The 72,089-nt window shown below is 43.3% G+C and overlaps 1 protein-coding gene across 2 annotated transcripts; it reads right to left on the reverse strand.

Moving 5' to 3' along the window:
- Nucleotides 1-22,853: 22,853 nt before the first annotated feature.
- HOPX (HOP homeobox) lies at nt 22,854-55,671 on the reverse strand. 2 transcript variants are annotated; one of them, XM_088478506.1, is made up of 3 exons: nt 55,529-55,671; nt 40,416-40,608; nt 22,854-23,199 (listed from the first exon to the last, which is right to left on the reverse strand). In XM_088478506.1, exons 2-3 carry the CDS (start codon nt 40,575-40,577, stop codon nt 23,122-23,124), a joined length of 240 nt encoding a protein of 79 aa, XP_088334632.1. In that variant the 5' UTR covers nt 40,578-40,608; nt 55,529-55,671; the 3' UTR covers nt 22,854-23,121. The 2 variants fall into 2 exon arrangements, with proteins under 2 accessions (XP_088334632.1, XP_088334631.1); XM_088478505.1 differs by having other exon boundaries at nt 55,364-55,671.
- Nucleotides 55,672-72,089: the final 16,418 nt, after the last annotated feature.

The raw sequence follows: 72,089 nt of genomic DNA on the forward strand, positions 1-72,089 counted from the left end.
TATCTTGCTTCCTGCTTACATTTCCTCTTAATGCTATACTGTTCATTTCAGTTGAACAAAGACTAAGGAGTATATTTACTAAAGTGAGAGTTTTTAGAAGTGGAGATGTTGTCGATAGCAACCAATCAGATTCTACTTAACATTTAACTAGCACCTTCCAGAAGATAACTAGAATATGATTGGTTGCTATAGGCAACATCTCCACTTCTAAAAACTCTCACTTTAGTAAATATACCCTTAAATATAAAACAAGCTTACAAAAACGTAATGCTATTTTACACTTACCTTTAGGATTCTCATACAGACTGCTTGAGTACATTCATGAGCATCTATCAAATTCAAATGAAAAAACTTAACGAGGAGAAGACAGACAACCATGTAAAACAAATCATCGATGAAATAGATACATATGTGAAAAATTTAAAGTCACAATGTGGAAATCTAAGGGTAAGCAGTGCTGATTTGGTGAGCACACATACGTGATTACATTTTAACAACAATTGTAGCTTTAAGTACACTTGTAGCCTGCCTAGAGTGGAGCTACAGTAATCATTTTGTTGGATGAACCAATATTCATGAGACTGCACTCTCTTAGAGGTATAACTAGGGTTGATGGTGCCCAGGGCAAATAAAAAGAAGTGGCATCCTCATATAAACAAATGCTGGAAAAAAAACTTATGATGGAAGCATAGAAGCAAGGCAAAATCTATTTTTGAGTGCAATAAATACCATGTGCATAGACACTACAGTATGTTGCAGAATTGCAATTTTAAATGAATGCCCAAAAGCATGGGGGCTGGCAATGCCCCCAGGAGCTTTAGGGATTTTGATAGTGTATATTACACACCATACGAGGGTTAGGTATGAAATCCTGTCTGTTGGGATGCCGCTGGTCAGAATCTCGATACCCAAAGGAAGTAACGGTAAGTATTTTTCTAACCCTAACCCACCCTCCCCAGTCCCTAACCCTAACCTCCCCCCCTAGTGCCTAAACCTAACCTCCCTCTCCCCACACCCTAAACCTAACAACCCCTCCTCGGTGCCTAAACCCAACCTCCCCTCCCAGTGCCTAAACCTAACCTCCCCCTCCCCGCACCCTAAACCTAACAACCCCTCCTCGGTGCCTAAACCCAACCTCCCCCCAGTGCCTAAACCTAACCTTCCCCTTCCTGCACCCTAATCCTAACACTCCCTACCTTGTGCCTAACCCTAACCCTCCCCCTAATGCCTAACCCTAACCCCGCTACCTAACCCTAACCTCCCCCTAACACCCCGATACTTATCTTCGGGATGCCAGCTGTCGGGATACTGGTGCCGGGAGCCCGACTTGTTAGGATTTCAGCGCCGGTATTCATCCACATTGGAAGCATGCGCTGTGCGACATTTTAGCTACTTAGATGCTTACACAGTTGAAAAACATTGACCATTTGATTGAATATTGGCATTCTGTGCCACTCAAGATCAGGCCCAGAGTGTACTAATCTTACCCTGGTTAGCCATTTCCCGATATTTGTGTCTTTTTTAATCCAGAATGTGTTGGGGATCCTGTTTGTGGCCAAGAGAACAGGAAAAGTAATTCTCCCTCCCGCATTGCATATTGGAAATTCCGACCTACACATTCACACAAAAGTACACTAAACTCATGGCTGCTGGTTGTTTGTGTTCCAGCGATGTCATCTGATCCATTTCTTTCTTCTTATACTGGAATTGGTCTGCAGGTCCACTTCTGCTATAGTCTCTCCAAAAGCACATGTGGTAGGTCACTGATGGCCGCAAATGATACTCTCCCCTAGTCTCCCTCCCAAAACCAACCTGCATTTCCCCACACACTTCTCCTCTAATGCCCAGCTCTATTCATTTTCTATATTATACTACCTTATCCAGTTCTAATTAAACATATGCATTGAACCAGAATAGATAGGATTTTACTGTCTTTACATGTCTTTTATAGTTTAAAAACATTTAGCATTGCTGGCCTCTGTGAGTGGGTTCATTATGCCGGTACAAAAATGCATATGACCTATTTCTTTTAACTTTCTCCTATATACACAGCTAGCTTCCACGGTTTTATATTGCTCACATATAACAAAGCTGATATATACAGATGTGTCCTCATAGCCTCTATATGCCTTGCGGCGCGGGTTACCTGGCGCGAGTGAGCTTCAGGTCCCATGTGACTCTGCTTGTGCCAAGCGTCTTTTTTCGCTGGAAAATATGTGGAGACTGCTATATGTGACACTTTCCTATTTATGTGCGACTGAGACTGTGGGCCTGATTCAGCACGGATCGCACGCACCCTTTAGCTGCGAAAATATGCTAATGAATGCAATCGCACGGCAACACAGCACTATACCAAGACGCCCATCACTGTATAAAGCTGCTCACTACCCATGACATGTATCCGCAAGTCAGCAAAAACATCGGTAACATCGTGGTTGTGGTTGACCTGACGCTACCACATCAACTGCTAAACTTCCTGTCGCCATCTAGGCCTCTGGCATCGTATACAATCACAGGGGCTTAATTATGCACGCCCCTGTAACGGCGTTTAAATGCACAGGCACACCTGCATTTCTCTGACCACCCCCCATCACCACCCTCAAACGGTCACTTCCTGTCAATCACTGTGTGAAGACTCTGCGTGCTCAGTGTGATCGCTTCCCAATCGATGCGGATGGTTCGCACACGCACACTGCGATGCATACGCATGTGCAGATTGCAAACATCGACCAGCTGCGTTCGAACGCAGCCTGTGATCCTTGCTGAATCAGGCCCTGTAAACGAAACACATTGGACCTAATACTTTACGGTATTCAGTTCAGTTCAGTCAACAATTCAGTTGTTGCTCTGTCAGGGCGAGATAGTTGCCGGTGCCGGCATTTCTGCATGCACTCAGGAGGGTGCGAGCAGAAATGTGTGAGAAACCCCCTAGTTAGGATGCGCTAACTGCAGTTAGCGCCCTAACCAGAATTTTAGACGGGTTTAGCCGTTTTACACAGCTAAACCTTGTCTCATAGGCGGCCAAGAGGGCGATAATTAAAGAGCGCCCAGAACAATTGAACAGCAAACTGGGCGCTCATTAATTATCATGACCTAAAAAACATTTGAATCGCCCCCTATAAGTCTAGATCATACAACTTTAGCTATAAAGACAGTAAACACAGATCCACTCTGTGCTGTGATGCTGGGATTGGTCTGTAGGCCACTAGTCAGGGGTGGATCTAGACTTTTCTTTGCTGGGGACAGTTTAATGATTAATCTTATCTCCACCGCTTTCCTGTGTCTGTTGTTGCAACACAGTGATTGCCTAGCACCTCTGAAATGCTAGGCCATCCGCAAACCCCATTTCTTCCCCAAAACATCCTTGCACTGACGCATGTACCAGTGGCAGGTGGGTGGCATCATCTAGTGCTAAGCCTCATGTACAGGATCATATCTGTTGAAAAATACTTGTTACCTGTTTTGAAGACCTCTCCTACTGATTCCATTTGCTGCCAGGTCCCGCTCATTGGTTGATGGTGTTGTTTCTGTCCCGCATAGATCTCTTATAGGCAGTCAGCATTTACTGTAAAACAGGAACAACACTGACAGCTATTTGGCACAAAAGGTGGTAGAGCAATGAGCTAGGGATTTATTCAATCATGCACAGATGTATAGTTGGTGAGGAAGGATGTAGGTCTTTGTGCACGTGCAAACCGTTTTAGAGTTCCATTTTAAAATGTGTGGGAGTGAAGGCGGCCCTTCCATACACAGCTGTCTTGATTGCCAGGTGGAGAGGGTGATTGCAGTAGCACTGTTTCAAGGGTGAGGTTGTGATAGGTGATTTTGTCCGCTCATTAGCAGAAGGGGAAAGGATAAACGAGGATCCATCACTGACATTAGTGTTATTTAATCCCTTGGCTGCTGGAGCCTCTCCTCTATATACCAAGGGTTGCAACGGATTTCAAAAGTTCCCAACTTTAGATCATACTAATGTTCAGTCCCTACTCTGGTTGGGTGTGACCTGCAGCCCAGGAGGTATTGTCTCATCACGGAATTCCCATGTTTTGCACGCCCTTAAGCTGTCTTTTAAAGGGGGTGGTGATAAACAATCAATGTACTGTATACAACCTACTCTTCTCACCATCTATATTTGCGCAGTGCCTCAACCCAAGTCATGGATTCAGCTTCTGGGCCTTTTAAGGGGTTCCTACCACAAGGGGTCAACTCAGGAGAATCCTTGAACCAGATACCAAGTTGCACTAATTTACATTCTAACTCAAGTTTTGTGGTTTGCAAAAAACATTATAATATTTTTATCAAAGGGGAATAAAGATATTGGTGAATTGGTGATAATGTTAAATTAAGTATATTGTAAATAGGGTGTAAATAATGCAGATTATAAATAATAATAAATAGCAATCCCCACAAAACTATTTGTATATATTACTAAACAATACTGTAGTTGATAATAGTTGGAAACGATGGTGAACTTAATAGTCGGTAACCAAAGTTACTTTTGCTGTGCTGGTATTATAAATATAATTTCCAAATGTCCACTTTGTTACTTTTAACTTGGGTAAACATTAGACTCTGATCAAACAGTATCCAAAAAATGTAGGTATATGATTTGTATTGGGAGAAATGTCTCTGTAAAGCAGCAGGCAACAGTGACTACTCCTGTGGGTAGTTTGCTTGGCTGCCGCAAATGTAATGATGAGCAGTGTTATGCTGCAAAGTGTATGACATTTCTGTAAATACACTTATTTGACCCACAAGATTATTCCACAAGCAGGAATGCTAACAGCTGTTTTACTTGTCAACTTGCTTGAAGTCCTTCTCAACTCACTGTATTTGGCAGCTTTTAATCCCTTCTAAAAGTTTCTCCATTGGTTTGAGTGGAGACGGGCTGGCAAGTCGTAGTGCCCAAAGAACTTCTCCCATACAACCTTGACAACTGTGATAACACATGGGTGTCTGGTGGGATATGACTGGGCGTGCCGGGTGTAGTGGTCCATTACTAATAGAACATTGCTGACATTTGTTTCTTCTGAACAGGAATTATATGCATACAATCTCTAGGGGGCCACTACTGGTACTTATAGAAGGGTATTTCATAGTATGCAATGGCAACATAACTTACAGTACTGCTCTATACATGGCCAATAGAATCTCTCTCTGAGTAGTCTTGTCTATTCCCAAATGCCAATATTTATCATATTTAGTGCACCATCTTGGAAGTCTAGGCCTCTCTTCACTAACCACCTCACTGCACCTATGGAGGGGTCCTCCTTTTGTTCTCTCTCTCTAACTGCTCATGACTCCACTGATGAAAATACTTCATGTCCACATGCATCAGCCAGCAGTACTGCAGTGGTAATGGCTCCTCTGTTGCTACAATAGCATTGAAATTTCCCAGCTTGAGATAGGGGGGGGGGGGGTACATGAAATGTGTATATCTAGTTCATTCCTCTCTCCCCAGGGTTTGGAACTTTCATCTAATCCTTCTTCTTCCTTACACAGCTGTCCAGAAGGTCATCAGCACTGGTGTTCACCCTTCCTGGCCGCTACTTTAGACTAATGTCATAAATGGCTAGTGCTGGCATCCAACTTTGCTGTGGTCTGTATATAAATCAGGGGATTGTAGCCTGTGTGAACCTCAAAATGTACTCCATAGAAGTAGCCATGGAGTTTGTCAACTACTCCTCACGCCAGACACTCAGCTCGTGTACCATGCAGGGCCAGACTGACCATCGGGGACTTCTGGCAAACTTCCCACCTGCCACTGCAGTACAACCTCCCCGGGCGGCGCCATGCTCAGCCCGAAGTTTTCACTAATGTGCGGCCGCGTCATTGCGTAATGACGTCATGACGCAGTCGAATCATAATGCGGCCAGTGGCCAAACCCCTAAAGGCATGGAGTGCATTGGGAATCTGGGCGGAGGGTGAGCGCTATGCAGACAGTCTGCTGCCTGGGAGGTGGAGCCGCACAAGGAGCTGAGATGAAGCTTCTCTCTCTCTCCCAGCTTCTCATCTTTCTGCTATCTCTCTCCCAGGTTCCCCTATTCCTTCTCTCTCCCAGCTTTCCCTCTTTCTCCTATATCTATCCCGTCTCCCCCTATTCCTCCCCTCTCTCTCAGCTTCCCTTCTTTCTCCTATGTCTCTCCTGGCTTCCCCCAATTCCTTCTCTCTCTCTCCTGGCTTCCCTTATTCCTCCTCTCTCTCTCTCTCTCTCTCTCTCTCTCTCTCTCGTCTAACCCGATTCTTTCCTACTCTCTCCCAGCTCCCCTCTCCTATGTCTTTCCCGGCCTCCCCAATTTTCATTCTCTCTCTTCTCTCTCTCTCTCGCCTACAAAGTGGAGAAACCTTTTCTCCAGCCTAGGGCAGGCTAAAAAAATTTGAAAAATCCCTATTTTTGAGTAAAAATATGGGGATTTCTTTCAGAACCCTTTGGACAGCCCCCCTAATGATAGTTTAGAAACAAAAAATTGTAAATTGCATACTGTGTTGAAAAACGACCGCGGAAATTTCAGCGGTCGAAATTATTATTTTTTCGGGAAAACTGCGTTTAAAGTATTGGGTCTGGTATTTTGGAGGGCCACAAGGATGCATCAAGTGTTTTAAACATCGCACGTGTCTGGCGCAGGTGGTTTTTTAAAACCGCTAAAAATAGACACCTGCGCGAGCCACGCACGATATTCAAAACACTTAACGCATCCTTACAGCCCTCCAAAATACCAGACCCAATACGTTAAAGGCATTTTTCAAGAAAGACAATAAAATTTCGACCTAAATTTCAGCAAAAAACCGGCGATAATATCGCGGGTGCAATAATATCGCCAGTAATTGAATCCGGCCCTATGTACTAAATGTAATTTGTATAAGTTGTACCAATAAATAGGCCTTATTTATCTTTATCTGTGTATAATGTTTATTACACTAAGGGGCGCCAAAATCAATATTCGCTTACCAAATAAATAAGGCTCGGGCCGCTATGTAGTGACGTTATTATGCGGTCGCATAATGACATGATGACACGGTCGGGTATGAAATGCACGCTGGGGGCAGGGCCCAGGAGTAATCTGGGAGGAATAGCTGGACGGCATTTTGACAGCTCCTGTGAGCTGTCTGCAGGATTACAAGGCGACACCGTGCCTAGGACAGGGTGGAGTCACTGGAGTGTCACGTGTGACCGCGGTGATGTCATGATGAGGCCGGCCCAGGGATGAAAAGCATGGCAGGGGCGGGCAGGAAGCTGACTAGACGGACTGGATGCCATCTTCAGACACCTCATGATCTGCTAACAGACACCATCTGCAGACGCCAGGGTATTACTGTGTGTGGCATAATGTGTTATAAGGGGCACTATTGTGTGTGTCATAATGTATAAGGGGCATTACTGTGTAGCATAATGTATATGGGGCACTACTACTGTGTGGCATAATGTGAATGGAATCTACTGTGTGGTGTAATGTGAATAAGGGACACTGCTATGTGACATAACATGAAAAAGGGACACTGTGACGTAATGTGAAAAAGGGACACTGACATAATGTGAAAAAGGGACGCTATTGTGTGATATAAAGTGAAAAAGGGACACTACTGTGTGACATAACGTGAATAAGGGACACTACTGTGTGACATAACATGAGTAAGGGACATTACTGTGCAGTGTAGTGTGAAGGGACACTACCGTGTGGTGTAATGTGACTAAGGGACACTACTGTGTAATGTATCGTGACTATGGGGCACTACTGTGTGACGTAATGTGAAAGAGGGAACCTACTATATGAGGTAATGTGAAAAAGGGACAATACTGTGTGACGTAACGTGAAAAAGGGACATTACTGTGTACCGTAATAAGAAAAAGGGACACTACTGTGTAACGTAATGTGAAAAAGGGATACTGCTGTGTGACGTAACGTGAAAAAGTGGCACTACTGTGCGGTGTAAATGTGATGAAGGGGCACTACCCTCTTTCCTCATGTGCTTCTCCTTACTCCTCATAAGGGCATCTAACACTTGATTGCTGACTCCCTTCTGCTTATTTTGAGCGTTATGATCACTATTGCAGCATATACTTGTACTGTATTGTATTGTACTGTAAGTCACTGGTTTCTTGTTCACTTGTTTATGTACTTTGTAAGGCAATGCGGAACACTTGTGGCGCCATATAAAGAGAGGATAATAATAATGTCGCTAAGAGGCACTACTATGTGGCATAATTTGTATTGGGGATACTATTTTTTGGTTACGCCCCTTCCCAGCGAGACACCTGAATTTTTTTGCACGCACTCTCCCTGCTTCACCTGTGGATGGCGGCACAAATGCTCTTTTGGCAAAATGTGTAGTTACGGCTCTGCTTTGATGTGCACAGATGTGTCCTCTGCGTTCAGCACCCCTGCCCTAAAAAAATCCTCCAGTGAACACTATCTAAATTTCTACAACTGCTAAACTAGGGCTTGGTCAATTGGGAAAATTACTTCCCTTTTCTTTGTGTATGACCTACACCAGTGAAGTGCCAGCTTTACCTAAGGCTGTGTACACACCTATAGATATCTGTCCAATCTGTCTGGTGGGAAGGAAAATCGGGTCCATTTTCCAGCATCTGGGAGCAAATTTCTATTGTTATTTGCTCCCATATATTCCCACGTTTTCCCTCCCACCACACGAATTGGACAGATATATCTATAGGTGTGTACACAGCTTTACAGAACCAACACAATACCAAATGTTTGACTATGGCACATGTTTGAATCCCCTGCAGGATGCGCTCTGTTGTATGTATTTTAATATAGAGAATGATGTGCACTTGTATGTTGTTCTAATATTAATTATATTTGTAAGAGCATAGACTAAGAAGTGGGAGTGGTCATGATAGTAAGGGGAAGAGTTTATGCCAGGAGCCAGATGCTGACGCGAGGTGGGCCTGTGTGCTTTTTAAATGCCAGGGCCTATTTTTAGTCCCAGTCCGGCCCTGGTACCATGCAATACCATGTAATTCTTCTCGCAAGGAGCAAACCCTTGATGTAATAGACAAGCTTGAGTCTGCAGTCATTCTCCTAGAGATGGACTGATCTCTGTACCAAATAAGAATTTCCTCACACAACAATCCCACCATGGCAATTGTAGCTGCAATGCACCTTAACAGTGCATCCAATGTAGCACCCCCTTTTGCTCTTTTTGTTTGAGGGTTGTGATAAACAATAAACATACTGTATACAATCTATTCTCACCTTCTCTACTTGCGCATCCGAGTCATCGATTTAGCTTTCGGACCGTGGACATGGTTCTTACCATAGGGATCCACTTGGGAGACTCCTTGAACTTGATACCAAGCTGGTTTAATTTACTCTCTAAGACAAGTTTGGAGGTTTGCAAAACACACTATGGTATATTTATTTAAGGAGAATAAATATATTGAAGGTGTAAATAATACAGATTATTAATAATAATAAAACAGTAATCCTAACTAAACAATAATTAATAATAGTTGGAAAACATTTGTGTACTTAATAGTAGTAACCCAGGTTACATTTACATATATGTGTATGACTTGTATATGATGCAATGTCTCTGTAAAGTGGCAGGCAACTTCTCCTTTGTAGCCTGCATGAATGGTACATATGTAATGAGCGGTGTTGTGCTGGAAAGTGTATCTGTATACACAGGGTTGCTCCACATGTAGGATTGCTGAAATGTCGACATAGTGTCTGATGGAAAGATGCACATCTCTGTTGGTTTTTGATCTATGCATGTGCAGACCTTGTACTGCGAGTTCACTAGCAGTGCCCCCTATGGCATGATTACTATGCTGCTGCATTTTTTTGACAGGGAGGGGGCGGCATTGGGGACCATTTCCCCAAACGAAGGCATGTCACCTCCATTTTGTGGGAGTGCTGAGGCCAGTGTCTTCGTCTTCTGATGCAGATTTCCTGGCCTCAGCAACAGAGAGGAGACGGCCATTCTGAGTAGTCTTAGGTTTACCTAGATGGCCGATGCCATGACTGATGGTTGCGATGGTGATCTGCTGCTGCATCTTTGGACGCAGCACTTGAATCTGTGATGCCGACAGTGGACGTCTTTTTTCCTCACACGCCTCCTGCAGCATTAGCATTTGTTTGCATGGCTGCAGTGTCCAAAGATTCAGCAGCAGTGTGAATAGCATACAACTCTGAATCAGGCCCATAGTATGTCCCTTATCCTAACCCTAGCCCTAAAGGTAACCCTAATGCTAACCCTAACCCTAAAAGTCAGCCTAACATTAATAGTCACCATAACAGTAACCTTAACACTAATGGTAAGCTTAACCCTAATCCTGATTGGAAATATCAACAATTTCTATATTTCCGATGTGGACATTCTGTCAATGTCGACATTTTGTACACTGGTCGCCATTTTAACCATGGCAACATCATCAATGTAAACCTCCTCCTGTTGACATTGTTAATGTCAACACAGTGATTACAAACATTGTGACTGAATACCGGGCTCTGGTGTTAGTAGGTCGCAATGAGTGGTGCTTGCTCAGTCTCTTTGTTTTATGCTTGCAGTCCTACCATTTGCTGCTGTTACTACAGTCACTGTGGCCTGTTATCAACTCTACAGCCCCAGATTAGCTACACTATGCATAATAAGCTATACCTTGTCAGTAGAGAAGGTCAGGAGGATGTATTTGGCAAGGGGAAGATGGGGGCCACAAGTGTAAATTAAGAGCATCTATAATTAATTAAGCAATATATAAAAGCATTCAGGACGCCCACAATCCAGACCTCATGATATGGTATGTTCTCACATCAACAGATCATATCAATGAAATGCATGCTCAGTCAAAAGAAAATCATAGCAAAGACCTGCAAACTTACTACCTTGCTATGGAGAATATAAATAGTATAAGTTTTATGCATACAATAGGTGAACTGAGGAGGTAGCTATTCATCATCGCTGCGAGGGATACTGAAGTATCCAACTTGCAGCGGGGGATAGTTTACACCGGAGCAATTAATCATTGCTTTCGTGTGGGGACAGCTGCTCCGAAAAGCAGCTGTCCCCTCAGTTAGGATCGCAGCTACAGATGTAGCTGTGTTACTTACCTCCTTCCCGTCATCCCGGCTACGCTTGCGTTACCTGAAGTCACGCATGCGCACAGCCACCGGGGATTCCGTGAGAAGGAGAGATCCGCTCAGATCCTTCTTCGCTCCCCGGAACTCTTTGCTCTCGGGCTACGAGAGCAAGCACCGTCTGAAGATGGCGCTTGTTCTCGTGAGCAAACTCAGAAAACTTTCAGTTTTCGGAGTTTGCTGAGTATCAGGGGTCCTACCGGACCCCTGATGATGAATGTCCCGGTAACTAAAACATGCGGAAACTAGTGATTCCGCATGGTTACCGGGCCATTTTTCGATGATGAATAGGCCCCAATGACTGATCAATATAAAGAGAGCATTGCACTGTGATGGCTAAATTCACCTTTCTGATAACTGTGGGCCTGATTCAGAGCCCCTCGCTATTTGCGAGCACACGCTCTGAATCAGGGCGGGGAGTATTTTTTTTTTTTCCTGTCTGCTCGCTAAGCTGTGGGTGCCCACCCACAGCTTAGCGAGCGGGCAGGAGATGGTCACGATTATCGCGACCATCGGCATTGCGAGGAGACCCTAAGGTAGGGTCTCAGCACTCGCAATGCCGAGTGGACTTCCAGCTCTAATAGAGCCGGAAGTCAACTACTGACATCACTGGTGATGTCAGTAGGGACGCCCACAAATGGCAGTGTGCTGCGCATGCTGTGCAGTCCTCATCTGCCTTTCACATTCAGACTGCATCTGGTTTCCCTGCTCCGGATCTGCCTAGTATCCTGATGTTGATGCTGATGTTTTAAAAATAAATGTTAATTTCCTCTCTTACCTATATAGATGCTTGTAACACATCCAACCTAATATTACAACACTCAAATGTGTTCCGAGATCACTGCCGTCCTTATTGACGTACTTATATATTTAGATGTATAAAAGTAACAAAGACAAAATGAAAAAAGTAATGTATTGGTTATGTTTGCCTTTTAGAAAGATGAAAAAACCGAGAAGTGTAACCATTTAACAGGACACAAGACATTTCATGCTTTTATGAAGAACTTCCTAAATTTCTCAAGAATGCTTTCAGATAAACACGCTTGTCATATTGCCATTTATGACAAAGACAACTACAATGAATTCAACAATAGTTATGTTAAGGAATACCATGCCAAACAATGCGTTTTGTGAATAACTAGAGCTTTAAAACAAAAAACTGCTGCCTACAAAAGAATATTGGGAGATGCAATCTACTGGTTAAAGGATCTGCAGACTGAAAAAAAAAATTGTCTTGGGAGCTTGCAATCTCACTTTGTTTAGTGCACAATCAAATCATCACTTAAATGAAAAGGTGTCATTAGTATTGGCGGGTGTTAATCTTATTTTATCAAAATATACCTATAATTAATTTTACTAATCAATAACAATAATTCAGTTATCATTACAGTTTCACAGATCTTTTCAGAGTAAATGTTATAGTAGACTAAAATCCTGCATGTATACATACTGTACCTACCAGAATTCCTGATATGGGACATTCATAATTATTTGGGGGAAAAAAAGCAGACATTTTGTTTTTAGAGGCTCATAATAGGATGACAGCTATCAAACTAAGGGCCTGATTCAGAGCCGTTCGCTATTTGTGGTCGTTCGTTTAAAAACAAGGGGTGGCTATTCAAATGATCCGTACGCACATTGCAGTCTGTTCACACCTCTAAGTCTGAACGAGCGAGCAAAACATACGCTCGTTTATTTGTTAAAAACGCCCCCTGGCCGCTCGCACCATACGTCATGTCCGCTATTTATTAGATTAATCGAGTACATCGACCAGCGTATGAACTGCTCGCTATTCTTGTGGTTGGTGTTTGCTACCACAAATTTGCGAGCAGTTCTGGCTATAAAATAACCCAGTGACGTGAACAATGACGCTGCTGTTTTAAATATACACACCCATAAAACGCCCGTTTTGACCTTTAAGCACGCCTGCGTTCGGATCTCCACTCCCCATTTTCAAGCACCTTCCCCTGTTACCACCCACATACGCCTCATTCTGTCACTCAAAATAGCAGGCACTCGCTATATTGCGTACCAACGATTTTCGGCCGCACTGACTGGTTCGCGCATGCGTACTAAAAACCGTACGCATGCGCAGATGTGCAAACATCGCTCGGAACGAGCGTACTGCCGCTAACGAGCGGCTCTGAATGAGGGCCTAAGTGCGGATAGGGATGGTCCGCCTACAAAGATATGTATGTACTGTACAACTCTTAACATGAGCAAATATGTGCATTTATCTCTGTTCATGTAATGCTGGAACAATTATGACAGACTTGCATTCAATTCCGCATCAGTCCCTCAATGTTAATCTTCAAAATAAAGGAACCATAACAGAGATAACTGTATCTTATGAACATTATAACAGCCACTATTACAAAAGAGAATGATATTAGTAAACAGGAGTAGGTACTGTAATAATATGCAATCCTTAAAGTAGATAAGCATAGCAACAGCACCATGTTAGATGGCTGGCAGTAGTCACAAATGCACCTAGTAAAGTTTGTGAGATAATGAAATAAGCAAAATAAAAAAGTGATTTGTCTGTTTTTAATACTGCTTACTTCATTCAATTAAAGATGTTCAACCATTCTATCTACTAAGTGTTTCGTTTTTTTTCTCATCATCCTGATATTGAAATGTATGAAGTTCAAATATATTAAGGTGCTGATTGTCCATATGGCACATCCTGAATTTTCCCAGTGGGTCGATGGCCTGATGGGGCTTCCAGCCGGCCGATGTTTTAGTTCCTGAAGGAACGCCTGCCGTTTGTGGGCGGCCCAACTGACATCACCAGTGATGTCAGCAGTGACCTTCCGGCTCTATTAGAGCTGGAAGTCCACTCGGCATTGCGAGTGCTGAGACGGAAGCTCACTGGGGCTTGCGGAAGACGAGACTCTAACACAAGGGTCTAGTCGCAAGCCCGCTTGCAAAAGCTGTGGGTGGTCACCCACAGCTCAGAGAGTGGCCAGGGACCGGCTAAAAAAAAAAAAAGCAGCCGTCCTCATTCAGAGCGAGCGCTCGCTTTTTGCGAGCGGCTCTGAATGAGGTCCTTTTTTGCTATTACATTACTTTATTTGAGGTGCAGATGGGGAGCAAAGGCTGGTAGCATGGTGAGGGGTTGATGGTGAGGGGGAAAGGTTGCAGTAGATGTCTGAACTCACAGGGGACTGGCCCTGGCTTAAAGGGTGCCATCCCAGCAGCAGGTGACAGGGACAAATGACAGGCAGCCTACATTTCCAGTCATTCCAGAGGGGACAGAGGAGCTTGTAACCTCACGAGATAAAGCACTCTTTGTTTCACAAGCCTTTAACCCAGATGGAATAGGGGGCCTATTAATCATCGGAAGCCGTATGGCCTCCGATGATGAAGTATTGAACTCGCTGCGAGAGATACTTAAGTATCCAACTCGCAGCGGGGGAAATGTGAGACCGGAGCAATTCATCATTGCTCCGGTACAGGGTACAGGGACAGCTGCTCCGAAAAGCAGCTGTCCTCTCAGTTAGTATAGCAGCTACTTCTGTAGCTGCGTTACTTACCTCCTCCCTGTCATCACAGCTACGTAGGCGTGACCCAAGGTCATACATGCACACAGACATCGGGGAGGTAGTGAGGAGGCGGCAGAGCGGGGATCCGAGAACAAGCGCCGTCTGAAGATGGTGCTTGTTCTCGGCAGCAAACTCCGAAAACTTTCAGTTTTCAAAGTTCGCTGAATATCAGGGGGTCCATTTGGGCCCGGTAACCTAAATATGCGGAAACTAGCGGTTCCGCATGGTCGCATGGTTACCGGGCCATTTATCGGTTGATGAATAGGCCCCTAGGTGAGATAAGTAATGTGAACTGAGGGAAGTTTATCACAGATTCCGAGATGAGAGCATAGATGTATGGGATTAAGTGAAATTACAGTATAGGAGTAAGAAATAGCAAGGAGAGACATCAGTTTATAAAAAGAAGCCATAATTATGACATATTACAAAATCTTAACCAATAATAATGATGGACTTAAACAGAATGTGGTTTATATACTAAAAGAATAACAGTACGCTTGCATTATAATTGTGGGCACAGCTGCTCACAAAGTAGAGACTGCACTCTACTTAAATCTATAGAACAGAAAATAAAGTAGGAGCAACAGTTTCTACTAATTAAATGAGTCACTCCCTTGGGTTAATTAAAATTGAATAAAGTAAACATATCACATAAAAATGCATACAAAACAGTAAACACTGATAACAATAGAAGTTTTTATTGGTGGAGATTGCACACTTTATAAGGACAAATCAAATACTGTACATAATTTCATTAACTGCTTTTGCATTGAACTATTTAATGTAAATGCTGTGTTAAGGTGGGTACACACCAGGCAGATCTCTCTGCTGGCTCATCACCAGGCAGCGCCGGGGATAGGTGGCGTGGCCTGACCGTGGGAGGTGTGGCCACGCCCCCTTAAAAAATATATATTAGGGGTGAGCGGGTTCGGTTCTACTCTGTTCCGTTCGGATTTTAAAACCAAATCTTATTGGCTATCCAAAACTCGTGACAGCTGAGTTTTGGATAGCCAATAAGATTCGGTTTTTAAATCCGAACGGAACCGAGTAGAACCGAATCCGCTCACCCCTAAAACATATATATATTATTTAGCAGCCATGAGCAGTCTCCCAGTGCAGCCCAGCACACAGCAGTGTGTGCTGTGCTGCTGTGACTTAAAAGGGAGGGGGAGCGGTGCTAGACCTGGGCCCCCGCCGGGCCCTTGAAGCAAGTCTGGGCCCGGGTAATTTGTACCCACTCCCCCCCTCTTGGCGCCCCTGCCGCCAGGTAAGCTATGCACACCGATCGGCCGCTCGACATGTCTTATATAAACTTCTGTGATAATTCTCGAAGTAGCTTGATGATTATTGTTTTACTAACATGTAGCTCAGCCCTGTTGGAAATAAACAGTACTAAAATAAGACTGGGATTTCACAGACAGACCTATAGGGGTATTCAATATGGAGTGAAAACGCCGTTTCTGCGATGTTTTTGCTCGGATGACGTCATTTTCGCCGCTTTTACTTTTACACCGTATTCAATTTGAAAGCTTTTCGCCGGTGCGAAAAGTATATTGCATTCAACCCTGCGAAAAAGTATCACCAAGGAATGGGTGGCGAAAAAAACTGCAGAATTGGGGTTTTGGGGTGCAACATTTCGGAAACCACCCTGCAACCTTCAGACAGTCCCCCAAAGGTAAACTGTGTCAAATATTTTTTTTAAAATACCTCAGAAGACCCCATAAAAAGCACTTTCATTTTGGAGGCGAAAAAAAAAATTGGGGGGTACAAAGTTAAAAACTAGCGAACTACAATCTAGGGGGGTCCCCAAGTATGCCCCAGGTGTTTTTTTCATTGCAGGTGTTTGCGGCAGGTAGATTTTTCACGTTTTTTAAAACTTCACTTTAGCAACTTTTAAATATGCTCACCCCCATTTTCAAGTACCCAAAATTTGCTGGGACTACTTATTTTCTGCAAAAAAAACTTCTAAATACTATTCTTCACCACCTTCCCAAATCCCCAAAATAGCAGCTATTGAGCCCATTTAAAGACCCCAAAAACCTTCAGCAGGGCTAATCGGGGGTATCCAGAGTAATCCCCCATTTCAGAGCATCTTTTTGGGGGTGTTAGAGTCATTTCCCCAAAAATCAGCAAAGTTTTTGCTGATTTCACATTCGCCGGGTGCCGTTTTCGACGATTTCATATTGAATAGGGGTATAATCGGGGGTGCGCCCGATACTTTTTCGCCGGCAAAAGCTCCGATGTGTGGCGAAAACTTCGACACGCATAGACGGCAAAGTTTACGTTTCATATTGAATATTCCTCCTAGTGGTAAGAAAGTCCTGTTACTACAGTGTATGGAAAAGTAGGAGAGGTCAAGTGAAAGGGATTAACAGCAGAAGAATATAATTATCCTATTTGCTGTACTCAACATAGATAGAAGAGGTAAAAGTCTGGTTTAGGAAAACCCCGTAAGAAGGGATTGCCATAGTCAATGCAAAAGATAATGAATGCATGACTTACAGTTTTTGCAGCGTATAGTGTGAGATACATGCATAGTCTGGAAATGTTTCTTATGGTGCATCCACACGATCTTATTTTTCCTTCAGATATGAACGATAACAATTTAAAAATCGTTCAGTCGTTCATATCTGAAGGAAAATCGTTCATATCTGACATGCCTGAACGATGGACGATCAACGATGCGCGTTCCCGTTTGTCAGATAACGATATCTGACATCTGATGGGTTTGCAGTCAGACTTGGACGATTCCATTCATTTTAATGCAGTCAAAAATCGTTCAATCGTTCAAATCGTTCAAAACTTTGGTAAAATCGTTCAAATCGTTTAATCGTTCATCTGACAAGTCTGACAAATCTGACCGTGTGTACGCTCCATTAGATGTAAGTGATAGCATTTGGTTATAGATTGGTTATGGGGAGCAAAAGACAGTTCTGAGTCAAGGATAACACCTAGGGCAGCTTGCTTGAGTACAGCTTATAGTTGTGTTGTTAGCAAAATTTGAGATAACAGATGGGTAGTTTATTTTAGCTGGTGGGAATATTATAGCTCAATTTTTGAAAGATTGAGTTTGAGGCGATGAGATGACATCCAAGGTGAAATAGAAGAACGACATTCAATGACGCAGGCTTACACAGATTAGTGAGAGATCCAGCCAGGATAATTGGTTGCCATATACATAGAGATTATAACGAAATCCAAAGGAATTTATTACATCTCCACAGTGTTTTTTTTCTATGAAAAAGGGTTCCATTACTTAGAAAAAAACTAATGGTACTAAGGGCAGGATTAAGCTTTCGGGGGGCCTGGGGCACTTAAAAAAGGGAGACATCATTAACAAGGCCCTGGAAGTGTCTGGCCTAAATATCTATTGAATTACATTTTGAAGACCAAACTAAGTGTCACCAATGCTGAGATGGTTAAAGCTTTTCTTGCAGCAACCTGCAAATACACATTCACCATCCAATTAGTATAGTAAATGTAAAGTGTCTTTGTTAACCCTTGTGTACATATTAAGTGACTGGTTCCCCTGACAGCTCTGTGTGACTCATCTTCACTGTTGCCAACTCTGAAATGAGAAACAAGCATCTTTTGAGTGAAAAACAAGCCCAAAACAAGACCAACCCAATCAGATAAAGCCCAAAACACAAGCCCAACGTAATCTGGTGGTACGGGGGTGGGGGTAATTTAATGAAACCACAAACGTTATTGTTTATTGTTCATTTTATTAAAACAGCTTTTCCCTGCTCTACGAATAGACTCCACTGTGCGAAGTAAAGCGCAGGGTACTCTGGGCCTTGTTTGGCAAAGGACAGAATTGCAAAGCTGTACACAAGCAGCTTTGTAATTCTGTCCTTCCTAAAATGCAAATGCAGCAGAAGGTGCCTGAAATCTCCTTGCTGCATCTGCGATCGCAGGCTGCGGCCAAGGTTGCAGTCTGGGATCACCATTGCAACCGTCGATCGCGATGGTTGCACCTTTGGTCAGACTGCGGTAGCTGAAGCTGGCCGTGTTCTGTCATCCTGCAAGGCCAGGAAGTCTGCGTTCATGGATGCAGATCCTTGCCATTCCCCAAAAACGGGGGCTACATGCCCCCGTTTCCGGGAATGCAGAAAACAGAGGCAACATGCCCCCATTTCCAGGAATGCAGGCCGTCTCCGCCCTGCAAACTCCTCTGCCTGTCAATCAGGCAAATGCATACAGGTGCCTGTGTGATATAGCAGGACCCGTTCTGCACATGTGCAGAATGGGTCCTGCACACTGTTGAATCAGGCCCACTGTGCGTGGTAAAGTACAGAACAAAAGAGTAATTTAAACAAACACGTCAAAACAAAATAACTGACATATGGGAAAATGTAACTTCTGTTATTCGTTTAAACGAGTCATTCTAGTTAACCAAATCTATATAACTACATATACAGAGAGATATACATACAGACAGCTAAACCTAAATGTATTGGTGAAGGAGTTATATAACATTTGCTCACCTTAGTAGTGGGACCTGGCTATCAAGCCCAAAAACAAGCTACCTAAAAAAAAATAAGCCCAAAAACAAGCAACAAGCAACCATCCAAAAAAACAAGCAACTGGGGAAAAAAACAAGCCCAATTCCGCTTGTTATAAGCGGACTTGGCAACTATGCTCATCTTCCTGGCTGGAAGCTGCAGCAGTTTTTTTTGTAAAAACTTTATCAACACACTTTACTATGACAACAAGCACTTCCTGCTTCTCCAGTGAGGATAAGCAGGTACCGGCAGCTACAGGAGGCAATATCAGCACTGGAGAAGACACCTAAGGTAGTGTCTAGATGCTCTTCACGGAGAGAACCCTGACGTCTTCAGCTACTGTCCAACGTCATTCCCTACCATCCACGTGGACATCGAGAGGGAATATAATCTTGTGGTGTGCGAAGCGCTCCACCAGGCCCGAAGCATGGCGAACGAAGCGAGCCCGCGAGGGGCAAGTTTCTTCTTTAGGTGAACTTCATGTGCATGGACCTGCGCTTTCGCTCTCACTGCACATCATGTCCAGGTCCTTAGGATGAAGGGGAAATAAGCTCTACCCTGAAGGTAAGTGCCCTCTCATTTTAGTAATACCTGGGAGTCTTAGCGCTGCCATAGGTGTCTATGGCAGCGCTAAGTGACTCAGGTGCAGTGCGATGTTGTAGCCTGCACTTAGCACTGGCAGACCGCAGGCAAAGAAAATCCCTTTAGTACATACTGAGAAGGGGTATGTATAAGAGTGAGTGCCTTCATGTAATGTGTAGTGCTGTATGTGTGATCCCTGTTTGATAGCCTCCTCAAAAGTTCTCACATAGTGAGGGGGGCAGTCATTGCAAGATGGTAGTGAGTAATCATATGTGACATATGCAAAAGTAGAAGAACCCAGCAGTGAAAGGGATAAAGGTCTGCATAAAGTTGTTAGCATGCCAGATGAAAGGTCCCTGGATAGTGGGATGTGTAATAGCGGCTGAGGGCCTGATTCAGAGATGGAGGTTAATGCGATTGCAGCTGCGATTTCATACACAACGCAGTAACGAAAATATGGTTTTGTTAGCAAAGATTACCCGAGCATAAAGATGCCCACTGCTGGCTTCTTACTTGTGTGCGACGACGCATACCTGTGTAAATATCGGTAACATCAACGTACATCGGCCATCTTACCCTTGCGGCAGGTCTGACCTGCCGCAGCCTTGAGAGCTCTTCTGACACACTGCACTGCATATGCAATCACAGTGGCTAATTTATGCACACCCATGTAACGGCATTTAAACGGACAGGCACGCCTGCGTTTTTGTGACCACTCCCCATTACCACCCCCAAATGGTGACTACCTATCAGTCACTTTGTGATGGGATCCTCTGTGCGCCATAATCGCAATATGATTGCTGCGTACATGCAGTGCAGCTGAAAATCGCATAGGCGTCCATCTCTGAATCAGGCCCAGAGTACCAAGATATATAGAACATCTGTATGTCTGCCTGAAAAAGGTGTATGTGGGTGATGGAAGAAGAGAGGGACCCTGTGTGATAGGATGTGCCACACGTTAGGAGTCTCCCATGAAGGTTGAGACAAGGTGTGATGAACTTAGGGCGCTTCAGATGGTGACACCGCTGCCCTTAGAGCTCCCTAGGGCATCCTTAGGATGTTTCGGGCATTGCTGTAATCAGCGGCGTTTGTGACTTCGCCTCCGTGTGGCGTCAATCGGAGGGGGCGAGACCTGCCAGTCGCGGCCACCGAGCTATTAGGTAGTAGGAACTGAGACAAACAGTGTAACTGCAGTGTCACAGTGCTGCGCACACACTGTCTGTCTCCTCACTCCCCGGCCAGCCCCGCATCCAGACTCTAGCCACAGCGCTACCTGTGAAATGAAAAAAAAAAACAACTTACCCTCAGTTCAGGCCGGTGATCGGTACTCCGGTGATGTCCTCCGTGGCTCTGGTCAGCTGGTGTCCCATCCTGCGCTTAGACCTGGTCAGCTGACCAGGTCACAGTGCAGGATGGGAGATCAGCTAACCAGAGCCACGGAGGACATCACCGGAGTACCGATCACTGGAGGTAAGTAAAATTAAGGGGGGGATGGTCGGGGGGGGGGGGGTGCAGGGCACAGGCAGGTTTTGCCTAGGGTGCCTGAAAACCTTGCACCGGCCCTGGGGCCAAGGGAGTACTTTAACATAACAAGGAGGCATGGTGGGGGGCCATTGACAATGGGTAATTATTATTTTTTTTTCAAAAACCCCATGGAATAAGTTGATCAGAGTACCAGCACTCAGAAGGAGGGGGCAGAGTCTTCCATTTCGAGGGGGTCGGGGGCGGACTGCTGTGTGCACAGCCTCTATTCCTGTTGTCAGCTCACAGGGAGGTCGGGCGGGCTCTGTGAGTGACAGCGCTGAGCGCGGGAGGTTTGAGAGCAGCATCAGCATTGCATGGATACAATAGCAGCAGCATCACGGCACAGTACACACCATCAGCCGGGGGAGAGGAGATCTGTGTGTCAGCCCCCCTGCCAGGTGAGTGCAAGTAATACAGTATGTTACACCATTACCCTGACAGCATGCAGAGGCTAACTAGTAGTTATCTGGATGCTGATTTACTGCTCCCAGACTAGTCACTTCACTTAAGCAGCAGGCAGGGTACCCTGCTGCAGCCTTTTCTCCTCACACAGTCACATGAGAGGAACACCTGTACAATTGTATCAATACAATAGTAGGAGTATTCACACTATAGACTGTCTCCTTTCTAATACATATAAATACATACTAATGATATCTGACTATGTAGAACAACTAATGACATTGATGGGAAGGAATAGATGTAGTCAACAAATTGACTAATATATATGTGACATCTAACATAATATATAATTCTAGCCCTATTCCCCCACTAAAAATATATATACAGACTTGTACTGGCCATACAATCTATTTTAATACACTATTTCTAACTTGAATCACACTTTTTTCTGTTCTTTTTAATATCTTACGGACTGTTAATGAATACAATACAATTTTTAAGATAACAATTAAATGGTATATTTTAATAAATACTGTGCATGTTACAAAGACAACCCTTTCTGTCCTCTTTCTGTATAATCTGTGAATATGCTGTCGATGATAGCACCCCCTAATACTCATAATTAAGAATACAATCATCACATCACATCAAACCTGCTGCAATGGACGCTGAGCTAAAGGGGACGGAGCCATTGCCGGGTGCCGGGCAGGCAACGTCCTCTGTACGGTTTGCAGTACAGATTACGCCATCCTGAGGTGGTGAATCTGTACACAGCAGAGGAATGGAAAGCCGAGTATGGTGATGCGATTCAGACACAAAGCGGGGTCGCCAGAGAAGGAATAACCTTCTCCATGGTAACCCCCTTTATGAATTACCAAAGGCAGTGTAAAGCCCTGTTTTCAGCTAAACAGGGCTTTTCACTGGTCTATGAGTAGACCCCATGGAGGTTTATACTATACAACCTTTTCTAGTCTATGTATACCAAATCATTTTTGGCTAGTTAAAATATAGATAAATAGAAAGAGAGAGCGGAGAAGCTGTCTAATTCTCTCTGGTAGAGAAATGACTAATCACACTCCTTCGTGGGCCCCAATTATTGTTTTCCCCCTGTGGGCCCCTCATGCCCCAGTCCACCACTGAGTGTAGCCATCCAATTCCTAATGTACAAATATAAATAATGATATATGAACTCAATATTAACCAATCTACATTTTATTAGAATATTTAATGTACACAGGTTTATTTAATTTGTCCAATACAGTGTAATAACCAAGAGTATATATTTTAAATATATTACATTTGTATGTATATACAAAAAATGTTTAGATAATTTTTTTTACACCCTATACATTATATTCTATTACATTTTAACATAATGCTCATATCTGTAAAAAACAAAACAAAATGTGTTTAAGTTTAAAGCGTTGCGGAGAATCTGCTTGATGGTATATGAAGAGAATTCCTCTAGTCCATGACAGAACCACACTCTGATGGTAGACCCTCTGACCTTCTCCATTTGGATAATCGAAATTTGAACCATTTCTAGGAAATAAAATCAACACAAAATAACATGTCAAACATTATTTAAAAGAAGCAATTAAACATATTGTGGCTAATGCAGCAAGAGTAGTATTGGCAAATCATAAAGTTGAAAATGGTGACAGCAGTGTGTGATTGAGATTAATCCACAAGGTAGATAACATAACCAGGTTTTAGATTTATTAAACAGGCAGAACAGATTTACAGGATGATACAGGGTTAATGCAGAAGGTATCAGTGGCAAATGCTGGATTTCTAGAGGGGGGTTTCCAAATGCTGGATTTTAGAGTGAGTGTGGCCAGTCCATGAAGAGGGCATAATTAGCGCGTAACCAGCTTTAATATGTGTCATACTAAGTGTATTGTGTGTCATAATTCCAGCATATACAGGACCAGCGATCACAGTAGGCCATCCTGCCTGAGCTGAATGATTTTATTTCAGGTGTGGGCACCAATCCAGAGCATTGGAGAAAGTCCGGGAGTCTGGTGGAGCAGCAGAAGAACCTAGCACTGCCCTGGACATATTAGTTCATATTGGTCCTGTCATGCACTGGATAGTGTATTATCAGACAGTATTAATAATTAATTATTGATTGTCTATAGCAGTGCACCCCTAACAGTGCATGTTTTCCAGATCTCCTAGTTGGCGCACAGGTGTATTTATTACACACACACAGGATATACATATATAGCAGAAGACGCATGGACACGCCACTCATGCGCAGTAGTGCACAAGGTCAGAGGTCAGATCTCTGGCAGCACCGGACGGAGAAACTGCAGAGGATGCTTCCTCTCTCCTAACACGCCCCCCCCCCCTCACTCACGTCGGTCTCTGGTTACAAAATTAAATTCAACAAATGTGTATCAAAAGTGGAATAGTAAAGGCAGTACATAAAGGTTAGTGTGGATATAAGGTGACTGTAAACAAATAAAAGGGGCGAGAAAACAGAACTAGCCATGAAATGGCAAAATGCAAGTGGTCCGTAAGAGGTCCCTATTTGAATTATAGTTTATCCATGTAGCTGCTGCATGAATATTTATCATACAGTCAGGTTCATAAATATTGGGACATTGACAGAATTTTCATATTTTGGCCTCTATTCACCACCACAATGGCTTTGAAATGAAACAAACAAGATATGCTTTAACTGCAGACTTTCAGATTTAATTTGAGGGTAATTACATCCAAATCAGGTGAACGGTGTAGGAATTACAACGGTTTCTATATGTGCCTCCCACTTTTTAAGGGGCCAAAAGTAATGGGACTATCAACTCAAAAGCTATTTCATGGACAGGTGTGGGCTATTCCCTCGTTATTTCATTATCAATTAAGCAGGTAAAAGGTCTGGAGTTGATTCTAGGTGTGACATTTGCATTTGGGATCAGTTGCTGTCGACTCTCAATATAAGATCCAAAGAGCTGTCACTATCAGTGAAGCTATGCTGACCTAATGAGCCCAAATTATAGACAGAGAATATGTAATTCCATATTGCACTTCCAGGCTAAAGAAAAATACATAACAGTAAGAGATATAATACACACTCATAGTTTAAAATATGAATTGTACTCACCTAAGCATTATTGCCATGCAATTTAAATAAATCTGTGCACAATTTAAACACTTGTGTTCTTTAAATAGGGAGAAAGTATTTAGAAAAAAGGCTAACTTTCTATAATGATAAATGGAAACCTGATGAGAGCAGGTGGTTGCCTCTTGGAATTTTATAATAATGAATATCAATCCTTCAGCGATCTCAGGTGAAAATTATATTTATTTACAGTCTGCAGAACCAGAGAAATCCCACAATTCTTCAGTGTTGTGTGCAATCTCCAAAGGTGGTGGTTATCTGAAGATTGCACACTGGAGAATATGGCGTTATCTCAGGATCTGAAGTCTGGAATTAAATATAACCTTGGCTGAATTAACCTTTTTTTTCAGCAATTAATTAATTCTATACAACATTACTGCAATAGGAAGAAAAGTCAGATGTTCAAAAGTAGACTATTTTTTACTGGGTGGAATGGATCATGTTGGAGGGTTAAGGATTTATGCTATGATTACTGGTTTCTGCGACTAGGGGATAAAATATTATATGAGAAACAAAATAATTTTGCATTTATTTAACATTAATGATAGATTCAGTTACCTGCAAGGTTTCGATGGGACCTTGTGCACTAATATATGTGGGTTATTTATTTGGGCAGGAAAACATTCCTTGTTGCTGTATACGAGTGTCCCATAGAAATTAGATCAATAGACAAGGAAAAATTTCCTACCATTGTGCCTGAACCTTGCACCTAATTTAATTTACCCCTAACATAATACAAATACCGAGGTTCCAGGAATGAACACTTCCATTCACAAGAAGTTATTTCTAATAATATGACTTGATGAGATCATAGGTCAACCAAAAGTGCAAAGAGGCATGTTTATTAATGTTACATTTCCATTAGTAGTAGCAGGTCCGATGTAAATGAAACAGGTAATTTCCTAAAAAAGTTAAAAGATGGAAGATTTTTTGCCTATATTTTTTCTCTTGTTTTTGGCTAATTCTTGGTTGCGTTCATAGATAAACAGTATGATAATCAGTGTAGATGCGATAATATCTAGAGAAAATTTTTGGAGAAAATATTCACACTTTCAATATTTTCTACAACGTTTTACACCAGACATACAGACAATAAAGCACCAGCAATAGCATATCAGATTTTTCCACTAGGGGTCAGCAGAGTATTAAATAACATCCAAGAACCAACAAAATAATATATTTTATTTGTTTTTCTGAACTCCAGACTCCTAAATCCCTGATTATTGCTAGCCTTTATGGGCAGCCAAAGCAATGCAGCATGCTTCACATTGATAACTAACAAAGCAAGTCAGTAAGCTACTCCACTGTGGATCAAACAGTAATGCTGGGTACACACCTGAACGATATAGTTTGTGTGTACACCGACTGTGAATGACGTCCTTCATAGACATATCTGGTCGACCCTTCAGCACAGTCAATGACGATAGCAGATATATAGTTTCATTTGTCTGTATGACCTACCTGCCAACATATCGGCCAAACGATTGGTAAGTGTGTGTGCTCTTACCAGTTTTTAGATCGGTTGGCTGGTCAGCCAAGTGTGTTCCCAGCTTAAAACATAATTTTATACATCTAAAAGTAACAAAGGTAGACCATATTCCATAACCAATTAACCCAAACCTCTTTTGGTAACAGAGCAAGACTGTACCTATAGCACAGACAATACTTCATATTGACTTCAATCACAATTCCAGCTCCCACCAACTTCAGAAATCTAACTCCAAGTGTAAAGGCGATTGCTGCTTCTCTCATCAACCATGCAGTAGGACCCCTGAACCGTAACAAGACATTTTAGTGCCCTGGGCAAGGGAGAACAATGCTGCCCCTCCACTATATTTTGGTTGAAGTAAATGCTACCCCACACTGTGGGAATCATTAGCAAGTGCTAGACTATAATCCAACCTGTGCTTCTCTCTCCAACCTGTTGTTACAGCTACAGTATGACTACCTGTTGCTGGTTTCTTAAGCTCAGTTACTGGTTGGATGGATCCTGGAATGTTTGGGCCCTGTTTGGAATAGTGAAAGATACTAGTCATCTTCTGTAAAGATGATCAACGAGTGAACACTGTAGATCAGCAGTGGTCGATCTGTGGCTCTTTAAACTTGTAAATGTGGTTTCCAAATACCAACAGCAGATGCTCCAGGCACTGGCAAGGTTGTGTTGGTCTACAGCCGGCTGATCCAAATCTAACATATTCTCTGCTTTGGTATAATGCAGAGATTAAGACTGATCAGGAGCAGCTTACTTCTGTGTGATGTTAGCTCCTCTGTACAATAAGGGGCGGGGGGGTCACAGACTCACGCATCCCAAACAAGCAGAGGTGGAGGAGGGCAGGCAGTGTGCTCTTCTTCCTACCCCTGCATCACAGGGTCTGCAGGCTCCAGCTCTACAGGTAAGTGGGGGAGGAGTGAAAGGGTATATTTGGGGGACGGGCATGGTCCAGATATCTGATGTGCATGTTGATAGGTCAGATGGCATGTAGAGAGGTATGATGGCATGTGGGAAGGTCTGTTGGACATGTGAAAAGGTATTTGCAATATCTAAAGATGTTTAGCTCTTGGTCTTTGACTTACTGACCACCCCTGCTCTAGATGACCCTACCACTGGCCAGACTGTCATTCAATTAATATTATTTTATTGCTTACTAAACAGGCTGCCTTCCTCTAACCAGCTCTAAAATTAATGACATTCACTTTTAATAAAGATATCTATTTTCCCCAATCTAGCCCATCATTAAATTAATAACATTACAAATTAATATATAGACCTAATTATTTGCTTACATAAACATTTATTTATATAGGGCCAACTGTTAGGAGAGAGCACCTTGCGCTGTCTCTGATCGGTGCTAGGACCTCAGTCTCCTGGAGGCCTGGTTAAGTACATCTACTTACCTCCATCACACACCCCTGCCACCTATATCATCTATAGGGTCTGCCAATACTAACATTATGCAGTCAATAAGTTGACAATCGCTGTCGACATTCATAATGTCAACACCATAATGTCAACATCTAATATGCTCATGTGATTTATGCTGCACGGACCACCCGCACCGTTATTCATATTTACTCACAAGGGGTGGTGAGTGGATTGTAGTTACACAGTTTCATCTTCACCTTGGATGTGCACTTTGTAACACCTAATCTGTGCTGGATATACCCTTTTAAGAACACCTTGAGGGTTCCTTATTGTACACACTGCAGTAGGACCCATCTTCAAAGCACACGCAGTCCAGACTCTGGGCCTGATTCAGCAGTGTACACAATTGCGGTCGCAACTGCAATTGCCTATGGATCGCAGCTGTGAAAATATGCTAATGCTTGCCTTAGTACAGCCGGCATAGGGGAACCCACTGCAGCTTTCTCATATCCGTCCAACCTGGCTTTTCTGCGTATACATTGGTACCATTGACGCACATCGGCCCATCACGCAGCATTTACAGCAGGTCTGACCAGCTGCAGAGACTGCAAGCCTCCTCGCATGCAGTGAGTACTCAAACTGTGTATGCAATCGCAGTGGCTAATTTATGCACGCCCATGTAACGGCATTCAAATGGACAGACACGCCCGCGGTTTTCTGACCACTCCCCCGTCACCACCCCTAAACGCTGACAGCCTATCACTCACTTTGTGATGGATTCCTCTGTGCGTCCGTAATCACAATGTGCATGCTCAATGGCAAACAATCACTCGATGTGCATCCGCATTTGCACTTGCGATCGGTACTGAATCAGGCCCTCTGTGAGGAGGGTGACAGCTACACTAGCGGCAGACGTGATACATTTTATACTATCTAATACAATAATACCCCTTTTACACCAGAGCTAAAACCCGGGTTATTGCAGGATTAACCCGAGTAGCTCCTTGGTGTAAAAGGGGAAAGGGTTGGATTCCCAGGTCTAGTGACCCGGCAATCCAACCCAGATAACTTGCAGGGTTTAACATGGGAATGACCCGTAAAACCCTGCAGTGTAAACGGCGTGATCGGAGTCACGATGACCTGGAGCGCGCTGCATGTCAGCTTCAGTGGCGCTTGGAGATGACTTCCACACCGGAAGAGCCGGGTCACTGCAGACCCGGCTCCAGTGTGAACGGCGCCCACTAGGGAATATCCTGGGTCGGCGCCGGTTAAATTCCGGGTCTGATACGGTTTGGAACCCAGGAGCTGATTCAGACACAGACGCTAAGAAGTGTTCGCTTGTAGCTGCCGATGGTTCGCATTGTGCGCATGCGTATGCATCGCAGTGCACGTGTACGAACCACTGCGAAAGATCAGGAAGCGTTCGCTGGCCGCGCATAGACAGCCCAGCAGAGTGAGTGACAGGAGAACCCGTTTGTGGGTGGTAACAGGGGAAGGCCACTAGAAACGGGGGAGTGGAGGTGCGAACGCAGGCGTGTCTGAGCGTCTCAAAGCCGTTTCAGAGGCGTGCATAATTAGCAGGCAGCATCACAGTACACGTCACCTGGCTGGTTTTACACTGAAGTCCTCACAGTGCTTGCGATAGGGTATAGTCAACCTCAAGCGCTGCGAATACTCTCGGTGGTACCCGATGTACCGATGGTTACATACAGTTCCTGGAGATGACGTGCGCAAGTGGGCGTCTTAAGACAGGCTGGTGGGCGTCTGCATACACAAAGCGATCGCACGCCAAGACATAGTGGACGTGCTTATCCTTTGCCGTGCGTTCGTCTGCCGTGCCGTCACTTAGCCGAATTTGCATACTCTGAGAACGAGTGTACGCATCTAGCAAGCGGGTCTGAATCGAGCCCCTGTTCCAACCTCCGGGTCAGACCCGGAATTTAGGTGTAAAAGCGGTATTACTGACAAGATCGTATCTCTGCGTGGCCATGCTTTATATTTCAACTACCTGATATTTATCTTGGTCATATCTGTCAAGAGAGACATTTAACATTATTTGCTGCCAAACAATATGTGGCTTCTCAATATTTTTTCTTGACAAATCGGCAGTCTCATCCCTTTTTTTCTGTTCATTAACAGAATTAGCACATTGCTTCCATGTTAAGCTTTGATGTTATTCCGATAATAGCACATCCCTACATTTTTGTTATAATTTTTCATTTTTATTTATTGGTTGTTGTACAATACAAATGAACTGGTGATTTTTTTTTGTTTATTGTATAAGTGTATTTTTACATTATAAAATTAATTGGTTTATGGTCTTCCTCTTATTGCTGGGTTTTGTATTTATTTGTGTTTCTCTTGGGTTCTAGGCAAACCTCACACAGCAGCTTTGATCTAGATATTTTTAGTAATACACTCTTTCAGCACTGAAGGGTTTTTATTATCCATTTACATTCACTCGTAATGTTTAGGGCAGAGGCAACTGTAATACAGCTCTCACTAGGGCCCTTAATTATGCACTAATACACATCATAAAAAGTAATGGCCACTAAGATCCATACAGTGTATTATTAATCATCACTAATGGACCGTGATATAATTGCTTCTTCTTTATTATAACATTATATAATTTGATATCTTCCAACGTTCAAACCATATAAAAACACTCTACGCTGTTAAATATTTTTTCCACATTAATCAATGAAAACATATAGATCACAGTTTCTCAAACTCAGTCCTCAGGACCCCAAACAGTGCATGTTTTCCAGGTCTCCTCACAGAATCCCAAGTGAAATAATTAGTTCCACCTGTGGATCTTTTAAAATGTGTCAGTGAGTAATGAATGCACCTGTGCACCTGCTGGGTAACCTGCAAAACGTGAACTGTGTGGGGGTCCTGAGGACAGAGTTTGAGAACCACTGATATAGATTATTATCAGTACACAAGTGACTGTTCAAATCCATTACAATTGTGGTCTTGTCTAATTTAAAAAAAAAAAAAAAAGAAGCTAATTCTATCGGTAAAAATCATATCAAATGTAATAATTTTACTGTTACATTTAAGAAATCAGTATATAACTACAGTAGTACTGTATATTAGTAATATATATATTTACACTTCGAACACTTATTCAGAAATACACATTATTAATACACATTCAGGGGTAAATTTACTAAGAATCGTGTTTGGTCGAGTTTTGCCGTTTTTAAACTCGTCACTGAAACTCGGGTGATTTTAGGCTTTTGAAATACTAAAATTTACCAAGAATCGTGTTTTGCTGAGAGTGTGTTTTCCGATGGTGTATCTGATCGAGATTTCCCACCCGAGTTTGCAGTGTATAACTGCAGCCAAACACTCCCGAACAAGCAGCCTGCACATATCAGTGAGATATGTGAAGGCTGCTTGTGTGTTTTAACTGTAAAAAAATGGTTAATTGAAAAAATATATATATATATGTTGGGTCCCCCAAAAGCATAACCAGCCCCTGGGATTTGAGCCCAGTGCAGGTTTTAAAAATAGGGGGACCCCTGCACTATTTTTCCCCCTATTTTTAAAACCAGGACAGGCACAGCAGCCCACTGCTGGTTCCTAAAATATGGGGGAAACCTACTCGTCCCCCCCCCCCCCGTATTTTTAGAAACCAGGACTTGCTGAGCAGCCCAAGGCTGGTTATGTATTTTAGGGGGGGACCCTACATAATTTTTTTTTTTTTAAATTAACACTTCAAACTATCTGTAGATGCAGAAAAATACACAAATCATAGTGATCTGTGTATTTTCCAGCAAAACATGCACCTCAGGAGGTGATCTATTTGAAACTTCTATTTAGGTCAGAGTTTGCTACAATTACACCTGTGATTGTAATTACGATTCTTGGTAAATTCCTGAGTTGTATACTTTACAGTGAAAGTACTTTCGAGTTTGGCCGATGGTGTATTTAATCGTGTTTGCAATCTCACCCGAGTTTTTCAGTGTACATAGAGAAATCTCTCGCTCGAGTTTGTCTTTAGTAAATTTGCGAGTTGAAAAAAATGCCTAAACTCACCCCAGACTGCAATCTCAACCAAACACGATTCTTAATAAATTTACCCTCTTGATAATTAAGAGCACATCTCCAAGACTGTCCCATCAGTTGCCTGGCATGAAAAGTTGACACTTGTTACTTTTACACTAAACCAGTAGCATAAACCTCACTTAGCTGGAAGATCTACAGTATGGCTAGCCCCAGATTGCAGTCATATGGAGCTCCTTGACACCACGTCCCATACACCATTTGTAGAATATATAGTGTACCATTAGATGAAGTAGTTATTGTTTTTATGCTTGCATGTATATGTAAGAAGAAAATGCAATAAGCTGATATGGGGTGGATTTGAGGTTTGGCTGTCCCCAGGCACAATATTATTGGTCGCCCCCCATCACGTCACTGCCCCCATTGCCCCCTTCATGTTGGTGCCGGTTTTGATGAATACAGACCGCCAAAGTATCCCCAACCTCACAATCTACCACCACCACCACAATTTGGTGCCCATTGCCCTACATGCCTCAACTATCAATTGGGAAATCCACCACTGAACCTGAGAAAACAAGGGTAGTCTGTTGCTGCTCCAATTCGACCACACCGGAGTTATATGGCTTTTCTAAAAAAAATAAAAATAAAATAAAAACTCCAGATTGTGGGCTGCCCCAATCAGCCCATTTTCCACCCAAACTGTGTGCATGCCTGAAAAGACACTATTTGTTTTCGCGGGATATAGTTAGCAGACCAGCGGACGGCATGCCGCTGGTCTGAATCCCGACACTGGAAGTCTGACACAGGACTTAAGATAGGCGTCGAAATACTGACACCTACCTTAATCCCGACGCCGGAACACAGACAGACGCCAGCTCGAACTAGGTAAGTCTGGGGCATCTTAGCTGTTAGCTGCGGGGGGGGGGGGGGATGGTTAGGTATAGGTACCATAGCGGGGTTAGCGTTAGTTTTTTTGGGGGGAGATTTAGGGTTAGGCACCCCTAGGTGGGGGTTAGGGTTAGGCATCACTGGGGGGGTTACGGTTAGGCACTAAGGGGGGAGGGTTAGATTTAGGCGCAAAGGGGGAGGGTTAGGTTGCGGGGTGGTTAGGGTTAGGCTAGAAGAAAGGAGGGTTAGAGGGAGAAGGAGGGAGGGTAAGTATACTTACCCGACCCCTGCCGAGATAACAACCATCGGGATGCCGCTGTCGATATTTTGACAGGAGGCATCCCGACAGCCAGCATTACATACCGTCACATGTCACAAACTGCAAAAGTGTAACTGATTCACAAATACTGCACTGTGATATATGAGTATCTGCATATAATAAAGTGACACCTATTATCTTCAAGTATGCAGACATTTCTTAGCTCTATACAACATGATTAATAATTAGAACTGGTTTATTATTGTATTAATATGTTGTAGAAATGTTAGAGCCAGATACAGACTCTAACAGAGACATTTTAGATCAACACGAGAACAAATAGCTCAGTGTAAGGACAGACAAGTTTGATGTTCTGCATTACCCATTAATGTATCAGTTTCACATGCTACTGTGAGAAGAGGCACAATTGATGCCTTTCTGTACCACAAGGTCAGTCTGGGAAAAGCAGGAGGAACTAACAGCAGACTGATAATAGAACCAAACAAAGACTGTTCAGTGACTGCAAATTAACTGTTGATCAGAGTTTGTAACGTGTTTATGCATTATATGTAGCCTGAATGGGATATGACTAGTGGGTTATATGACAAACTAACACAAGTGCCATTAAATAGTTATTTTTAAAAAGCAATGAATGGTCATGTCATATCATTTACTCCTAGAGCGCCTTCCACCAGACACATTTTATTTTTGCAACATTTTATGAGATACACTATAGTTGTGGAATGACAAGGGACACGGCCAGGGTCTGCATCAGCGTACACAGATATCTGGCCTCTGAAGTGACCAGCACCTAGTAAGGCTGCGGAAAGCTTCAGCTCCTGCAGCCTGACCAAAAGAGCAGTCATAACGACTGACCAAATGGAGCAAGGAGGTGTCTGATATGTCTGCATACTGAGGCCAAATCAGCAAGAACAAAGACCACTCAGGTTTACTGATCTCTGTTATCAGGTTGGTGGTGTGGCTGGTTCCTACAGCTGAGGGGGCAACAGTTAGCAATTTAGGGTCACCAATATGAAATTATATCTTGGCCCCCCTCAACCTAAAAATGTTGTGGCACCCCTGACCTCCACATACCTGTCCTACATCATTTACACCACCACCTACCTGTCCTACATCATTTACACCTCCACATACCTGTCCTACATCATTTACACCTCCACATACCTGTCCTACATCATTTACACCTCCACATACCTGTCCCACATCAATTACACCTCCACATACCTGTCCCACATCATTTGCACCTCCACATACCTGTCCCACATCAATTACACCTCCATCTACGTGTCCTACATCATTTACATCTCCACATACCTGTCCTACATCATTTACACCTCCACATACCTGTCCCACATCATTTACATCCCCACATACCTGTCCTACATCATTTACACCTCTACATACCTGTCCCACATCATTTACACCTCCACATACCTGTCCTACATCATTTACACCTCCACATATCTGTCCCACATCAATTACACCTCCACCTACCTGTCCTACATCATTTACACCTCCACATACCTGTCCCACATCATTTACACCTCCACGTACCTGTCCTACATCATTTACACCTCCACATACCTGTCCCATATAATTTAATCCTTTATTGAGCTTTTTAGAGATATTCACCTGAAAACTGACATATCTGTATAGGCCAAATTATGCTTTTGAAATCCCTCCAAGTGCATAATTATTCATTGGGAGGGGTGTACCAGAGGTTCTGCACTGTGGGGTCGATTCAGACCTGGACGCAAAGCCACGGACGCATGCTATCGGCGATTGTCGCCTGTCTGCGCATATGTATTCATTGCAGTGAGCGTGCGCGAACCAGTCATTGCGATCGGGAATCGTGCGCTCTTAACACAAAGACTGAGCGCTACTTTGAGTGACAGATAGTGCCGTTTGTGGATGGTAACAGGGGAAGGTGCTTGTGAACGGGGGAGTGGTGCTGCGAACGCAGGCGTGTCTGGTCGTCAAAACTGAGTTTTATGGGTGTGCATAATTAGCATGGAAGCGTCATTGTACACGTCACTTGGTTGTATTTCAGCCTGCAGTGATCGCAGTGCTTGCGGTGGAGTATGGTCTACCTCAAGTGCTGCGTGCAGCTCCGATGGCTCTCGATGGTTCTGATTAATCATCCACTTCCTGGAGATGACGTGTGTTAAGAAAGAAAAGTGGGTGACTTTATACCGGCGTGCGCACACTGTGCCGTCGCTCTCTAATACATACGCCAGACAGTGCGATCGCGGAATTTGCATACCCGACCCTTTTGGCAGCGAGAGAGTGCAGCTTAGCGTCCGGGCCTGAATCGACCCCTGTGTCCTGACATTTTTACCTTATAATAAAGATTTTCCCTACCTTTTCACCTGCTCAGGGGGTGTGCTCAAAAAACGTGAATTACTTAAGAAATAGAATAGCTCGCATCTAATTGTATAGATCCCTGAAAGGTTTTATGTTACTTTGGCCCTCATTCAGAGCCGTACGCTCTGAGCAGAGCACACGCTCTGAATGAGGGCCGCCCTCCATAAAAATGGAGCGTCCTCCTGGACGCTCGTATAGCTGTGGGGCACCACCCACAGCCTATACGAGCGTGCAGTTTGATGGCCGCGATGGTCGTGACCATCGCGACCATCGAAACTGCGAGCCGGAGCCTGCGGTTGAGGTTTTCAACCGCAAGGCCCGGAGTGATTTTGGCTCTATCAGAGCCAAAATCACTCCCACTGACATCACTAGTGATGTCAGTGGGTCGGCTTCTGACGGTAGGCGTTCCCTTGGGAACGCCCCCGTCAGGGAGGCACGCCCCCGGCACGCTCACCAAAGGGGGCGTGCTGTCAATCAACATCGACAGCACGCCCCCTTTGATCAGACACAACGAGCAAAGGACTTTCCTTCGCTCGTCGCGTCTGGCGCATGCGCACGACGGAGCTCCCTCCGTCGTGCGCATGCTCAGTGCAGACCATCGACCCACTTGCGAGCGGACAGCCGCTTGCGAGTGGGTCTGAATCAGGGCCCTTGTTTTTTTTATAATGGTAGCAAACATTGGCATATTTTACGACCTGTTTGTTTATTTTGGCTTTGGTGTATTTACCTTATGCCTAATGAAGTATTTGTTTTCTTATTTTTTTAAGAGTGAAAGGAAAGCAGTCACACACTTGACTGTGACAGGACTGTAAACGTGAATGCTTGATAGAGGATAGGGGGATGTAGTCAGTAGGTTGACAATTACAATATTGACATTTATGATGTTAACATTATTATTACAATGTTGACAGGCAACATGTCGACATTAGGGTTAGGATTAGGCACTAGGGGGAGGTTATGGTTAGGTTACAGGGAAGTGGAGTTAGGTTTAGGCACTAGAGTGAGGGTAAGGGTTAGGGGTATGGATTAGGGATAGGGCCAGTTTTCTTGCTGGTGTATCACATGACTCTACTGAAACTGACAGTTACATGACGTCTGGGACCCAGAAAACTGCCACTGGACACGATGCGGCCACAGGGACCAGGTATGTGACTGCTGAGCACCAGGGACGATATATCCACATTCTATTATGAATGTCAACAAATCATACTTAACCAAGTGAGAGGCTAGATTAGGGCTTGGAGTGGGACTAGTGTTGCCAATGTATTGTCTTGCTGAAGTAAATTTGATAGAGGAGAAAATAATGAAGCAGACAAGTTATTAGTGACACCCAAAACAGATAAAGTATAGTGCCAATTACTCTTTGGTGACTTGCCATTATTTTCACTGGGGTACTTAGAAGTGGCGTAACTAGGGCAGGGCTGCCGGGGCTCGTGCCCTGGGCACCGTGGGACCGGCTGCGCCTGCCACAGTACAGGTCTGCCCTAGTCAGTCAGTGTAGTGCGAACCGCATTACAGAGTTACACACACATCGCCGCCAGCGCTGGGTAGTACACTCGTACTACCCGGCGGCAATGTGTGTGTTTCAGCAGCCAATGAAAGTCAGACAGACTCTCATTCGCTGCGCCCACTGCCAGAGCCAGGCTGGAGCTCACTCATGAGCTCTGCCTTCCGGCTCCTGCAGTGGGTGATGGGAGAGACATCATGATGTCTCCCATACAGCGTAGGGAGGGCAGTTCCAGTGAAGTGCAAGCTCCAAGCGCCGAAGGTGTCTGGAGGCACCATGCGCTGAGCCAACTGGTTTGCAGGAGGGCGGGTTGGACAGTGGGAGAGTGCCTGCTGGGCCAGCCCTCTCCTGGGCAGCTTTGAACTGGCCGGGCGACCGCGAATCTAACGTCCGCTACCACGATCGGAACTCAGCTCCAATTGGGCAGCGGTCATGAATGAGCTTCTGCGCATGCACAGAAACTTGTTCAACAGTGAAATAACCGCAGGAGGACTGCTGAGCACCCATAGCAGCTCCTCCCATGGGCCATTGCGGAGCACGTGAGTGACACCTCACGGCATCGCCCCCAGCAGCTGGACTCAGAGTCAGGATCCGGAAAGGGAAGAAGTTGCAGTGAAGGGACAGGGTAGCGATGGGAATCGGGAGTCAGGTAGGACCAACCAGGGGTGTATCTAGGGATCTGAGTGCCCCTGGCAAGGTAATGGACTGACGTCCCCCTCCCACCATAATTTCAGGAAGTGCCCCCTAGTAGTAGTCCCCCCTATGCAGTGCCCCCAGTAGTAGTCCCCTCTATGCAGTGCCCCCAGTAGTAGTCCACCCTATGCAGTGGCCCTAGTAGTAGTCCCCTATACAGTGCCCCCAGTAGTAGTCCTCTCTATGCAGTGCCCCCAGTAGTAGTCCACCCTATGCAGTGCCCCTAGTAGTAGTCCCCTATACAGTGCCCCCAGTAGTAGTTCCCCTATACAGTGCCCCCAGTAGTAGTGCCCCTAGTAGTAGTCCCCCCTATACAGTGCCCCCAGTAGCGGCCATCCCCCTCATAACGTACCCCCACTAGTGGCCCCCACAATACAGTGCCCCCAGTAGCGTCCACCCCCCATAATGTGCCCCCAGTAGTGGCCATACCCTATACAGTGTCCCTAGTAGCCACACTCCCCCACTGTTCTGTGTCAGAAAAAAAACCAAAAACTTACCTAATCCCCGCTCCTGCCAACGACCGCCGCTGTCCACTCCAACGGGCCCGCTCTCGCTCTGCATTATGGGATGGGAGAGACATCATGACGTCTCTCCCATCACTCGCTGCGGGGGGAGCTGGAAGACAGAGCTCATGAGTGAGCTCCAGCCAGCTCCCTCCATGGACACAGCAGCGAATGAGAGTCTGTCCGACTCTCATTGGCTGGCTGCTATAACAAACAGACAGCCACCGCTGGCGGCTGTGTGTTTGTAAACTGTGTAGTGCAGACCGCTCTCACTGCGGTCTGCCCTACATTTGGGGCCCAAGGGACTAGCAGGGTAGTCCACCCATTGGCTACTGGTGGCACTGCCAGACGGCGCCGCCCCTTTGGCTGGCACCCCTGGCGATTGCCATCCTGGCCAATGGGTAGATACGCCCCTGGGACCACCTGCTTCTCTCACCCACCCTCTGGACCTCACACTAACTGCTTCTCTCACCCACCTCCTGCACCTCACACTACCTGCTTCTCTCACCCATCCCCTGTACCTCACACTACCTGCTTCTCTCACCCATCCCCTGTACCTCACACCAACATCTTATCCACCACCCTCTGTACCTCACACCACCTGCTTCTCTTACCCACCCTCTGTACCTCACACCACCTGCTTCTCTTACCCACCCTCTGTACCTCACACTAACTGCTTCTCTCACCCACCCCCTGCACCTCACACTACCTGCTTCCCTCACCCACACCCTGCACCTCACACTACCTGCTTCCCTCTCCCACCCCCTGTACCTCACACTACCTGCTTCTCTCACCCACCCCCTGTACCTCACACTACCTGCTTCTCTCACCCAGCCCCTGTACCTCACACTACCTGCTTCTCTCACCCACACCCTGCACCTCACACTACCTGTCTCTCTCACCCACACCCTGTACCTCACACTGCCTGCTTCTCTCACCCACCCCCTGTACCTCACACTACCTGCTTCTCTCACCCACCCCCTGCACCTCACACTACCTGCTTCTTTCACCCACCCCCTGCACCTCACACTACCTGCTTCCCTCACCCACACCCTGCACCTCACACTACCTGCTTCCCTCTCCCACCCCCTGTACCTCACACTACCTGCTTCTCTCACCCACCCCCTGTACCTCACACTACCTGCTTCTCTCACCCACCCCCTGTACCTCACACTACCTGCTTCTCTCACCCACCCCCTGTACCTCACACTACCTTCTTCTCTCACCCACCCCCTGTACCTCACACTACCTGCTTCTCTCACCCACACCCTGCACCTCACATTACCTGCTTCTCTCACCCACCCCCTGCTTCCATCTCTCACCCCCTGCATCTCGCACTACACCCATGATGTGACATAGGACTATATATATATATATATATATATATATATATATATATCTCAAAAAAGAACCCGCACTCTCATTTTTGAACGACATCTTCGGGGTGCTTCCAAGGACCTCTGTAGACCCTAAAAATACCCTAGTTACGCCACTGGTATATATGGCAGCTGCCACAGCTCGCTGGACACTGGCTGTCACTTACCGGGTCCAGCAGCGCTGGCGTTCGGGCAGCGGTCGGTGTGTCTCCGGTGCCCGCTGTCGTCTCTCCCCTGATGGCTCTGTGTGCAGACAGATGCGGCTCCCATAGGGACGCGCACGCTGCTCTGCTTTAGATTTAAAGGGACAGGCACAGGCACAGGAAATAGGTGGTGCTGATTGGGGCTGGTTGGATCCTGACCTATTTAAGGAAGTTCCTGGGATTGCTCCAGTGCCAGAGTATAGGCTCCATTACCATACTCCAGCGTTCCAATGTATATCCTCTAAACGTTCCTGACCTTTGGCTTGCCTGACCCTTGGTACTACATTTATATCTGGTTCTGACCTCGGCAATTCCCTGTGACCCGCTTTTCGTCTGCTCCCTGGTACCATATTGTCTGTTTGGTTCTGACCCAGCCTGTCGACTACACTGAATATTCTCTACGCTCCATCCACAGTTTCCCAGCACTAGTATAGGGGAACCTATCCTGGGGTCCGCGACCTGTGTGTGGGATGCAGCCAAGTCCATACCTTCTTGCGAGGGTCCCTGGTGAAAACTGCCGGCAAATTAGACTCCACACCTCAGGAATAGGTCACGTCAATTCCCTAAATACGGGTTGCGTCCATAATCTACCTGAGAGTTGTGACAGCAGCATTTGCTTGAGCAGCAGATATTTGCACAAGCCCATGGAAGAAGTTGGAAGGAGTGAGGATGTTCCTTGGATAATTCCATAACAGTGCTACTACAAAATGACTTTTATCTATGTAATTATAATGGCACATACTTTGCCCTGACAACGTTGAACCATGAAAACGTTGACCTATTTACAATGTATCTAAATACTATAAATTTTTCAATCCATACCCACAGTGCACATAGTAAAGGCGGTCCAGGTAAATTGTATGCCCTAAGAAATCTTCAGGTAAGACTGGTGTCCCGGCTTATGAGTGCTTTGATTACACTATAGATGAAGTATACTCACCATTGTCTCCTGCTCTGTAAGTCCGGCCTCAGCAGCAATTAGCATCAAATCGGCCCAGTCAGGCTGCTTGCACAGTTTAAAATTACATTCCAGAATCTCTATCTGGTCCTGGGTCAGGTTCCCTTCTTCATTTTCACAGGTTTCCTTTTGACATGAACTCATTTTTAGCACCAATGTTTAGGTCACAACCGAGCTGTAATACAATTTGACACACAAAGACATTATTTTAAACTTAATAATTTGCTCACTTTATGCTAAAATACTTTCCACATCATTTAAGGTTTACGTATCACATATTAAATTGTACAGCAAGGAATTTCCACCTGCATAATTACCAACCACAAGGTAATCATTATGACAGCCTTTATGAAATGTTAGAACTAATATAAGTCCATACAGTATATTATTATCCATTTAACATTTAAAAAAATGGAAAGATTCCTTTTAAGTATAGTTTAAAATTAAACGTACAGCTATATACCATTTTAAGAGCATTATTCCATTGTCGATGTAAGCCTTAGGGGTAGTATGGATGTATAGTCTTTTATTCTGTGCTATATGCCAATTTATAAAATACACAATGATACACATTAGCTATTACCTTAGAGTGTTATTTATATAAAGTACTAGCTGAAGTACCCAGTGTTTTCTGGCTTTAAATCTTCAAGTTATTAAGTTTTATTATGTGATAGCCTCCAAATGCATCCAGTAGAAGGCACAGAACAGGCTCACTGGGTCAAAGTTCTGCCCGGCGCACTCAGTCATGTGGTCCGACTGGGTCCCCAACCAGTACATTAGGCATCCCAGACCATTTGCCACCCTTCTGGGAAGTTTTAATCCAAATCCATCCAGTGGGAGGCCCAGAACAGGCTCCTCGGGTCAAAGTTCTGCCCAGCGTACACCAAATGGAGGTCCGACCGGGACCCTAATGGTCCTAAAACCTGCCCATTATACAACAGGACCTCTCGCGTTGGTTTCATCCCAATCAGTGCAGGGGTGTCTGAATGCATAACTGGACAGACAGACAAACAAACATGCCATCAAACAAACAAACACACCAATGAAATGTATATATGATTGTTGTATGATTGCATATACCCACAACAGTAGTTACATCCTAGCAAAACACTTAAGCCAGGTACTCACTATGTGATCCATTGGACAATCTATCGTTCCGTTGCGGATAGATTACGATAGATTGTGCGAATCACATAGTGTGTACGGACTATCTGCGCACTCCCGTGGTCGCATGTGATATCATCCGGTCGGCCATGCTGCACGGCCAACCAGATGATATCACATGCACCGCCGTTACATGTAATGAAGGATGGAACGAGGGATCATTCTTTCGTTCATTACATCACTCAATGTTTACCCGTGGAACGATAAATCGCATAGTGTGTAGCTCTCATTACATAGATACTGTACAGACATTGTAAAGTTGAAATAAGATACAGGTCAATTAAAGTCAACATTCAATAAGTTTAATGCAACAGTAGAAATATACAGTATTTATTGTTTGCCCTGACTAGTGCATAAGATTAAGACCAATAGTTTGCACACTGGGGCTAGACAACACCCTCTTGATACCAATATACCATGTTGGTCAGGTTTGTGTTCTGTGTACTATGAGAACAAGGTAATATGTCTACAATAAGTGTGGGACGTATGTGACTACTATACGTGTTTTTCCATGCTGCTTCAATATGATTAGTGTTCTTTCACTTACCAGACTTTTTGAAGGTTGACCCAAGTTCTGACATTTATGTCAAGAGCTTAGTACAGATTATATATTATATATCACATTGTGATAGGTTGCAGGCTAATGTACCCTTTGTATCTCCCCTTTGTGTGAATATTTTTCCATTTCCCCTCCTTCTCACCTCTGTATTGTTTTGTGTATGATTCCTCTCTAATTATTAATTACATTTATAGTGTTATTTGAGGATATTTACTTTGTTGCCTTTTAATGAGTGCCCCTGACTTCAGAGTTTCTTTCCCATTGTTTTTCCCTTAATTTGCTTCAATGTCAGTGGTTTATATATAAAACGATAATAATAACTCTTAGTGAATTTGGCATCACAACAATTACAATAAAGACCACTTTCCTATACTAATGATGAAACCTTCATTTTCCATTTACAACTGATGACACATTGTCCTCTTGCGGTAACATGTTACTATTCCACTCTGTTATTAACCATATTAACACTCCTAAACATAATTCCTACTTTAACAAAGATAAGTAATCCCATAAAAATAAATTTGGTAGAAATGTATTCTTGCTAATTATTAGCTGACCATACTCCAATTATTATCTTATTTCACCACCACTGACCGCTTGTCACGCTCATATCACCCTCGTCCTATAACTCCTTTCCCTTACATTCTTCTGATCCATTCCAGTGGCTGATTACTGACCTGTGAACCCTGGGAGAGTATTTATTCTTCTTTCGTTACACTGTACATCAAAGAAATATTTAATAGTCATACTTTATATAATTTGAGGTCAAAATAACCTGATATTTTCTTGATACAACATAAATAATAGCTGTTTCAATTTTCAATCGATCACAAATTAGAACACAAAATGAACAACATACAGCAACCAAAATATAATCTCAAATAGTGGCCTATTCATGAGAGTGCTTTATCTTTGCTTGTCACATGTCCTCCTCTTCTGTGGCATCTCTTGTCACTGTCAGCAAGCATAGAAGCGTTCCAACTACCCTGATATCTTCATTCCATTGCTGAAATGTCTTTGTGGAATTGCTCACCGTGCTCGTCATTCACTGGGTCGCAGTTGTCAGGGAAAATTATACGCAACTGAGGATTGTCCATACATTTGAGTACTGATTAGATCTAATTATCACGGATTCTCCTACTGCCATGCTGACCAAATTTTTGGGATTATAACTCCACCTACTGCGTAACATTGTTTGTGCTGTGTTTCCCTAACTAATTACGATCATCCAAATTATGATTTAGGGATATAGGTGATGCATTAGAAAAAATATATATATATCTTCGCCATATGTATTATTTTCAGACAGAAGTATTGAAGAACACACTATGTATCTGAAGAGATTGATTATCACCTCATTTGGGATCTACCAACTGGCTCTCTTGGCATTTTCATAAGGAAAAATATCTAATTAAGGTAATTTCTTTGCATTCTTCTGTGATTGGTCTACATAACAATTGTGATCATCCAATTGACTATTATTTTCCTGAGTGGATTCATGTTTTTGTGTTCTTTCATGTATTCTGTTCGTTTTGTACTTGATATATTTTTGTGATTCATTTTTATTTCATTTTGTGATTACTTAATCGGCTACTATTATCCCGAGTGGATTTATTTATTTGTATGTGTTTTTCATGTATTCTATTTGCTTTGTACATTCGACCGGTAGGGTAGAACTCCTATTAAAGGTTCTCTAATAAATGTTAAGTTTTATATTATACTTACTCATCATATCAATATCAAACTTTTAGTATTTTTCAAAAGGGTGCCCCAAAATAGGCTTAATTTGTCTTATCTTTTTTGCCTTGAGCAAAAATATCTCTTTATGAATTTATTGCATACCTGCTCAATTATTTTAGCTGGAGGAGTTTAGCAGTATAATTTTTAACATACAAAGTATGAAGCTTAGACTAAAGAACAAAATTTAAAGAGGACCAAAGTAAGGAAGAGGTGGGGGTAAACAATAACAGGAAAAAAATACATTGTATAAAAAAATCACCACACAGCATAGATGAATTGACCATTTATGATACAATAAAAAATTATATATATATAAAAGTAGAATCCTAACAATCACCACAAAATATTGAAATTCTGGTGGAGGTTATGGTGAGGCAAGGTGATCTGTACGGTACGTATGCCTGGAAAACTATTTTAACAAAGAAGAAGAATTGCTCTGAAAGCCAATGGTTTCCATATCAAAACATCTTTGAACCTCAGCTATACTGGTGAAAAGAGGCAGAAGTGAAGGAGGTCTACAGTACTCAGAAATTACAGCTCCAGGGCAATAAGTGTATACTCCATGATATATCTAATAGGGGTCTGAGTTGTAAAGGGTAATGATGTACAGTAGACTTGCCAGCTCTGAAGAGAAGTGGACATTGAACTACTTGATTTCTTAGGGCAAAAATATAATTCTAGAAATTAAGTAACACAGGACAACTCCAGAACACTTGTAATATTACAGATAAATCAATATAGAACAATAGCGTCCACATTAAATAGGGCTGCAAGGGAACTGAAGTGGTTTTCACAAATCACCACCGTAATATGCCAAAAAAGAGAAAGATTGTTCCCAAGCGCTCCTAATGGGAGTGATGGACAGTATTTCAAATATCTTTCTTAATAAATTATCCCTGTGTGATGTTATTACACCACTCAATCAATCCATGTGAAATGTTCCTGTGTCAATGTCACTGTGCCAGAACAGTTAAAATAATTCACCGTAACTTCAGTAATGTCAAGTCGTCATTTCAAGCTTTGATTAAATTCCTCCATCCAAGGCAACACCTCCTTTATGTGGATTTTTTCCAATGTGCATATATGCAAGACAAAAAGGGGGAGTTGCCGCAATAGTGTAAAATCTTCACAATTTTTATTTAAAGTTTAAAAAAACACAAATGGATGCGTACCATAAATGACCTTTAAGTAAGGTACAATGTTGAACATGTAGGGGTATTAGTATGCTCCCCCTATAGAGCGTTACCTTCCCAGTCTAGGTACTCCAAATGTAATCACCATAAAACCATGAACTTGCCCCAATGGGATTTTTTTTTGCCTGCCATCTATCACATAACAAATGCTAAATGTGTTTGCTAAAGACAATAACCTCTCCCAATTTAATTTTCTCCCCAGAGTAACCAAAGTAAAACGAGCCATGAGGGTCTCTTCTTCATGGACTGGCAGTATAAATGTAATCAAGATGAATGTCATCCTGAGGATTCTCTACCTACTACAAATGCCTCCAGTTTGTATACACCCTCAGTTTTTCACTAATAAGAATCTTTGTGTGGAATGGAAAACACCCCCAATTCAAACATGATATATTACATTGTTACAAAAAACCTGGGGTCTAAGAAAGGTATAAGAAAATTACCTAGTCATTCCTGCAGTGGAGGTCACTAGGAAAAGGACACTTAGGGCCCCATTTATCAAGGAGACATAACCCCTTTATCACACGCTAAAAGTTTTATGTCCTTTCAATATTTCATAAACAGCTGTAAACTAAAATTAGTGCTGTCTGTCGCTGTATCGCATACGCCATCTATAGATGGCGGGAGAAATACCGTCCCCATGGCTGGGATAGGGACCCTGCAACGGCCTTGCACTTCGGCTTCAGCGAAATGTCATGCGAATGTGCAAGCGGGCCGTTGCGCGTGACACAAAAGCCCATCACTGGCAGCTGTAGACTGCCAGCAACAGAGCAGAGGATCCCGCGGGCATGGGGGATGTTGCTGGACCTTGGCGGAGAGGTAAGTAATAGGATATACCGGTTGCATATTGGTTAGTATCACTGCGATACTAAACAAAATATGCCACTGGTATTAAGGTTCATTGTTTTATGGGGCCCTTAATCCTCCCATCCAAAACACTCACTCATATTAAGATGTTGAAAGCACTATTGATATATAGGGCAAATAAGCAATCAACCCTATAGCAAACATTTCTCTACAATTTAATTCCAAGTTCCCTCCTGGAATGACTCATTCATACCTTAAACATACAGTAGGTTCTCAGACGGTGTTCTCTGGGTCAGACAGCTAGTGAACAAAAAAAGAATCTACCCTTTCCGTGAATTCCAACAAGCACTTTTTCTTCTGGGGAGAAAAAAAAAGACCCAAGGTGTGGCACATTTGCACTCTGAGCGTAGGTAGGTAAAGCTGCGCATAATACCAGCGTAATTATGTGCATATGTTCAGTGGAAGGCATATCAAGATGCATCCGCCTTAAAGAATTTTTGGCAAGCATAATTCAGTCATACAAGTGTGTATACTTACTGATCCCATGATTGCTTTCAGAAAGCGTAACAATAGCAAAGACATGTAAGCTTGACAGTGTTAGTAGTAATACTATAGGTGCATTACTCTATTTGAACATAAAATAAAAATGTAATGGAGTTTCTTATCACGACAGAGAATACTGGACCTCATTCAGAGTCGATCGCTTGCTGCAAGCGATCGCTCTGAATGAGGGCGGCCGCTTACTTTTTTAAGTGCGCCTCCTGGTCGATCGCTAGGCTGTGGGTTACCACCCACAGCTCTTGCGATCGACCAGGCTGATGGTCGCGATGGTCAAGACCATCGCGACCATCGGGGCTTGCGACGAGACCCTAAGGTTGGGTCTCGGCAGCCACAAGCCCCAGGGAGCTTCCTGCTCTGATCGAGCAGGAAGCTCCCCACTGACATCATTGCTGATGTCAGTGGGGCCGCCCCCAAACGGCAAGCTTTCCATCGGGAACGCCTCCGTTTGGCCAGCCACGCCCCCTGCCCGCCTCCCAAATGGAGCGGGCTGTCACTCACCATCGACAGCTCGCCCCCTTTTGTGCGAGACCTGTAGCGACGGAGCGCCCGTCGCTAGCCAGGTCTTGCGCATGCGCACATCGGAGCCGGCTCAGACGTGCGCATGCCCAGTGGGGACACATCGACCCAGTTGCGAGCGCTCAGCGCTTGCGACCGGGTCTGAATGATCCCCATTGTCTGAACCGTTAATAATAAATACGAACGTAGCATTTTCAATATAAAGTATAATAAAATACAAACACAAATACACAATAATAATTAATTACAAAAATGTGCAGTTTTGTCCTTTAAAGTGCAGACAACAGTTAAGTAATGCAAATAGATGGCATCAGCTTCATATAATATAGATGCAACATTAATCATTTAAGCACAGTTTCAGCTTGTAGCATTTTGTTACAACAGCCCTACAGGGATCACAAGAGACATATTTGCCAGCTTTTGAAAAAAAAAAACCTCCAGGAGAGTCCCAGAGGTGGCGTCCATATATACGAGGTGCGGAGGGCGTAACGTCATAATTGCGTCATTGTGGCTACGCACCCCACTGTTCAAAGCTGTGATCTGTGGCCTTTTGCAGCGGGTGCAGGACCACAGTGATGCAATTCAATGTGAATCACATTATTAAACTCCAGGGCCATCCCCTTCACTCGGAAAGCGGGCTGCTTACAAGAGACGGGTCCACTCTTTTCAGAGTCTATAAGAAAGTCAGAAATGTAGGGCTCTCCGGGACTTTCTGGGAAAATTGTCAGGTTTGTGCAAGTGATACTTTTCCGAAAAGAGCTCACACTGGCTAATTTATGCATGCCCATGAAACACCGTTTAAACGGTCAGACGCCTGTGTTTTTCTAACGACTTTTAAACCATTTTTATTTATTCAATTTACAGAACCTCCCTTTATACCTATGTTCCTCCCCTCCCCTGATTTACTAAACTCTGGGTAAGACAATTGACAAAAAATTATGAAAAAAACACACTTGCTGGTAGTGGAATGTGCAATGCCCCACTAATACACATTTGGTGGAATTGTCCAAACATAGGGCATGATTCATTACGGATCACAACTGCGATTGCAATAGCGATTACGCACGCAGTCTCACTGCGATAGTATGCCAATTTATTGCAATGTGCTATGTCACTGCAGCCTAACATAAGGATGCCCACTCTACCTTACACACATCCGTAATCCTTAGCAAGACTGCAAAACCATCGGTACAATCGAGTACCATAGCAGCCTCACGCACACTTGCACAAGCCCTGACCTTACTCAGAAATTGCAACCACGCACACTATGAGACCTCACACTGTTTATGGCAGTGGATAATTTATGCATGCCCCTGCAATGGCGTTCAAATGCACTGGCACGCCTGCCTTTCACTGCCCACCCCCATCACCTCCCACAAACGGCACTTCCTGTCAATCACCCTGCGATGGGTCTGCGTAGTCACTGCGATCGCAGTCCCGATCGCAGTAGCTGGTTCGCGCATGCGCACTGCATATGCCTGCGCAGACCACAAAAATCGTCTGATTGCATGCATAATCGTAGTTGCGATCGGTAATGAATCAGGCCCATAATGGACTACTGGGGAGATGTTTTTGAGATTTCTTCTGTGATTCTGTATGTGCCTGTGTCTGGTGATCCCTGATGCCTACTTTTAGTCAAAACTAATATCCCAATATCTAAATATAAACTATCTGCTCATACATCTAAACAACGCAAAGTTTCTACACGATAATACAATCATTTTTGCTCATCATATAGACAAAACAGAAACAAATGTTGCAAAAGTCATCATTTCCCTGATTCTTCCCATATTTTTGGCATGTATGCAATTAGTTCCACTTACTATGAGGAATGGGCTCTGGCTGTCATTTTGTTAATTAATAATTGCAGAGCTTGCATTTTACCAATGTTCTAATAATTATAATTATGCACAGCACATGTCTTAGACAAACATAAAGAAATTATTTGTTTAAGTGGGAAAAAGGATGATTTAATATAAATGTGTACATTACAGAAGGATAGCACAGATTACAGGTTTGCTACGAGTGGCCCTCATCCTGACATGTCTGTGTTCTCCCATGTATACAAGCACTGTGACTTGCTGGTGAAATGGAAAAACTTGTTATGCAAAATGTTTTCCATATGTTCCCTTCTCAGCCAGAGATAAGGTTAGCTGTACATTCACTGTTTATTGAGTAACCAAAGTGTTTTTACAGAGGACCTCATTATGCACATGACCATGACCCTATGTACATATATGTTGATTGTAAACAGTTGTTTTTCAGGGTTGATTTACTCCACGGTATAAAAATATTCTCTTAACCAGGGACATCCTTTTAGGAGGCTGTAGAATATTATAATTAAATAGATATCATAGTAACCAGAGGTTCATATCAGGGGACCGGAACCACAGTATTTCTTTCACATAACAATCTATTACCAGAAAAACTATTCTGATTACATGGCTAAAATTGTGCCTAGTAGTAAATCGTAAATGTCATGTTCTACTAATATGACATATACAGCCCTATTTATTAAAGGGAGAAAAGCTCTTTCTCAAGTAAAAATATGTGCAGAGAGCTTTTCCCTAAATACATATCAATGTATCCTCTGCGAAAAGAGTTTCACTCGGTTTCTCTTGTAGAAGCTTTCCCATGGTTACTTATTTAACAAAAATCGTGGTGGTAGATGTAACTTAGAATGGCTATAACATATGATAATAAGGCAAAAAAATTGATTAACTTACAATTATACAGTACATATTTTCGAAGTCAAGCTGGAAGTCAAAGTTTGATCCTCTAGGACAGTGGTTCTCACACTCGGCCCTAAGGACCCCACACAGGTCACATTTTCCAGGTCACCCAGCAGGAGCACAGGTGTAGTCATTACTCACTGACACATTTTAAAAGATCCAAAGGTGCAGCTAATTATTTTACTTGTGATTCTGTGAGGAGACCTGGAAGACATGCACTGTTTGGGGTACTGAGTACCAAGTTTGAGAACCTGTGCTCTAGGTCCACTAAATGGACTAAGCTTGATCATGCAAGCACATACATGTCAGCACTAGCTGGGGAAGTGATTAGGGGCATATTTACTAAAGTGCAAGTTTTTAGAAGTGGGGATGTTGCCCATAGATTCTACCTAACATTTATCTAGTCTAGCACATTCTAGAAGATAATTACTAGAATCTGATTGGGTGCTATTCGCAACATCTCCATTTCTAAAAACCCACACTTTAGTAAATATACTCCCTCAGAGTCCAATTACTGCAGCCAGTATTACTGGGGAACGGAGCATTACTCAGTTGCCCCAGCAAAATTTTACTCAAACTGCGGCAACAATATATTATCTGTCATGATATAAGTTGTAATCATTGTTGATGCTGCATAAATAAACACAATAGTATGACATAATAGGCTGTGTTTGTTCAGTTTAAAAGTGAACAAAACAAATGATGATTTTCAGCAATTTATCATTAGTAACATTAGCAGATTATTTTACAGCAAGTCAGTGAGTAGAAATATGGAAATTTGTCAGAAAAGTACTTATAAGGATAGCTAGTACTAGTATGACAAGGAAAATAGCTGGTAAGTGGGTACACCCACAGTATTTGTAAGTGGGTACACACTTACAAGTGGGTACACCCACAGAATGCCAGCATTATGTGTCTCTTCTCCTCACATAAACCAGAATACAGATAACATTACATATATAACTCTTTCACGCAGAAAACAAAATTACTGGGTAAAGTACTTTTACCCGGTAATTTGCAGATCAACACAGGTTTTTCGTCTGTATGAAAGGATCAACCTGGGTTGAAATTGTCAGGTCTCCGACCCTGGTAAGAAGCAGGGTTGGAGACCTGGCGTTTTAGACCCGGATTGACCCTTTCACACAGAAAAAAACCTGTGATGATCTCCAAATTACCGGGTAATTTGTTTTCTGTGTGAAAGGGGGTACTGTACCTTGCTTTTAGTTTTTTCAACAAATATTATAGTAAAAACACAATTTATGGTAACTAAATATATCCATTTATTGTTTTACCACTTAATGTATATTTTAAATCTTCAGTAAGGGACATCTTGTTTAGATATAGCTGTGTGCTATATTTAAGTTTCCAATAAGGGAGAGTATTTGCCCTGAGATGCTTATAAGAATACCATATCTTTGACAATACTCCAAACAGATAATAATATATAACAAGTCACAAATTCATTTCTTTCACCAAGGCACCAACATACCAATACAGTTACCATTATTTTCATATGCTATCATTCACCAACTGTCAGACTTATATGTGATCTATAGAGCAATGAAAACATCACCGTCCCTAGTGTTATTGAAGAAACTTGTCCACACATGTCTCAATGTAAGGATTTCATTGATGAGTTGGGTGCTGTGATAGCAATTACCTCCAATAGGTGTGTCTACCACATTAAGGTTTCATTGAAAGGAAATTGCCAGGAAGGTTTCAGTATCTGACTATCCAGTCCCTCTTTGGTTGCAACTAAAACAAACACAACTCAACAGGTAAAAGTTATGGTCTTTCTACTAAGCTGTGGAACTCTCTACATAGGGGTGAATTTGTGATCTAAATGTTACCCGTTTTCTTCACAAGCACTACCTATAAAACATGAATCTGAATGACCTTTTGAACATTTTTAATAAACTGGTGATAAGTTGCCAACCCTGCATGTCTACTAGATAGTGTTAGGGAGAACAGCAACATGTGCACACACTTCTCCATTCAATACAAAAGGAGTTGGGCATGATATATCGACATTCATGAGAATGTGGCCATCATGTAGACAGTGATGAAATATTGACATGTCTACTAGATCGTGTTAGGGAGAACAGCAACATGTGAACACACTTCTCCATTCAATACGAAAGGAGTTGGGCATGATATATCGACATTCATGAGAATGTGGCCATCATGTAGACAGTGATGAAATGTTGACCTGTTAAAATGTTGACATGTCATCCCTGCCTGCTAAGCTGTGACTTACCTGCTCCTGATAACTGCAGCGGCTATAGTGTTGTCTTCCAGGTCCCAGTGGTCATGTGACTGTGACTTCCGGGTCAGACCTGAAATCCTTCGGTATTTGGGTGAGTATTTCTCCCCTAACCCTAATCCCTACCTTTAACCCTCCCTCCTGTGCCTAAACCTAACCCCCACAGTCTAACTCTAACCTCCCCCTGCAGCCTAAGCCTCCCGCCCGCAGTGTAACACTAATGTAAACATTCTGAATATATCGACATTTTAACAATGTCGATAACTGGCAACATTGTGGTTTGGACATTATGAATGTCAACATTTTCATTGTCAACCTTTTGACTACATCTCATAGAAAAGAGTAGTCACAAGAGTAATTTTAGGCAGCCATACAGCAGCTTTTTGGGGGACCCATAGTCTCTGCACATAACCTGCTGTTGAGTAAGTCCAAGCACCATCCAAGATGGACTCACACCTTTGACAAAACCGGTGCTATGCACACAGACTAGTGTGACCATGCCGACCAGTGGGAAGCTATTGATCCAAACCGTCACTCACTCCAGCCTTCAGTTCATAGTTGATGGATGCCCTCACCATTATCACTTCCTACCTGCCCAAAACTCCTATTGGAGTCCCTAGCAAAACATATAAGGCATGTTTCAATGTAATGTACTTTACATATTGAAAGCAGTTTTCAGCACATAGAAAGAATTGCTTGTGAATAACACATGAAAGAACTCCACTGAAAACGTAAAATCTAGTAGTGAGAAAATTGTTATCAGTATGTTTTTTTTTTAACCAAGGCTTTATTTGCCACTGACAAGCTACAGATGATCAAGGCTACTGTACAGGAGACAGTCATGGAAATATTGGGGAACGTAGAGACCCAGTAGATCAGGTGAAAGGACATCAGAAGTGAGGAAAGCACTGGATTTAATGGTAGCATAAGTAAGTTCTAGCTATGGGCTTTGGCTGGAGTCTTCCTATAAGAAGAAACTATGCTTACTCTCCCCACCCATCCCCCCACCAATACATGAATAAACTTTTTTTTATTTTCAGCTGAGAAAACAGAAATGTTTTTACATTGAGCATAATGAATTTTTCTTTTTATAAATACACAAACTGTTCTCATCCATATAAGAGCGGAATGTGAAGGTGCTTCTGCTTAATAATCTAACATGCATTTAGTCACTTGTGCAGTCCTAAAGCAACTTCACCCAAAAAATAAATTTTAGGACTGAATAGATTTCATTTTATTAACATTAAATCCTGTCTTTTCTTCAATAGTTCAATGAAGTATTCACTTAATACTCCATTTGGGTGGCTAATTTTGCATGTGTGGAATTTGGCCTTTCTGGATACAAACATAATTCCACCTATCATTTTTGTTTTACTTGTTGTTCTTCTGTATTATACCTAATGACATCACAGAGCAAAATAAATTGAAACTAGTACTATAAATTCTGCAGAATGATTCATTTATCAATATTTTGCACACAACAGGATGGCAAGGCACAGTATTATAACTAAAACTTTACACCTGGTGAAAATCTATGCTCTGCCACAAAATTCCGCCACAGATTCACTTATACCAAATTATGACTGTCTCTAGGCTTAGATTAGGGCTTGGGGCATTGTTGAGTCAAGGGTTAAAGCTCGAGGTTAGCTCGGATTTAGACTAATGTTATGTTATAATGTTATGTTATTAGAAACATCATAACATAAATGTTGAGGTTGATTTTTTTTATCTTTTTGTCTTGATAAAGCAGCTCACATGAAATAGGACAGACTTCTTTAAAACAAGGGACGAGGGGTCTCTTGTTTTACTTAACACAAAGGGCATGATGCAGAGTTGTATACAAGTCATCCATGATTGCTCTCACATTGAATGCATGGAATAGAATTCATATATATTTACCTGTATGCATCCTTGTGGATGGACAGCGTCTATCTGATAGCTAGTTATGGCCCTGGCTGCCATTATCATCAGTGCGCACTTGCACTAGCCCAGAGGTTCCCAAACTCTGTCCTCAAGGCACCCTAACTGTTCAGGTTTTAAGGATGTCCATTTTTGACCACAAGTCTCTTAATTAGTGCCTCAGTCAATTGGATTTAACCACCTTTGCTCAACCATGGATATCTCTAAAACCTGAACTATTGGGGTGCCTTGAGGGCCATGTTTGGGAACCTCTGCACTAGCCTATACTTAGTACAAATGATACTAAGTATACCAACTCTGCATAGCCTGGAATGCCAGCCACTTGCCTGTTTTGAACTTAGCCTATGCGAAAACACCCTCTTACAGCCCAGTTACCCCCCTAAGTCACAAGTGATGTGATCACATGATCCTTTGACTCACATGCATAGGGACAACCACAGGGGGGGACATCAAGATCATACCTGCTTGTTTGATGCAGGCTATTGGCGGATGATATATAATACAAATAATAAAATAAAAAATTATACTTTACTTTTATAAATTACTGTGCTAACTAGTCACAGCAACATGCCAGATTGATTCACCTTTTGACTTCTGTTAGCCTAAAGCTGGGTACACACTAGACGATATGTCGCCCGATCCCGCGGATTAGGCCGTCATATCGTCCATGCCGGCAAGTGTGTATGCACTATGACCGACCATGCACGCAACCCGCGGAGTCATTCATCGCATCAACAGAACGAGCCTACATGCTGCTCAATCTGTTGATGATGACTCCATGCGGCTGGTGAATGACATATCGTGTGGTCAGTCACCACATTGTGCGACATCAAACAACTGCACGATATGTTGTTCATCGCATCATGTGTCGGCCAGGTACACACATCGTCTGGAGTGTACCCGACATTACATACACTCAATGGACTGTGCTGCTCACATAGTTACTCACATTACCCAAGACATAATCAATGCTTATATTATATAATATGCAGTTCCCCACAGCAGTGTCAGGAATTAGAATGAAAACAAGAATGAAGACAAAAAGGGATTGTTTTCATTTGTGATTACATTTTAAATATATTGGGCCTGATTCTGAGTTGGGAGCAAAGCAAAAGAAAACAAGTAACTTTGCACCTGGAGAAACCACATTGCACTGCAAGGGGTGCTAACCCATTTGTTATATCTGCATGCAGGGTTAAGCACTGGCTGCTTTTGCATGTAGCCCACAAATGCTGGGCAGCTTTATTTTTACACTGCAATCTAAATCTCTCTGCAAATGTTAAATCTCCCCTACCTGCAGTGCAACATGGTTTTGCCAAGGTGTAAAGTTACTCTTATATTCTTTGCTCCCAACTCAATCACAGAATCAGCCACATTGCATTTAGATACCGTATACTACCCGCTAACAATTCTACAACTTGCTTTAAAAGATGAATTATTTGTTTCTGTAAAGAAGAGCAATAATTACTTACACAATAAGTGAAGACGTTGCTTGGAACAGATCACACTCGGCCCAGCACGTCTTGATTACAGAAAAAGCATCAGCACACTAAAAGGCTATTTTGCAGTTGTGCTGTGTTGTGACGCCTACTTGTTTGTCGCACGTTGTTGTGTTGGAAGTGAGCAAACACAATTACCTGAAAAACCTGCAGTACAGGCCCAGCCAATTGAGATGCTAGCAGTCCAGATATCACTTGTCAGCTGAGGATCAGACACTGCCGCATCTACTGACAGACACTGCAAGTTTCTATGGAGCTGTTGTTCCTGTCACAGCCTTAGTTTTCCATATGCTGCTCAATGGGTGTTTCATATTTCACACGCAGCACACGCCTATTGAGCCTGGCAGAAGGTTATGTAAGCTATGAAGGAGCTGCGAAAATCTTTTTTCACTTAAGTGACAGAATGTACTCATAAGTGGTGTTAAGTGGCGTGTGTTCAAACTGACAAACTGATGAGCTCATGTAGCAGCCTGTGCTTTTCATTTCATCCATTGTTTGGCTAAGCCAATCATGCGTCTAAATTGTTACTCTATCTTCACTGGATTTTTCATTCTATGTAAAGAAAGGAATGTGCAGCAGGAGAGGAGTCTGAGATAGTAAGTTCAGTGTCCGATACTGAAGAGACATACTGTTCTCTCATACTAATAAACACTGACAGGAATTAGATGCCCAACAATTGTTTACTATTTACATAAAAATGTGAATGGTTCTTAGCCGGTTTGTGACTGCCTGCAGGATAGATATGTTAGAGATTGGGCAAATTTAGTCTCATATAATTAAAGACATGGCATGAATGTGCGCACCCGAGATATGCAGCATCCAATTGGAAATGCCAGTATGGGGGACTCACAGCGAGGGTGTGCGACTTTTCTACAAAATGCAACCTGGGAGAAGTGCATAAAAAAGTGGGGAAACCATCCTGGACCCCAAAAAAGTGACAACTGAAATAGCAGGACAATATAAAAGTTGTTAGTGGTCATACAGAAAGTACTAGAGGTCTTAAACTTGTGTCACTTGGTTGATTTTTGCACTTTTTATTAATGGTGGAAAAATTATTGAAAGCAAGTGTTTTTCATTAAATTAAAGTCATTCCAGCATTTTGGGGAACAGAAAATTGTCTGTACAGTATAGTAATTTTTCTCTATTTTTATTCAAGTTTGTTAAAAGTTGGAATAAACACTTTTACCTCTCATCTGCAAGTTAAAAAAAAAACCCTCTCCCATCAATACAACACCAAACATACCTGTCCCAAACTATTTACACCTCCACATTCCTGTCCCACATCATTTACACCTCCACATACCTGTCCCACATCATTTACACCTCCACATGCCTGTCCCACATCATTTACACCTCCACATGCCTGTCCCACATCATTTACACCTCCACATACCTGTCCCACATCATTTACACCTCCATACATCTGTCCCACATCATTTACACCTCCACATACCTGTCCCAAACTATTTACACCTCCACATACCTGTCCCACATCATTTACACCTCCACATGCCTGTCCCACATCATTTACACCTCCACATGCCTGTCCCACATCATTTACACCTACACATGCCTGTCCCACATCATTTACATCTCCACATGCCTGTCCCACATCATTTACACCTCCACATACCTATACCACATAATTTACACCTCCACATACCTGTCCCCCATCATTTACACCTCCACATAGCTGTCCCATATCATTTACACCTCCACATTCCCATCCCACATCATTTACACCTCCACATACCCGTCCCACATAATTTACACCTCCACATACCTATCCTACATCATTTACACCTCCACATACCTGTCTCACATCATTTACACCTCCACATACCTGTCCCCCATCATTTACACCTCCACATACCTGTCTCACATCATTTACACCTGCACATACCAGCTCCACATCATTTACACCTCCACATAATTTAGACCTCCACATACCTGTCCCAAACTATTTACACCTCCACATACCTGTCCCACATCATTTACACCTCCACATGCCTGTCCCACATCATTTACACCTCCACATGCCTGTCCCACATCATTTACACCTACACATGCCTGTCCCACATCATTTACATCTCCTCCACATGCCTGTCCCACATCATTTACACCTCCATACATCTGTCCCACATCATTTACACCTCCACATACCTGTCCCACATCATTTACACCTCCACATACCTGTCCTACATCATTTACACCTCCACATACCTATCCCACATCATTTACACCTCCACATAATTTAGACCTCCACATACCTGTCCCAAACTATTTACACCTCCACATACCTGTCCCACATCATTTACACCTCCACATGCCTGTCCCACATCATTTACACCTCCACATGCCTGTCCCACATCATTTACACCTACACATGCCTGTCCCACATCATTTACATCTCCACATGCCTGTCCCACATCATTTACACCTCCATACATCTGTCCCACATCATTTACACCTCCACATACCTGTCCCACATCATTTACACCTCCACATACCTGTCCCACATCATTTACACCTCCACATACCTGTCCTACATCATTTACACGTCCACATACCTATCCCACATCATTTACACCTCCACATACCTATACCACATCATTTACACCTCCACATACCTGTCCCCCATCATTTACACCTCCACATAGCTGTCCCATATCATTTACACCTCCACATTCCCATCCCACATCATTTACACCTCCACATACCCGTCCCACATAATTTACACCTCCACATACCTATCCTACATCATTTACACCTCCACATACCTGTCTCACATCATTTACACCTCCACATACCTGTCCCCCATCATTTACACCTCCACATACCTGTCTCACATCATTTACACCTGCACATACCAGCTCCACATCATTTACACCTCCACATAATTTAGACCTCCACATACCCATCCCACATAATGTACACCCCTACATACCTGTCCCACATCATTTACACACCCACATACTTGTCCCACATCATTTATACCCCTACTTACTTGTCCCACATCATATACACCTCCAGATACTTGTCCCACATCATTTACACCTCCACATACTTGTCCCCATCATTAACACCACTACATACTTGCCCCACATTATTTACACCCCCACATACTTGTCCCACATCATTTACAACCCCACATACTTGTCCCACATCATTTATACCCCTAAATACTTGTCCCACAACATTCAAAACCCCACATACTTGTCCCACATCATTTACACCCCCACATACTTGTCCCACATCATTTACACCTCCACATACTTGTCGCACATCATTTACACCTCCACATACTTCTCCCACATTATTTACACCTCCACATACATGTCCCACATCATTTATACCCTTACATACTTGTCCATATCATTTACTTTCAACATACTTGTCCCACATAATTTACACCTCCACATACGTGTCCCACATCATTTAACCCATTATTGAGCTTTTTAAAGAAATTCACCTGACATGTCTTTATTGGCCAAATTATGCTATATAAATCCCTCCAAGTGCGTGATTATTTATTGGGACGGGTGTACTAGAGGTGACTGTCAACAGTAATTGTTAGGGGATGAAGCAGATTTATAAACTTGGCACCAGTCTACAAGAAGCCAGTTTATAAATAATAATGTAACGTGACATAGCATCAGAAATTCACACAAAGTTTCTTTATCCATGTACAATTATATCAATTATCACATCGAGTTGTATTTTAGTAGATCTTAGCTCTGAATTAAGATGTGAAATGATATGTACTTATAGGCAGGTAAAAGGTGTGCCCAAATAGAAAATAAATTATGTTATTTTAGCAGCTTCCATTGCAATTACCTTAGCATCCCACCCCCACACTGACACACCTTAAAGAAACAAATGAACAATAATAATCTAAGTATTTGATGTATTGACATATGTTGTATGCAGGAACTTAGGTGAAAATAATGCATTTATTAATTTGTCCCCTCTAATGTTTCTGTTTGTCATCCTCAACTCTGAACTCCCCTCCTTCTCCCCACATTCAGTCCCTCTCTCAATATTGTCCTTTCCTCCTCAGTAATATTTGCAGGATCAAAACCTTTGTCACCCTATATGCCAATAAAAATTAAATGAATCCCTTATCATCTCTCACCTTGATTACTGTAACCTTCTCCTCTTCAGTCTATCCTTAACTTCCTCTCTTGTCAATCTGTCTCTGCTGACCCCCTGTGCTAGTCGCTCCATTGACTCCCGGTCACATACTGTACAGAATCAAGTTCAGATGTCCTCTGTCTCACCTGCAAAGCCTTCAACCACTCTTCTCTTTACATCACCAGTCTCATCTCCACACATACTCCCTCCCACCACTTTGCTCTCCAGTAACTGCCAGCTCACCTCCTCCTTGATCACCTCATCCTACTCTCACCTTCAGGACTTCTCCCACACCAACATCTTTCCTCACAGAATGACCCATTGTGCCCAGGCAGTGGGTCTTTCATTGGGGCTAACTGGCAGTCTGAGCCCGATGCAGCTGCTTATTCAAAGAGTTGTTCTTCCCTGCGGATTACTACTGTCTATGTGCACAGGGAGCAGGCACTGGAAGAGCTGTGATCCAGCTTTTCTGGATGTAGAGTGGTCCAGTTGGGGAGAGTGCTTGGTGCTTACTCATTGGCTGCAAATGAAATTTTCAGGGAGGGCATTCTTCTGTATATACTGTCTATGCTGGCAGGGGAGAAGCAGGTTTTAGTGCAAATTACTGTATCACAGCTGTCCTTGCTTATCCATACCCAACTGACACAACGTTTCTGGGAAAAGTTTGGGATGTATGGCATATCATGATATACTTACTGCACATTTTAATAAAGTTGTTATGGCTGGTGGATGATTGGTCTTGCCCTTTGACCATTGAAACTACTTGGCAGACATTTTATTAGTCAGTCCAGAGTTAGTTTGCTGACAATAAAGACATATTTCATGCATCTCTATGTCCTGTCAGTCATCTCTTTGTGAGCCAGCAGCAACTACTTGGTGTCAGAAGAGTGGCAGTGATGGCACTGGGTCTGGGCCAGATCAATCTCTGACTCATGGTTGTAGTTCCACAAGAAGTGGACCGTACACTGCTATGTGTGCATGATGGGCAAGACAAAAATGCTGCAATTAAAGATCCTTCTAATCTGGGCTGGGGCTGTATTGGTGGATAAGGCTGACTCTGCGCCATCATTGCTCCTTTGTGTTCAGTGCTTTGCCATTCCTCTTTCGCTACAGAAATTCAATGCCACCCAAATTTATCAGGGCCATCCAGGTGTGAAGGCCACCTAACAGAAGGCAAAGATGCTCTCTTTTGGCCCACTATGTCTGATGACATAGAGTGTGTTGTTCCTGCCTGTGTTCCTTGCAATGCACTCCACCTCCAACTATCCAGAGAGCCTCTCATGCTGCAATTGTGGCTGCTGATATCTTTGATTGGGGGTGGGGAACCCCTGGTGTTAGTTGACTCATACCCTAGTTAGTTCAAGTTGGACTATCTGCCGAATATCACCTGTGCATTGGTAATCAACAAAATGAGAAGGCATTTCTCTGTGCATAGCATTTCTCAGCAATTGTTCATTGACAATGCCATGCAGTTCATGAGAGCAGAGTTTAAGGTGTTTGTTTCTCAATGGAACATTATCCACAATATCAGAAGCTCAAGGTACCCGCAATCCAATGGTTTAGCTGAAAGGGCAATCCGATCAGCCAAGCATCTGTTGGAAAAGTATTCCAGAGACAGGTCTGACCTTTATTTGGCACTTCTCATTCTGAGTAATAATTCCTCTGCATAGAGTTTGTTATGCAGATACACCCACACAGTGATTTCCATAGCTAAGTGCAAACTCCAACCTCAAGTGGCACAGATTGTGCACCACGCTTTAACCAGCTCCAGACAGCAAGCCAAATTCAGATATGACAGATCCTCCCACCGATTGAGCCATTTGCAAACTGATCAACCAGTGCAGATGGAAACCCCAGTTGGGTTAGACAAGTTTGCTAAGTTTCAAAGACTGGCCTATGGGCCCAACAGCTACAGGGCAAGGCTGATGGTGCCTTATATGAGCGCAACAGGTACCTGTTACTCATCACCCTATGGTCCTTCCCTGGTTAATCATGATAGATACCACACTCCTCTATGCAAGGACCCAATACTCAACACCCCTTATATAGTCCCAGATAATACTCTACTCCTACCCAGATTGGATGATTCTGAGGAGGAGTCCTCCCATTAGCCCCATTCCTTATTACAAGATCTGGCAGGGTCTCTAGGACCAATTCTAAATTTCAAACATTGTCACCTAATGTTGTATTCATCCTATATTACTGTTTTGTTGTTGGGTAGATGTATGAAGCAGTGAAAAAAGTGGAGAAGTTACCCATGGCAACCAATCAGCTTCTACCTATCATTTTATAAAATGTACTTCATAAATGCAACCTCAAAGCTGATTGGTTGCCATGGGCAACTTCTCTACTTGCACACTTCTCCACTCTTTTCACTGCTTCATACATCTATCCCACTGTTCCACAAAACATTGTTACACTCCATATTGGAGGCTCCTGTTAGTTATCTCTCAATTTAGAAATCTATAAATGTATGTTCTATTATCATGTAGCATAGAAACGTATGATCCAAAGTGGTTACTATTATCATGTAGCGTTACGATGACCAAAAGCGGAGATGCCTTGGCGTGGCTGGTGGCTTAACCATATGTTTGCAAATATCTGTACTGAGGGCCTGATTCAGAGCCAGACGCTATTTGCGGACGGTCATTCAGGAAAAGGGGGTGGCTATTCAAATGATCCGTTCGCTCTTTGCGGTCTGTTGACGCCTCCATGTCTGAATGAGCGAACAAAACTTGCGGTCGTTTTTTGGATAACTACGCCCCCTGGCCGCTCGCATCCTACGTCATGTCCGCTATTTATTAGATTAATCGAGTACATCGACCAGCGTATGAACTGCTCGCTATTCTTGTGGTTGGTTTTTCCTACCACAATCTTGCGAGCAGTTCTGACTATAAAATAACCCAGTGACGTGGTCAATGACGCTGCTGTATTAATTATGCACACCCATAAAACGCCCGTTTTGACCTTTAAGCACGCCTGCGTTTGGATCTCCACTCCCCGTTTTCAAGCACCTTCCTCTGTTACCACCCACATACGCCTCCTCCTGTCACTCAAAATAGCAGGCATTCGCTATTTAGCGAACAAACGATTTTCGGCCGCACTGATTTTCGGCCGCAAATCCGTACGCATGCGCAGTTGGGCAAACATCGCTCGGAACGAATGAGCGGCCGCTTACGAGCGGCTCTGAATCAGGCCCTGAGATCTCTGCAATTACTATTATTATATAACATGCAAATCTCTTTACTGGCCTATATGAAGAGTGCTGGGGAAAAAAAAAATGTTGGTCTTTTTTTCTTGTCTAGATTAACCCCTCCCTTACATACACTCGTAATGGGCTTATAAATTGATTTGAGCAACCACCATTTTGTGTATTAATGTTACCGAGAGGCATGGATCGGATCAGTAGTTGGAATGCATGCTGGTCATTGTAGTGTCATATGGGGGTGTCTCCAGATGAGTTAGCTATAAATTTAGAAATATATAAATGTATGTGCTATTATCATGTAGCATAAGAAAATGCATAAATGTATGACCCAAAGTGGGTGCTATTTAGGGATGAGCGGGTTCGGTTCTCAGAGAACCGAACTCACCCGAATTTTGGGGATCCAGGGCGATCCGAGCCAAGCTCGGATCTCTCTGCCTGCCCCGGATTCCTCAACCGAGGAAAAACCTTGCGATTCCACTGTCGGGTCGCGAGGTTTTGTATTGAGCGGGCTTAACGCTGATTGGCTGAGAGAGCCGTCTGTCACGGCTCTCAGCCAATCAGTGTTAAGCCCATTTAATATGCACACAGGAAGCAAAAGAAGATGGCGCCTGCCATCTCCCGCTGCCTGACACCGCCGGCACTCCCCGCTGCCCGACACCGCCGGCACCCACACTGGCAGCATCCCCCGCTGCCGACACCGCCTTCACCCCTGCACTGCTGCCCCACGTGCTGAGGACACAGTCAGCGACCTCCACACTGCCGACACTCCCACACTGACGACACCACCAGCACCTCTGCACTGCCGACACTGTCATCACACATGCACTGAGGACACCGCTGGCACCCCTGCTCTGCCGACACCCAGCATTGAAAACACCCCTGCACTGCTGACACAGTCAGCAAACCTGCCCTAAAGACACCACTGGCGACATCGCTGGTACCCTTCACTGAGGACACTGCTAGCACCGCAGCACTGCCATTCCATGTCCTGAGGACACCATCAGCAACCCCTGAACTGCCGACACAGCCAGCAAACCTGCACCAAAGACACCACTTGCACTGCCGACATCCCCGGTACCCTTCACTGAGGACACTGCTAGCACCGCAGCACTACCATTCCATGTCCTGAGGACACCATCAGCAACCCTGCTCTGCCGTCACTGCAATCACAGTAAGTGCACTATTGGTGTATCCAACCCACACTCTATAACACACTGTTTCCGTGTTGGAAATTGGAAGCTGAACTGCCACATGTTAGTGCTGCCCACTGTGTCACTTAGCTTAGTCAGCCAGCTAGCTGGATGCAACCTTTTGGCCTTAACTAGATGAAAAAAATAATATTGTGAGGTGGTCAAAATTGATTGGAAATGACTGGAAATAAATGTTATTGAGATTAATAATACTGTAGGAACAAAAACAGTCCCATTTTATGTAATTTTAGCTGTTTTTATGATATTTTAAGAAAAAATCCAGATCCAAAACCAAAACTGAAAAACAAAACACCAAGGAAAAAAAATCCAAAACCAGATTCAGATCCAAAACCAGGGGAGATCCAGATCCAAAACACGAGGGTCGGCGCATATCTCTAGTGCTATTATCATGTAGCATTAGAGCCACCAAAAGTGTCATATGTTTGCAAATATATGTACTGAGGGCCTTATTCATTAGTGCACTGCTGAACACAGATTTCCGATGGTCGGGAATCCGCGCAGACACCGGACCCGTACTGTGTATGTGCAGTACAGGTCCTGCGTGATCGCACACAGTACGGCAGCAGTCAGTGATTGATAGTCCGCTGCCGTTTGTGGGCAGGGAGGGGGCGGCGACGGCCTCCATTTCCCAAAACAAGCACATCGCCACCATTGGGGTGTAGGGAAGAGGCCAGGGTTTCTGTTGACTGGCAGAGATTTCCTGGCCTCTTTCTTGTACCTGCGGCGGCTGGTTTTCTTAACTCCAAGGGTCACTCAGCCAGCTGACGTTGTCGCAGATTATCCAATGCTGTGTCTTTGGACGATCGCTCGCGTCATTTTTGCAACTCCATCCTGTGCTGAATCAGGCCCTGAGAGCTCTGCAATTACTATTATTGTATAGGGCACAAATCTCATTACTGGACTATGTGCAGAGTGCTGGGAGGAAATTTTTTGTCTGTTTTTTTCTTGTCTAGATTAACCACTCCCTTACATGCACCTGTAATGGGCTTATAAATTGATTCGAGTAACCACCATTTTGTGTATTAACATTGTTACACTGTCTCACATACTGTACATACTGTAAACAATATATTATTTTCCTTCATTCCTATAAAAAGGGAGGATGTACACTGTAATAAAGTTGTTGTAGCTGGTGGCTGATGATCCCTGCCCTTTGGCCCAAGAAGTTGGCCATTTTGTTAGTCAGTCAGGTGTTAGTTTGCTGACAGTGAAGATGTGTTCTAAGCAGCTCAGTGTCCTGTCATCTCCTTGTGAGCCAGCAGCATCTACACTTACTTTCCATGTTACTGATTCTCTCAGTATACCAGCTCCTGTTCCTTGATAGGCTCCTGCATTTGGGGCATCATAGTGGTATAGTGGTTAGCATTGCTGCCTCACATCACTAAAATCTTGCGTCCAATTCCAACCAAGGCTCTGTCTGTGAAATTTGCATGGTCTCACTATGATTGTGTGGGTTCTGGAATATAGATTGTAAGCTCCACTGGGGTAGGGACTGATGTTAATGACTAAATATTCTCTGTAAAGCGCTGATGAATATGTGTGCATTATATAAATAACTGTTCATAAGTAATTGTACCCTATCACGGTCCACCCCCACTCCTTTGAACCCACCATAGTACTTATAGCCAAGTGTTGCTTACCCCAAAATCAGGGGTAAAACTGAGGTGGCATCCCAGATTAAAGCAGGGTAACCAGCTCTGGGCATTGCCTACCTGGGCTGTTGGTGCCACAGAGTGGATCCCTGCAGCGTGGGGTCCATGGTAGGGGTCCCCCTACCATACCTCCAACCAGCCACAGGCCAGTTGTACCCGGACTGGTTTCCCCAAGGAAGTTGTGCCCTCAAAAAAGGCCAGTGAAACAGTGGTGAGCATTGCCACCTGACATCACAAGAGTCATGGGGGGAGATGTATTAACGGCGATATTGCCGATGCGGTACATCCCCCTTGACTTTGCGTACATACCGCGGTATGTACCAAGGATTTAGGATGATATCTATGTTTATGACTCTTATGATGTATTAGAGTATTTATGACTACTTGGCTATAAAAGAAAATTTACATTTTGTCACTCTTATTTTCCTTTTTATAGTACATGGCTAATAGCATCCATCATAGCCCTTCTCTATACAAGCTAAAATAATGATTAGACCAATAACTATGAATAATGTGATATAACAATAAGCGCGTGTGAGCTTGTCTATGTTTTGTACATGATGTGCTTATTAACAGTAAAATCATATGTAAATAAATCGTATGTGTTTGTCAGGGGCAGTTATGAATGCTGAAAATTGATTTTCTTCCTCTGCATGAAATGCTACATATAGGTTTAAATGTTGAGAAATAATAAACATACTAATACACTGACTCATCAAACAGATTTAGGAGTCATTGAAGCCGTTTATTTATTCATGCACCAGCCCAGAATATAAACTGTAAGGAAAAGAAACATAAAAGAAAGACCCATTCAAAAAGCCATAAGTTGATAGTTACGTAACCCATTCTCCCAACAGCCCCATAAATTATAACCTACCACGGATCCTCCAAGCTGTGTTTTGATCTATCCAAAACTATACCCCTTTTGACCTCTAAAGTCATGCTAAAATTAGCACCGTTGTGAGGCATGATGATGTAGCCTAGTGGTTGCCAAACTGTGCGCCATGGCACCCTGGGGTGCCTTGGGACACTTGCAGGGGTGCCTCAGGTTGGTTGTACAGCACTATATCAAATTATTTATGGTCAATGTAATGTAAATATGTGGACAAACAGAAGCACAAACCTGTCCACCACCACATAACTGAGCCTAATGATGACAGGTAAGCACCATTTACTTCACAGTGCTACTTTACTATATTTGTTTCTGAATTTATCAATAACAAACTGTTGGCTTAGGGGTGCCGTGAAAACAAAGCTGATACTCAAAAAAGTTTGGGAACCACTGATGTAGCCAAACATTGCAATGCAGAGTTCCAGGAGATAAAATGACCTGCAGAGGACAAGCACATTAGAGTGAAACACAGTGTTATTGGTCACTAGTCCAACTTTTTGTATCATTATCCCCTCAATATACAGCTGACAAACATGGTGCTGCTTTAATTCTAAAGAATAACAATAAAAAAATATGGCAACTACTAATAGACTTCTACTGGTGACAATAATAATGAAAAATAAAACAATGTTGAACTTTAGTTGTGAAGCCACACAAGAGGATAGTTGGTGGTTTTAGACATCACTTATTTTCTCTTTTTCATGAAAGGAATGTGACATATTTTATAGTAATTACAGTTGTACCTCTAATAAAAGATTCTAGTTTTCATTCCAGAAAACTACTCCACCCTGTTATGTTGTAGGTCTGTAAATGGTACAATACAGATAATCCTATTTATGTTCTTGGCTGTTTTAGCTTAAAATATGTCAGTCATCACCATAACAAGAATGATAAGCGGACTTGCCCTAACAAACACACCTATGGCAAGATCTCACATCCTATATGCACAACTTTAATTTAGTTCTATAAAATGCATATTTTATGCAGACAGGTACTGTCTGTGACATGATTAAGGAGATTATTTATCGTAATTAGATGCAGTTTAGTATAAATACAAGGCGTGGTAAAACTAAATATGACATAATGGATGGTAAGCAGTGTATTGTATATCAAATTTACATCACATGTTATAATTGAACAAATAATAATGGTCTTTAAATGTTATAATACTTTTAATGATTCATATGTGCCTTGCTGTGAGCTGACATTTAGAAGAAAATAATGGAATGTTTCTTTCTACACAGCAACACCAACATGTTGTAAATATACAGTAGGAGCTATTAGCATTATAAATATAAACCGTTGATATCGAACACTGGTGAAGTCTAGATCTTGCTCAAATCAGAAGCTAGTGGAGTAGGTGAGAATATGAGGTACAGACTATTCATCCGTTCCACTTCAAGGGTGTATATGGTTCCATTGCTGTAGCTGTGGATTTGCCATAGGGCTTACTGGGAATTTTCCCTGTGGGACACTGACCTGATGGGACCATGTGGAGGCTGGGTGCTTTTTTTTTTAAATTGTTTATTGTGATTAATTTTTTTTGTAAATAGTGTCATGGAGGGGGTACATGGCATGACATATGAGGAGGTGCAATATTTGGGCACTCTCGGATGTCCCAAATTAAATGACAAGTACCAGCTCTTAGCAAAGGGAGGAAGCCCCAGCAATGACGTGTGTGATGTGACAGATAGGCAGCCTCCTTCCTCTGATTAGGGTGGGGTACCTGGAGCCTTAAACTTACAAGAAACACATTACTCTGCACGGGTCCTTTCCTCACTAAACGCTAGTCGATCCTAATTTTAGCACCTCTCGTACTACCCTGACACTCACATTAGTTAGGATGTTACTACATTCTGTCTAAACAGCTGCTCCTGTATATAACATGCAGTGAGTCCTTTAAGGAAAAGAGGATCTTTACATTATGCCTGCCTATCGTCTCATCTCTATATTGTATATAAGCCCTTAGAATGCTCTCTCTTTTGTTTAGTAGATACTAGGATGCTCTCTGTGTTGTATGTTGGTCACAAGAGTTATAAGATACCCTCCTGCTGTGACTTCATGCCTGGAGTGTGTAAAACATACTGTAAGAGCAGTTTACTCCTTTGCTCTCATATGGTGGGAAACATCAAGCTTCGCATTTTAGATGTAATGCATCCCCCCACCCCCCAATGATCTCAAGCATACCAGCGTTTAGTAATGCTGTATGCATGATCATTTAAGCAAAGGTCAACTCTCCCGATAAGAGCTGTCCTTTGCAGTGTGGGGACATCTGGTTTTATGACCTGAGAGCAGTGGCGTAACTACTGCTCCCGCAGCCCCCGCAGTGACTTGGAGGCGCCGGGTAGCTTGGGGGCGACGGGGGCAGTGGTTACGCCACTGCAACTGTGAGCGCTGGCCTCTGAAGTGATCGGAGGCTAAGGAAGCCTCCGATCACTTCAGAGGCCAGCGTTCCCAGTAATGCAGTGCGCAGGTGATGTCATGGGAGGAGGTTTGGGGAGGCCACAACTACAGGGGGCACCACTACAGCGGGCACTACTAAAAGGGGCACAACTACAGAGGGCACTACTAAAAGAGGCACAACTACAGGGGGCACAACTACAGGGGGCACTACTAAAAGGGGCACAACTACAGAGGGCACTACTAAAAGGGGCACAACTACAGGAGGCACTACTAGGAGGGGCACAACTACAGGGGACACTACTTGAAGGGGCACAACTACAGGGGGCACTGCATATGGGCTAAACTACAGGGGGCACTACTTTAATGGGCACAATTACTGGGGGCACTGCATAATGGGCACTACTACAGGGGGCATTGCATAAGGGGCACTATTACAGGGGGCATTGCATATGGGGCACTACTACAGGGGCCCCTGCATAATGGGCACTACTACAGGGGGCATTGCATAAGGGGCACTACTACAGGGGGCATTGCATAAGGGGCACTAGTATAGGGGGCATTGCATTTTGGGGCACAACTACAGGGGGCACTGTATATGGGCCACTAACTTGATACACGCAGTTTACAGGTTATAAACTATGTTCTCAATAATCTGGTTCTACACGGACAAAAACTGTGCAACCTGTCTTGAGCTGAGGTGACAGACTGGCAGGAGCAGAGAGGAGAGTTTTTGAAGTAGATCTGTCAGGGTGTGATGTAATGGGCATTACTGATTGGCATAATGTGTATTTGGCATTACTGTGTGCACAATTTGCTATTAGGGGCATTATTGTGTGGCATATTGTGTAATTGGCATTACTGTGTGGCATAATGTGTTGCATGTGGCATTACAGTGTGGCATAATGTGAAATAGGGGCATTACAGCATGGCATAAATTTGCTATAAGGGCTTTACTGTATGTCATTATGTGTTATACATGGCATTATTGTGTGGCATGTGTAATGGGCATTGCTGTGTGGCATAATGTGTTGTAAGGGGCATTCTGGTGTGGCACACTGTGTTATAAGTTGCATTACTTAGTGTGTCATAATGTGTAAGGCACGTTACTGTATCATGTAACCACACACCTTAAATGTCATCTTTGACCTTTGGGGGGAGGGGGTGCCTGAAACTTTTTTGACATGGGGGAGCAAAAGTTATAGTTACGCCATTGCCTGAGAGTCCCTCTGCACATGCGCAGCCGATGTGTACTCTACAGCTGCTTGTTTTACCTAATTGTATGCTAACACTTCCCACTATAACTAGCTACACCTACTGTTGTGGTGACTCCAACTACCATTGTTTGCTACTACAGAAAATTGGGGTGCTAATCTTACCCACGTTTGTGTTGGTTCCACCTACAGTTGATTTGGTCCTGAACAACTGAGGCCACTTTGAATTTTTTTTTCAGGGACTCTTTAAATTCTCATCTGCTCCTGCATTACTGCAAGTGTGTAACAGGCTGCAATCAAAAGGTTTAAAAGGTAAAAAACAACAACTTACCTTTTGTTTTATAACTACTAGTACATTAAAGCTTTATTATAAATGTGTTTTTTTATTGTATTTTTATTTTCAAATTAGCATTACATAAAACATAAAAATAACGAGACGTAAATACATAGATGAAAAATGCTAATGTACATAAGGAAGGAAGGGTGTAAGGAAAGAAGTGGGAAGGGGATGAAATTTACCCAGGGTCAAAAGAGTATAGTAGGGTATCAAAGAGAAAGAGAGCTCTAACCATCTATGCAGACATACAGCAAGTGAGGTTTAGTTAATTTGTATTATAGGAATGGAAGCAAATATATAGCAATTGGCAACCTGACATATCCCCTTGAAAGTAATCAAGCTTCACAATATACATAGGTTATAGAAAGAGTTTACATTGAACTGTACTGATATCAGGGGTTAGTAGATAAAAGACATGCTACTTTGCATTGCATATATTGAGATTGGAATGCTGCATCCTAGTTTCCATAACCCAAATTCACATGGTTTGTTAAATAATTAATTGTTTGTTTCCCATGTCTGCTTTATTGTACATGGCAACCAAAGGGAGCATGGTGAGGAAGAGTTATAGAGTGACCTATATTTAGCTCAGTGGCAGTTCTAGAGGTGGGCAAGTAGAGCTATTGCCTGGGGCACTGTGGCCTGAGGGCATGGCTGCAGTCACCCTGCTGGCAGTCACCATCACCCCGCCCACTCTTGCCCACTGCCAGAACTCGGGAGTCCCTGCTCCCACTTTGAGTCCCAGTCTTCCAGCAACCCTATCAAAGTGATGGGACGGTCATGATGTCATCCCGCATGGCACTCTGGGAGCGGCCGCAGAAGATAGAGGTTCAGCAGCAAAGAGGTGGGATCCGCATGCTTTCACAAGATAACACCATCCACCTGACAAATGGCGCCTGAGCTCAGGGCGGTGAAGAAGGCTCTCGCCCTAAGCTCCACTACTCTAGAGCTGGCCCTGATTTAGTGCACAAACTTTATCTTACTTGAGTGCTCTGATTTCCTGCTTCAAAATAAGAAAGTTCGAACTTTGATGTGACAATGTTTAGTATGTTGCTATATTAGCCATAGGCTGAGCCACACGGCAGGTAATAGTAACAGAAGCACATGCTGCTTATTTGAAATTAAATGGAAACATATTGCAAAAGTATTTTGATGATTGATGTTAACAATTTATTTTCTTTTTACCTATATGTACTGTGCAGCAAATGCCTAGGTCGCCCTTGCTCCAGGGGTCGCCTATGTATGAACACTAGAGATGAACATCGGAAGCCCGGCATTGAATGGTTGCTGGGCTTCTGACATCAAATCCAGTAATGCAATGGTAACTAGCCGTCGCTTTGCAACCATTAAATAGTATAACCATCACGACGGTTACATTCGCGGGCAAAAGGGGACGGAGCCTCTGTGTACGGGGCGGGTCTAAGTCACTGTCACACAGGCTCCTTCTACACTGTTGCTCTGCTATACAGAGCAGTGGTGTGTGCTTCCCACCACAGCCAGCCAACTGATGGGCATTGGAAAGCTGCATCTGATGGCTGGTGCCATTTAATTCCTGGTATTTGATGGAAAAAGTACTTCCATCGAATCATAAACATTGATGGTTGCTAACCATCAGCTTCCGATGTCCATCCCTAATGAACACAATGCTGGG

This window comes from Taudactylus pleione, unplaced genomic scaffold (genome assembly GCF_031769625.1).
Source record: "Taudactylus pleione unplaced genomic scaffold, aTauple2 ptg000214l, whole genome shotgun sequence".
Taxonomy (NCBI): Eukaryota; Metazoa; Chordata; class Amphibia; order Anura; family Myobatrachidae; genus Taudactylus; species Taudactylus pleione.

Excerpts from the sequence above, each read along its gene's own strand:
- HOPX (XM_088478506.1), bottom strand. The coding sequence starts at position 40,577 with ATGAGTTCATGTCAAAAGGAAACCTGTGAAAATGAAGAAGGGAACCTG. Across the intron at positions 23,200-40,415 it reads TTACAGAGCAGGAGACAATG|AAATGGTTCAAATTTCGATT; the intron begins GTGAGTATACTT and ends TTTATTTCCTAG.